Below are 72089 nucleotides of genomic sequence, written 5' to 3' on the forward strand. Positions count from 1 at the left end.
CGGCAAACTACCAGGGCTGAGGGTACATTTCAAGGCACAAAACGTGTCTTTCCCGTAAAATGTCATCAAACTAACTGCCCCTAACGCACAGGATCAAAGATGAGAGGTAAGGGTGGAAGGAGAGGTGCAGTCTCTCCCGAGTGTTAGTCGTTTTGTAAAAAAAAAAAAATCGTTGTGATCCGCATGAAAGTGTGTTAGACTTGCTTTATTATCATTGTCTTTTTTTGTAATTTTTTTTTTTTTGTAAAAGTGACTTGCAAAGGGTGGAGGAGAAAAAATGCATGGCATTTCAGCAGACGCAACGGAGTGTCGTCTTTGCCACTTTCTTCAGGTGAGGTGGCTTTCCTTACTCGATCAGCATGGTGTATCCTTCTGAGAGCAGTAGAGGACGAGGGGTGTCGCACCGGATCCCAGTTCAAGCAGCTTTTTCCGGCCCAGATCTGGGATCCAGCTGACCCAGGGAAACATTCTGATTTTGTCCTGGTGTCATTTTCCAACACCAGGACACAATTCAGCAGTGCCCACACATTGTTTACATTTTGCTCCATGCAGCAACTTGTAGCCAGCAGGGGAGCTTCCTTCACTTCTACTTCCAGCTGGATATAAACAAATGCTTGATTTTAAGGCCCTTCGCCCCTTCTTTATTTCAACTGTCATCTTGGCCAGCATCTAGATGCCAATACAGAGGAAGGAAATAAAGATACTTAGCTTATCACTTCACAAGTACTTCAGAGAAACTGACATGGTGGAAGGTTTTTGACTTTGTTCAACTCCTCCTGTGTAATAGATGTATATGCACTGTAAGAATTAGGGGTCTCCTTTATGAGGTTTTGGCAAAGGGTAGCACCGTATCCAGTGCTTTAAATGGGCCGGTCCTATCCTCTAAACTGTGTTGACCTGACCTATGACCTTAGGCAGTGTGGATTCTGACCTCTGGTGATTTGAAAGAGAATGTTAAAAGTATATTTAGTACATACAAGGGTATCAACAATATATTACAGATTGGAGCAATTTGTCATTATTCACACCCCAAAAAATTATTGCGCCCTTTAAAGTGACATTAGTCCCGCCTTCTAGCCCCGCCTTCTTGCCACGCCCCCAGGTCACAGCTCAATTTGAGTACCTGCACTTTTTTTTCCCCATTTAAAGCACTGGACGTAGGGAACATTGAGCAAGTTATTGCCCAGAGTCACATGGTGCTGGGCTATTCTGCCGCCGGTGCCGGGGATCGAGCCGTGATCCCCATAATCCGGAGTCAGTCGCCTTGGCCGCGGCGCCACACCTCTTCTTGAGACAAATTAAGTAACCTGTTGATTATGTTATCGGCCATAGTGAAAGAAATGAGAAAACAGGAGGACCAAAAATTTAAAAAAAAACACATATTCCATCGGTACAGACACAACAGCAAGCAACACTAATAGCAAATACAACGGAAACTGAATTACAGAACCAACTGGGCGAGCAACAAACCATGACAAAGAAAAAGTCAATCTGATGATACAAATGGAAACCAAAAGGGGCATACCTGATAAATCCAATATTAAAGGGTCCCCAAACATCACTGTCAGACACAGACATCTTTAACATTCAACCATTAACAAAACGACAAAAAAATGTACCAGGAAGGACAGAAGAAACATCAACTGTTCAAGGCCACACAAAAAACAACTTCTTCCAGAAACAAGGCTATCAGGGGCTAACACCACAGACTCTGTGCAATTGGATGGAGCATTGCAGGTACCACCCAGCACGGCTGAAAATGGAGACAGCTCAAAAAAGGTGAAGATAAGCCAGAAAGATAAAAGCAAACCAATAACATCAAAACAAGTTGCATTTTCTAAAAAGCAGACCCAAAAAATGATCACAATAACCTAAGATTGGAGACATCAACATCTGACGATCAGGATTCAGGAAAAGAAACATCATCAAAGAATACAAAAGACCGAGATCGATTCAGCCGACTCGATAACCCAAACATATCATCTAGAAACTGCCCAGAATGGAACAATTTGGAAAGGGTCGTGCCCATCAGTAACAAGTCAGCAGCTTTTTAACTGCACCAATGGTTTGCACAAATCCTAACAACACAAAAATACATGAACGTATAATACCATCGAGGGCAGGCCGGTCCACTGTGATTACATGCCCCATATCAGAAAACAATACTGTGAACAGCAACACCTGAAGTGACATTGTTCCTGCTCCCACTGGCGCCAAAGAACAAATAATGCAGGTAGAATAGTAAATTAAAGGGAAATACAGGACTATTTAAATGAAACATCACACACAGCGTCTGGACATTCCTCATCTTCTTCAGTTAAGGATAGTGACCAGTGGCAAATGCCACTAATACCGCAATACAACTCGAGGCAAGCAGGATCCTATCAATAGAAGAAACATCTTGAGGCTGATAGCCGAAATACGACCATTGGGTTATATCAAATCGACAGACCTAATATCAGTGAGGGTTCTCCCTAATAAATACAATGATCACTTGGAGATAACCTTAACATCATTGAAGTCAGAGGAAATAATTAATGAAATGTTTAGTGTTACAGAGCAATTTGAATTATGGGGTGTATATATATATATATATATATATATATATATATATATATAGATCATAAAACCCACACCACTGGCCCATTGGGAAGACAGGCAGAGCACTCACACCACTGTATACTCAATTTAGCAGAGTGCCCGAGGACCAACGGACACAGATACATAGAGGCAGATTTACAATAACTGGCGCATCCCCAGGGATGCGCCAGTTATTGTGCGCCGCAGCTCCGCCACCCATTGTGCGCCACATTTACAATGCGGCGCACCATGGGGCAAAAACGGCACAGATGCGTGACGCATCTGTGCCATAAAGGTTGTGCATTGCTGGAGTTGCGTCGCAAGCGCGACGCAGCTCCAGCAAGGCTCGGGGGTGCCCTACCTGTCCAATGCTGCGTCAAGCCTTACGCCTGCTTCAAGCAGGCGCAGGGTTTTGACGCAGCATCGGCCTAAAAGTGACTGAGTGAAGTCTTGTCGATTTCACTCAGCCACTTTTGCGAGGCGCACCTGCCCCGGAACGCCCACCCTGCGCCAAAACGCCCACATGTGGTGCAGGGCTTTACAACGTGACGCATCTGCCTAGATGCGTCACATTGTAAATGGGTCGCAGGGATGCACCACGTTTACGCCGCCATTGCATGACGCAACGGCGGCGCAAGTCCGACATAAATCTGCCCCTAATTATACAACTCCACTAATGGAAAGAAGCCAAAGGCACTCGTTAGCATCAACATTAAAAAATTCAAAAACCCATTGACCAATCATTGAACAACATGTGCCTGGAAAGCTGCTATGTTAAACATATATTCCTGGAACGTTGCAGGTGCAAAATCCAAACTCACTATTAGAAACCTGGGATATATATGACATAATAGCACTGCAAGAGACATGGCTGTCAGGTCCATGCCAACTACTGGGTTATACACTACATCAGGTGAATGCCGAAAAAATAAGTCAGTTAAGAAGGCCTAAAGGTGGGCTATCAGTCTACATATCAAACGTCCTAAAGGTAGATTCACAACAGCTGTCGGCGTCTACTACAAACATACAGCTAATTAAACTCAATTTTGGCAGAGATTATTGGACAAGGTCAGGATTCCTGTACAATATCTATGCCCATCCAAATGCACAAGACACATTTGTAACATTCAAAAAGTTAATACATGAGATAGTTTAAGTAAGATACAGAACCCCAGCCTGGGAAATATTGATAACAAGCAACTTTAATACACACTTTTTAGAACTGGGGGTATATAGTTGGCTGAGGTAGGTACTGTTGCCCAAATAGGGACTCTTGCTTCTAAGTCAGGGAAAGGGGATTACATTATTTGATAAACCCTGCTCACCCCCTTGGTAGCTTGGCACGAGCAAACAGGTTTATCTCAGAGGCAGTGTTTTAAGCATTTGTGAACACACACAGTAATACAGTGAAAACACTACAGATGGACACAACACAGGTTTTATAAAAATAAGTATTATTTATATAGACTTAACACAGGACCACAAACAACAAAAATCCACAACACTGTACTTAAAATAGACTTAAAGATGGTAGAAGTTACTTAGTTCAAGTTTATGATAAATGCAACACAGTTCTCACAAAAGTACATGGATGTGTAATGCATAACTAACAAAAGGCTCGCCGAGTTGGAGATGCGTTGGTTCCTTGCTTTGGGGGAGACAATGCGTCGTGCCTCAATGCTTGCGCAGAGTACGGGATGCGTCTTGGTCCTTACCGGAGAAGAGGCAATGCGTAGATTCTCGTACTGCGGCCCGGTTACCATGCGACAAGATGGCGCCTCAACGCGATGCGACAATCCAGCGTGATGGGATAAGATGACGCCCTAGATGCAACAACATGAAGAGAATGCGTGCAAGCCCGGCGGCTGTGTGGTGAACTCTGTAACTTTAGAGCCATGGCAGGTCCTGCGACAAGCTTCTCCGGTGATGCAATGGCGACCGCTGCGGTGGCGACACGCTTCTCCGGTGATACGTCAGGTAACAACTTTGACGAAGGCACGCTTCTCTGGTGATGCGTCGGCGAACTCTGGGGTGGCGACACGCTTCTCCATCGATGGGACGGCAACAGCTGCGACATGCTTCTTCTTGTTGAGGCGCGCTTCCAGCTCCCAGAGACATGCAGGCTTCTGCAGATGGAATTCCCAGCAAGGAAAGTCAGAGGGGAGCTGGTGGTGAAGTCTTTTGTCCCTGAGACTTCAGCAGGAGACAAGCACAAGTTCAAGCCCTTCAAGTAATATTCTGCAAGATGTTGAAAGTTATTTAAAAGTTTCTTTTCCTCTCCTTGGCACTGAAGACACCACTGTAGGCCAACCCAGCAACACAGCACACTGGCAGGGGTCAGTCCAACTCCAACAGCTTCCTTTGTTCTTCTCCTTGGCAGGGGTTTGTCTTGGAGTTCCAGAAGTGATCTAAAGTCCTGGGGTCTGGGTCCCAATATTTATACTAGCAAATACTTAGTTACATTACTACTTCGTTCCTTTGGCAGGGTGGGCCAGGGTCACCAGACACACCACAGGAGGTGGAGCCAGTATTGTGGAAGGCAGGCACAGTCCTATTCAGGCCAAGGTGCAACTCCTCCCATCACTCTACATGCAGATGGATCTATTGAGCCCTGTGCTGACTTACCCTGTCTCCTGGACTTCCCCAGCCTCTGTCACACACAAAACCAGACACACACTACACAAGCTAGTAGAGGAAGGCTGGATGGTTAGGCAAGAAAAAATCTATTTTCTAAAAGTGGTATTTTCAAATATATACTGTTAATTTTAGCATTCTGAGTTCAGGCATACCAAACTTGAATTTCTACCTAATTTTCTGAGTCAGTTAGGATTATAAGATCTTATAATCAAACTGCTCCTTCTGGCCTATGGGGAAAAGTTAGCCTTGCAATAGTGAAAAACGAAAATGGCTGTAATTCACTATTAGGACATACCACACACACCAGGGCATGTCTTACCTTATACTTACAATGTACCCTGCCCTTGGGACTACTTAGGGGTGTCTGATGTGAAGAAAAGGGAAGGTTTAGGGACTGGAAAGTGGGTACACTTACCAAGTCGACATGGCAGTCACAGACTGCACATAGGCTCTGCAATGGCAGGCCTGAGACACACTTTACAAGCTGCTTCTGTGGGTGGCACAACCAGTGCTGCAAGCCCACCAGCAGCATTTGATTTACAAGCCCTGGGCACACGTGGTACACTGTACTGAGGTCTGATAAGTAAATCAAATAACCCAATCTAATTTTAAAAGTTTGCCTTTGACACTCGTATTTTAATTGCTGCTTTTAACTTGTTCTGTCCTGCATCTAAGCTTTTTTGCACGTTATTGCATTTTTGCACCTCTCCTCACTTACCTGCATCTCAGTCTCCCTCTATCACCGCCAATTCCTCGGCGGGCTTTCCCGTTTGCCTTGGAGGGAGTGAAGGCGGACAATTCTTTCTGATCCAGGTCAGAGGTGCAGGGGGCGGGGGCTGCTTATTAGTTTCATTATTTAGTGAGTTGATGGACGCCACCTGCAGAGGGCACGCCGGTGGCCTGCCCAAGGCGCGACAAAGGTATGCCCGTCTGTGCCCGTCTGCACCCATCCGTGCCCGTCCGGGACCAGGGGCCACAATTTCTGGACAATTATTTAAGGACCACCGATTGTACTCTCAGGAAGACCTGATCGCTCTTCATCCCAAACGGCAACAATGCTGTGGGATTCTGACACCAGATAAACACTCCTCTGTCTGCCCCTGCTGTGGCTTTTCCTTCACTTCGGCTCCTCACAATGTTATACCTCCCACACGGGCCAAAAACATATCTACTTCAATCTCTGCTAATAATAATGCAACACCTACTAAATAATTTTAATTCTTTAGCATCAAGTGTAGGTCCCTCCCAAAACATAAAGAAGATATTTTTGATCTACTGATGAATATTCAGCCTGATGCCATCTTTCTTATTGACACCTGGTTCAATGATAGTTCAGCACCAGAAATTGCCATTGTCCTACCTCCTAGTTACATGATCCTTAGGGAGGACTGTGTAAATAAAGTGGGAGGGGGCATAGGATTTATTTTTAAGAAGACTTTTACTTGCAAATGGGATGAGCTTCTTAATAATAATTGCAAAGCCTGTCTTTTTAAATTTGCTCCTACATCTCAATTTATCTTCTCGGGATATTGATATATCGCCCCCTGGGTCCAGCTGGAGGCTGGGCAGCTGCTCTCCCTGACTCTATTGCTCTACTCATACTAGAAGCCACCAATTTCTCAATTCTAGGAGATTTGAATTTACGTCTTAATGACCCTAACTGCTCTATTAGCTCCAATCTAATTACGGACTTAGATGCCTTGAACATCACCTTATGTAACTCTGGCCCCACCCATAAGGCAGGTCACCTACTCAACCCTGTCATCTCCAACTTAGAAAATATTGTTTGTGAGCCAGCCATCCCTTTATTATGGTCTGATCACTTTTAGGTTAAATTTAAGCTTAAACAGGTGAGGGAACTTGAGCCTTCCTTCTCCACCTCCGATAGACCTGGTTTTAGAAATTGGAAACAATTTAATGCTGACCGCCTCAATCTTCATCTCTTACACTCCATGCCGGCCATCAACCCAGTTGATAGTGGTAACTGATGTTGACACTATCCATAACTGGATAACTTCGTCCATTGACTTATGTCTACCACTGTCAATGAATAAAATAAATATTCATCACACCCCTGCTCCTTGGTTCTCAGACAAACTTAAATCTGAAAAAGCAAATTGCTAAGCGCTGAAGAGACCCTGGAGAAAAGACTACAGTCCGGCTGCTAAACAGGCTTACAAAGAGGCCATCAAAGGCTATCAAGCTCTAGTTAAAGCTGCACGTGCTGAATACATAAATAATAACATCTTGATGTCTCAAATCAGTCACAAAACCCTATTCAAGGTGATGCAAGAATTGTCTGGCGCAGCTCACCAACCCAAGCTCCCAGAGCTTAGCCAAACCCAATGTGAAGACCTTGCAGTGTTTTTTATTGACAAAATTGATCAAAACTACTCTGAATTTGATAATAATGGAGAACAACTCCCTAAGTGCAAAGATTTACTATCAGATTCTGCTCCATTCCCTGATTTACTAGATAGAGAGGAAAAGCCAGATAGTATACTCAATAGCTGGATACCTCTTGACATTACATCGTTCACTCACATCCTAGCTAGTATTAAATCAGGATCCCCTAAGGATCCCTTTCCCATTTCTGTTTTAAAAAAAAATTGGACCATCATATTCTTAGATTTTATATGGAACTCCTCAATTCCTCACTTTCTGAAGCAATTGTGCCAGCTTCCGGGAAACATGCTATGATCCTTCCTCTGCAAAAGAAAGCTAAGGCTGATCCGGAAGTTCTTGATAATTTCTGTCCTATTTCATTGCTTTCAGCACTCGCCAAAATCCTAGGAAAACATATCAACCACCAATTAGCACAATTTGTGGACTCCCAAAACTTTTTGCATCCGTCGCAATCCGGTTTTAGAACAGGGTTTTCCACCGAATCGAAGCTTTTGGGAATCACTGAAATTATCTGCAAACGGCTTGACAAGGGAGACATAGTGGCACTCATACTATTAGATTTGAGTGCCGCTTTTGAAACCGTGTCCCATGAGACCCTTCTTTAAGTTCTGCATTCTATGGCCATTGCTGGCACTGCTCTTAAATGGATGGTGAGCTTTCTAGATGCTGCAACTTCTGGTTTTCTCCCTTACGGCCATCTCCAGGTCCCATGCTTCCCCTTATGGAGTTCCCCAGGGCTCTATTCTAAGCCCTCAGCTTTTCAACTTTTATATCAGCCCTTTAGCGTCCTTAGCAGAAGAGGCTGGGCTAACTATATATTCCTATGCTGATGATACCCGGCGCATCTTTTCCCTGTCTACGAAAGACACCTCTAAGGTATCCTCTCTTCAATCAGGCCTACATGAAATTGATGGATGGATGCACACTAGCAAATTAAAGTTAAATGGAGGCAAGACAGAACTCCTAATTCTTGGTGGAAACAAAGCTCTTTGGGGCCCACAACATTGGCCTCTGAAAATGGGTGCTCTTTCCCAACCTTCGTAATCTGTCCGCAACCTTGGCTTTAAGTATGGGCGGAAAATCCGTTACGCTCGCGGATTTTGCGGATTTTCGGTAAATTCGCAATCCGCGAGATTTGCGAATTTCCCGCAAAATCCGCAAATTCGCACGCAGCGGATTTTTTTTTCTTGGTGATACAATTTTGCGGCGCGCGGCGTTTATCATCATTTGCCGAGTTGTTTGTCTCGATATTTTGCGAGTGCTGCACCATTTTGGATCTTGCTGCGGGATCCCGCGGGAATTTGGCAAGTGCGATTACGTAATCGAGGCTTGCCAACTTTTACAGCGAGCGTTTGTCAACGCGAGTACGCCGTGATCACGTCTCGCGGTACTTCGCAATTGCGAGCTTTGAGATGCGGCGAGCAGTAACAATCTCGCACACGCGAAAATATAAAATTTGCAATTCTGCACAAGAAATCCACCAGCAAGCAGCATAAACCTTCTTGAAATGATGATTTTTATCTGAATAACTCCATAGGTTGACATTTGCCTGCACTTTTTTTGCGAGGAGTCCGTTTTGGGGAGGGGGGGGGGTGGGAGGAAGGAAGTGCCCCACAGTCTTCAACTTCCTGTTCCTGTCCAGCAGGCTCCTCCCAGTGCTTTGTCCATCTCCTGGTCACTTTTCATTTGGATCTGGAGCTGGAAGGATTACTTTTTGTGGATGCTGCTGGATATTTGGATTTGAGGCCTTTTTGACTTTCTTTGGATCACTTTTGGATTAGAAATTTTACAAGTAAGTTTGTTTGGGGCATTACAGTTGCTGCAACTACAATTTTGGAATTGTCGATTTTTGGGCTGTTTTGGGGCCTTTTGCCCAGGGGTACTCAGTGGTGGGTGGACTGAGTCTTTCTGTGGGGTGTCTTGAACTTAAACATCATGGAGGGCATGGATGGATTGGGATTGTGCTGATTTTTCAGTGATTTTCGTTTTTTGGGGCTGTACTTGTGGCCTTTTCACCAGGGGTATTTGAGTCTAGCATGGGCCTAGTCTTTCTGTGGGGTGTCCTGAACTTAAACATCATGGAGGGCATGGATGGAATGGGATTGTGCTGATTTTTCAGTGATTTTCGTTTTTTGGGGCTGTACTTGTGGCCTTTTCACCAGGGGTATTGAGTCTTGCATGGGCCTAGTCTTACTGTGGGGTGTCTTGAACTTAAACATCATGGAGGGCATGGATGGAATGGGATTGTGCTGATTTTTCAGTGTTTTTTGATTTTTTTGGGGTGTATAACTGAACCGATGTTCCTCTGTCTTCCATTGTTTTTAGGTGCACAAGACTCAAGAGAACCACCAGTGCCAGGAAGAAGTCCTGCAGCGGTGTGTGTGTGCAGCATAACGTCAAGCGACGTCACGTCTGGCCTCAGACAACTCTACAATTCGTGCAACTGCGGCCTGCTGTCTGACCTGCTCTGAAGAAGATGGCCCCAAAAAAAGGTCTACGTAGCTCCTCTAGCAAGAAAGTTGCTAGTAAGGAGCAGAAGAAGCAAGTTACCAAGGAGGCTGGTGTGACGGCCGCCGCGTTATTTGGGAGCAAAAAAAAAAGTACGCCTGCAGCAGCAGCAGGATCTGCTGGGGACCAAGCTGGGAGCAGCACCCCCGCTCCATTGGGTTCAGTGCCTCCACCACCACGCCAACTTAAGTCAAAGCCCTTGAGTGCTTCAGAGGCAGTCAGTGTACTTCTCCAATCACCATCGACCAGTGATGTTGGCTCATCGCAAGAAAGTAGCAGCAATGTCCCTGAATCAACACAGGTTGTTGTAACTCATCTGACAAGTGTTGAACAACCACAGCCGCAACAACAACACCATGTGCAAGTACAAGACCAAGTGCATGTGGAAGGAGAGGCAGCGCAAGGATATGCGCAAGCAGAGGTGCATGGAGGGTCACAAGTGCCCCCAATAGTTGTTCCTCCCGAAGTAGGGGCACATCAGGAAATCGACAATCAAGCCGAGGTATCATTGGAAGCCACTCCTCCTGATGATCATTCATTGTCTTCCACATCCCTAGCAAGGAAAAGATCAAGGTTGGTGTCTACATCTTCTTCAAGCCCACCTCCTTCTGATGATACGGATCCCAATTGGGAACCAGCACCACTGCCGTCTGAGAGTGAGGCACACCATGATCTGACAAAGGTACCTAAGCGTAAAATGAAGGTCATAGAAAAACTCATAGCTATGGAGTGGGATGAGGCTCAACAAGAAGTGACGGATACTGCTGCTGGTGAAGCCTCTCACGATGACGACGATGAGGCAGTCATCATAAAGGTCACTGCAGCCCCAGCGGGCATGCAGCAAAGAGACATTTTGACCCTATCCCGAGAAGCTGCTGAGCGTGATGATGATGTCGACGAGGAGGCAATGGAAATGGAAACACAACAATCATTAGATTTGGAGTTAACTAGTACACCAACACCTACCGCTTCCATATTTCTTCCTCGCAAGAAGGGACCTCCATCCACCTCGACCTCAATTAGTGGTGGTGAAAGTGCAAAACGTACTGAAGTTCGGCAATCCACATCCTCCACTTCATCTGGCATTAGCAGCAGGACCACCACCACCAGTATCGCCGCCTCCCCCGGCCCCCAAAGACATTTCAAGTCTCCAGTTTGGGACTTCTTTAGTGTTTGCCGAAAAAAGGAAAACATAGCCATTTGTAGCATTTGTAAGCTTCGAGTTAGTCGTGGTAAGTTTGGTACCAACTATGGTACCGGAGGCCAGAAAGGTCATCTTAGGAGAGCGCACCCTGTCCAATGGTTTGCGCAACTAGAGGCGGTCAAGGAAGCCCGAATTGCACGTAATGAAAACGTTGATTTTTCATCTGATGATGACGAGGAGGAAGAAGACGATTCAAACACTTCACTTACACCCAGTACCCCTGTCAGCAGCACACCCCATGTGAGCCACACTAAGAGTGTGGGAGAGAGTGAGACATCAATGCGAAAAAGTTCATCAGCGAGCGTAACTGGGTCGAAGATATCATCATCCTCCCGTAAATCCTTGGTCCAGGGCAACATTAAAAAGAAGCTTGTTTACAGAAGCGCAATATGAACGCAACCACCCATTGACGCGTCTGTATAACACTAAGCTGGCTAAAATGCTAGCTCTGGACCTTCTCCCTTTTTCTTTTGTAGAAGGGGTTGGTTTTCTAGAATTAGTGGCAACGCTCTGTCCTAAATGGAAGGTTCCTAGCCGGTTCTATTTTGCCCGAGTTGCGGTTCCAGCACTACATGAAGATGTTCTGAAGGTGATTGGGGCAGCTTTGCAGAAGAGTGCTGTTCACACTATACATCTGACAACAGACATGTGGACCAGTGGCGCAGGTGCTGATTACATGTGCATCACTGCACACTGGGTCTCTTTTTCAGGGGCTAAAGCAAAGCTAAACGCAGGTGTTGACCCGGACATTGTTTTTAAAGCTGCTCGGAAACATGCAACACTAGCCATGTTTGGTTTGGAGAAACGTCACACAGCAGAAAACATTTTGGATGTCTTTAACACAAAGGTCCTTAACTGGCTGTCCCCAAAAAAACGCCAGGTTGGTTATGTTTCCACGGACAATGTCGCCAATATAGTTAAGGCCATGAAGCTGGGTGACTATTTCAGAGTGCCTTGTTTGGCGCACTGCATAAACCTGGTTGTCCAAAAATTCTTGGGTAATAAAGACAGTGCAGCGTACAGAGTATTGGACACCTGCCGAAAAATGTGCAACCATTTCAGCCATTCTTTTAAGGCCCGGAAGCAGCTGAGGAGCCTGCTATATCAACGTCAAATGCCAGTGAAAGCACTCATCCAGGAGGTGGTAACACGTTGGAACACAACCTTCTACATGCTTGAGCGTCTGTATGAGCAGTATACGGTACTCGATCACTATTTCTTAACACAGGGTACAGCTCAGAAGGAGGACCTGAGGATGGGTGCGGCGCAATGGAACATAGTTAAAAGCCTGACAAGCATGCTTCGTCCTTTTGAGTTCTTCACGCGTGCAGTCAGCAAGGAGGACTGTAATTTGGGAAAAGCTATCCCATTGTTGTACATGCTGGAGCACCAACTGAAGGAGGTGTGTTCTGTGTTTGAAAAAGATGAAAAAAAACAAGACTCTTTTGTTCTGGCTGAGAAATTATTAGAGCACCTACAAGGTGATGAACGTCTTAAAATGATCCACTCAGACCAGAATTACATTTGTGCTACTATTCTGGATCCACGCTACAAAAAGGCGCTGGCAGGCCAAGCATTCTATCCTTTTGCTGATGAAGATGTTACAAGTGACAAACGGTGGATAGCCTCCTCAGCCAAGAGGTTTGAAAGAGAACGGCAGCAAATTGAAGTAGAAGGCAGTACATCAGCATCAGCAGGCCATCCCCAGTCACAACAATCCTCTTCTGCACCTGTGGCTGCGGCACAAGTGACCTCTCAGCCGTTAAAGAGACCGACAACCGGATCATCTGCACCACCAGACGCAACAGTAACATTGGAGGCTGAAGAGGATTGGCTAGCTCGGCTTGGGTTTGTTTCTCAAAAGGTCACAGCAACAGCTAAGCAAAGAGGAGGAACCTTGGAGGAGAACCTTGATTCGATGGTCAAGGACTATCTGAATGACTCAACAGAGGTCTATGTTAATGCTGACCCATTGGCGTATTGGCATGGGAAAAAAGAATTGTGGCCACAGCTCACCAACCTGGCTTTAAACTACTTGTCTTGCCCACTCGCAAGCATGTCTTCTGAAAGTGTTTTCAGTGCTGCTGGTGGCATTGTAACTTCCAAACGGAGCCGCCTCTCGCCCAAAAATGTGGAGAGGTTAACAATGATCAAGATGAATCAGCACCTCATACCACCAGATTTCAGAGTACGAGAAAGCGCGCCGGATGAAGACGAGGTGGACAGCAACATAGATGAGGGAATTTCTACTCTGTCAGGTGACACTGACTTCACCCTGCCTGAATTCGCAGAGTATGATGACGAAGCCTTATTCTTATTCATGGACCGTGATACCGAGCCCTGAAAATGAGACAACGAATCACTAACTTTCTTTTTCGTCCTTATTCACTTTTTTTCCTGTGTGTCTGTCTTTCTTTGTTGTGCACAGTTAATATAATTCAAACTTTATTCAGATAATCACAAACACAAGCCCATCAGCAGAACTGTCTTCACTTGTTTGCTAATTGATTTGAAGGTGCCGCAGTCTGCATTCCTCAGGTTCACAAGTTCAGAAGAACATGCTCCTCTATCGTCCTCCTCCAGACTCCTATTTCCATCAAAGCAGAGGGCTGGTTTACTCCCAATGAAGAAAGACTCAGCAATTGTGGGGGTGTTGTTCTACCTCTTTGCAGGTGAGTTGACGGCTCTGGGGCCATTGCTGGGAAGCTCTAATACCGGATAATATTCGTTTGGACCAAATCCCAGGCGGAATTTTTTTTGTGTTTTTGATGACTTGCTTGCCTTTGAGGTGCTCTTAGGGGGGTTCCGTCTGTTTGTGGGTGAGTTTCGGGGTCCGTGAGCACTGCTGGGACACTCTAATCTTGATTGCATTTGCTTTTCAGGAAGTCCGTGGTGGCAAACCGGACTTATGGCCTAGCTACGCAGCGCGTTTGGACCGAAGGCCGAGAAATATTGTAAGTAGGAGATGTTGCTTTTGGCCTGTTTGGGGGTGTTGTGCTTTTTGGCGGGTGGGTTGGCGGGTCTTGGGCCATTCCTGGGAAGGTCTAATACCGGGTAGAAGTGGTTGGGACAAAATCCAGGCTGATTTTTTTTTTGCTATTTCTGACATTTTGCTCAATGTAGCGTTTTTGGGGGCCTGTTTGGGGGGCTTCCTGGTGTTTGTGGGTGGGTTTCGGGGTCTGGGAGCACTGCTGGCTATGGGTACTTTACTTTGCAAGAGGTTTGAAGCAAATCCATGGTGGCAGAGGGGAGTTAGGGCCTAGCTGCAGAGCGCGCGCGGAGTGATTTGGGAAATTTGGGAAAAAATGACAAAGTCCCCATTTTTGTACTTTTGCTCTTTGGCTGTTTTGGGGTCTTCTACTTGTTTTCTCCTGGGTTGATGGCTCTGGGGCCATTGCTGGGAAGCTCAAATACCGGATAAATGTTGTTTGGACCAAATCCCAGGCGTACTTTTTTTGTGTTTTTGATGACTTGCTTGCCTTTGAGGTGCTCTTAGGGGGGGTTCCGTCTGTTTGTGGGTGAGTTTCGGGGTCCGTGAGCACTGCTGGGACACTCTAATCTTGATTGCATTTGCTTTTCATGAAATCCGTGGTGGCAAACCGGACTTATGGCCTAGCTACGCAGCGCGTTTGGACCGAAGGCCGCGAAATATTGTAAGGAGGAGATGTTGCTTTTGGCCTGTTTGGGGGTGTTGTGCTTTTTGACGGGTGGGTTGGCGGGTCTTGGGCCATTCCTGGGAAGGTCTAATACCGGGTGGAAGTGGTTGGGACAAAATCCACGCCGAAAAGCCTTTTGGCACTTTTTGTAACTTAGGGTTCGTTATCCCTAGCAGCAGGATTGCATGTGTTTCGGGGTGTTCTACATTTTTGCAACTGAGTTCTGGGGTCTTAGAGCACTCGTGAGAATGTGTAATTTTGGTTGCAAGTCATTTGAAGAAAATCCATGGTGGGAAAGGGGGGATTTGGCATAGTTAAAGAAAGCCTTTGCCACTATTCTTAACTTAGGGTTCGTTAGGGTTAGCAGTATTTCGATTGCAGGTGTTTGGGTGGGGGCGTTTTCGAGTCTTGGAGCGATGCTGGCTATGGATACTTTTGCTTGGTTGCTTGCAAGGGGTTTGAATGCAATCCACGGTGGGTAAGGGGGTATTTGGGCCTACTTTTACTTTCAAAGTACGTTTTGTCACCAGTTTTCTGCTAGGCCTCGTTTTTTGGGATTTGATTGGGGGTCTTCTACATTTTTGCGACTGGCTTTAGTAAGGGTCTGGGTGGGAGCACTGCTGGGAAGATCTAATTTTGTTCTAAAACACAGTTTACAGTACACCTAGCTTGAGGGGAAAGATCCGCTACATTAATTTGCCCATACTTATTTATCCTTCAAAAGGTGACTAAGACAGAGTACGCACTGTCAAAAATATTGTACTGTCTACTAGGAAAATCAAAGTGTGAGTTTTTGCACTCCACAGCCTACATACCTTATATTTATTTATCAGTGGTGTTGTAATATTATATCCCTTCCTGTTTTTCGTTGAATAATTACAGGCCGGGTTTCAGTCTGTGCAATGGGGAAAAAAGGATGGAGTCAGGCTTCACATTAGCGAGCCGCAATTCAGCATCCACCAGGCAGGGAGTGGACAGGGTGTCTTCTGGTCACCAACATTGATGGACGAAGCGTCAGATGGAATGGAGGAGTGCCGCTAATAAGAGGATTTTTTTTCTGCATGCAACTTACTTACCAAATTCAACAGGACAACTACAACAACATACAGATACAGTATCCATTGTGTTTTTCTAGGACTGTGACTGCATTTCTTGGATCTCTCTCTGCTTCTAAATTGATCCTTTAACACATCACTTAGTCCACTCCACTATCACATCTGCACCACACATAGTCATTTGTAAGTGCTCCTACGTAATTCGCAAGTCGCAGCACGCCCCAGCCCGTAGAGGACTGGGATGGCCCCAATGATGAAGCATGTCACCAAGGGGCAACCCTGGTGAGTGAGGGGACACCTAGAAAAAGAGCAATTTCTCCTTTTCTATGTACTACACCTTCCAGACCAACCCCATTGAGTGTTGTGAATGGGTTTATGGTGACCAGCAAGGCTCTCAGGTATTTGGCAACAGAGACCTTATGTTGAATATAGTTATCAATAATTCCACACACGCCCTGTACTGTCGCATTCTTTCTCCCACAGTTGTCGAAAGTACTACTTACTTTTCACTGACATGCATGCACTAGTGCATGCACTTTCAAAGATTGATGGATAGGTTTGTACCCAAAGCTTTGTTTATGTTCAATTGTTTGTCCAAACTGTGCTTTTTTTACAGGGTGTCTTCTGGTGGTGACCAACATCGATGGACGAAGCGTCAGCTGCAATGGAGGAGTGCCGCTAATAAGAGGATTTTTTTTCTGCATGCAACTTACTTACCAAATTCAACAGGACAACTACAACAACATACAGATACAGTATCCATTGTGTTTTTCTAGGACTGTGACTGCATTTCTTGGATCTCTCTCTGCTTCTAAATTGATCCTTTAACACATCACTTAGTCCACTCCACTATCACATCTGCACCACACGTAGTCATTTGTAAGTGCTCCTACGTAATTCGCAAGTCGCAGCACGCCCCAGCCCGTAGAGGACTGGGATGGCCCCAATGATGAAGCATGTCACCAAGGGGCAACCCTGGTGAGTGAGGGGACACCTAGAAAAAGAGCAATTTCTCCTTTTCTATCTACTACACCTTCCAGACCAACCCCATTGAGTGTTGTGAATGGATTTATAGTGACCAGCAAGGCTCTCAGGTATCTGGCAACAGAGACCTTATGTTGAATATAGTTATCAATAATTCCACACATGCCCTGTACTGTCGCATTCTTTCTTCCACAGTTGTCGAAAGTACTACTTACTTTTCACTGACATGCATGCAGTAGTGCATGCACTTTCAAATATTGATGGATAGGTTTGTACCCAAAGAATTGTTTATGTTCACAATTGTTTGTCCATGCTGTGCTATTTTTTCTTGTCTCCCAAAACCTTTCCCAAAAACCCCGTACCCATCCATTTTTCAAACCCTAACCCTCTTCCCCCGGGATGTGTGACTAAATTACAGCAATAAATCCACACACTTGCTGGGGAGGATAAGGTGATAGCAACAGGCTGGTGAAGAAATCCGAGGATATATTCTTACTCTGCTTGACAAAGACCCATGGCTAATGTCAAAGAACTTCAACCGAATTAGTTGTTATACTTTACCATTTGTTAGGCTACAATGTGGCACTGTTCTAGTGTACTGTCACCTACTATATTCTCTATTGTACCGTTTTATTGCTCAGGAGGACAAACCATATTTCATTTTCTTTTTTTTCATAGGCATGCAATTGCCACTGTGTCACACCACTAGTACCACCGCTATGAGGAAATTTTATCCGCCAAGGATCGCCAACCTTATTCGCTGTTTCCCCTGGAGCCAGCCCTGGGTCTAGCCCTACTTTAAAACACAAATTACAGGTAAGATAAGCGTTTGGTGGGAGGGAGTAAAATGGAGTATTAGGAGAGAGGAGAGACTGACTGTAGTACTACTAAAGTCCTAGGACTCTTGAATTCACTTCACTTACTCTGTGAGAGGCACTTAGTGTTCAAAACATTTGTGCATTTACACTTAAAGGAAGAAAATGGAACTAAACTTTCAGGAAAACAAAGTTACTGTTAAACCCCCACCCACCAGGCAAGCAGTAAAAAACAGGTATGCTCAGATAAAGTTTGAAAAAGTATATTTATATCCCTAACAAAATAATCTCCTGCAAGACCCTCCCTAACCCCAACGGTTGTCCTTTAAAAGTCCCAAACCCAACTCCCGATTCCCACCCCCCAAAAGTCTCTAAAAAAGGGGCAAGGGACACTATGGGTGGATGCTGTTTGCTTTTTGGGCCAGGGCATCATACTCCTGGCGGGGCAAGGCGTGCTCTACGCGGAGCCCCTCCAACACGTTTGTGAAGTGGTGGAGCTCCTGCTGAAGGCGGGACACCCTCAGGGTACTGCGGCGCAGGCGTGCCTTGCAGTTACAATGGCTGTGAGAGGCAGCTGTTGTCCTTGCTGTTCGGCGGTGGCGTTTGGCTTTGGCAGCCCGGCTCAGTCTGGCTGGAGCACTGTGCTGGGTGGTAGCCCGTGGGGGCACGGAGGTCGATGCAGACGACGTTGTTGTTGTGGTCGACTGCACACTTTCGTCGTCCTCCAGGGCCACCAGCCGCCGATATTCTGCAACAGTGGCAGCGATCCTCCGTTGCCGGGCCGCTCTAGCCAGCTCCTTCCTCCTTGTTCGTTTGGAAGGAGCATCTATATGAAGAAAGAAAGACATAGTCTGTAACCAATGCTCTTTAAGATTAACTCAATCATTCAGCAGTAATTTGTGTTGCAGTACAACTAGCAACTTGCAAGCGCATTACATAACTATTAAGGCCAGTATCTATCTAACCTCCCACTTCTTCATCCTTGCTCTTACATTAGTGGGAGTTTAAGGAACAAATTCTACGAGCACTATGGACTTCCATTGGAGTCGACTATGAAAGTACACCAGTCTTATTCTTCTTCTTGTCTCTTGTTTGGGAAAATTGGTATGTTATCTTCTGCAAGCCGGCATAATGCCAGCGCAGTGAACTTGCACCCGAGAAAAAGAGATGCACGCCATGATGAGTGACCTAGACTTGCGTTACTGTACCGGTCCAGTACATGCAGGTGGTGAAGCTCTTACTTTTCTATTACGGGTGGCACTGAGAATACTCTGTTACAAGGGCTACTGCTTAATTAATTTAACTTTCACCCTACAGTGCAAATGAGTACTAGAAATGGAAAATGAAGAAGATAAATAATCTGATTATCTATCACCTCACATGGGATGTTTTTGCTTACATATGGGATGGCTTTAGGTGCTTTGCTTTTTATTGAGTGACCAGTGATACATCCACACATGAATGACTGAGTACTACTAAACTTATTAAGAGAGGTAGGGAGTGGCCACCGTAATAACCGGATCTATGCTGTGCTTGCAATACAAACTACTGCTACTATTGATGGTAGTATTTGCACAAAATTACAACTTCTTTTCCTTGCCTTTCCTACACTGGAACGGACGTGCGGGTGCAGTGTTACATGGTCTTCAAAGTTACACTTAGTTCATCCACTGACCGTCTACTCTCTCTAGATCATGGGTACTCACAAACTTTCTCTCAGGGGCTAAATTTACAGTGTAGTTTGTGGCCGAGGGCCGCACTGGTGGGGGCGGAGTCAGAGGGGGCGGGGCTAAAGCAAAACGAAAACTTGTGACCATGAGGTTGCACACAGGTCCCTGCAGCAGATGCCTTCATCCACTGAGCCACCAGACCCAGCATTTACATACATCTCTCTCCCTCCTGCTCTCCCTCCTGCCCTCCCTCTCCATCTCTCTCTCCCTCCTGCCCTCCCTCTCCCTCCCCCTCTGTCATCTCACTGTGTGTGTGTCTGTCTGTGTCAGCCTTCAGACCAGGCTGAGACAGCTTCCTCAACGCGCACACACAGACAGCCACACCAAAGTACTTAACAGGTCTTTAAAAGACCATTAACATATTATTGAGGCTTTGTTTGTTGTAGCGCCCCTGCATCTCCACCCTGACAATCACTGCTTGTCCGGCCCCACAGAGCAGAGGCTTTGTTCTATTTCACCTCTTTGTGGCCCTGCATCTCCACTCTGCTCTGTGGGGGCCGGGGGAGCAGTGATTGCCAGAGTGGAGATGCAGGGGCGCTAACAGGTGAAATACAACAAAGCCTCTGCTCTGTGGGGGCCGGGGAGCAGTGATTTGTCTGCAAGGTCTGTGCACTGCCAAGGAAGGCTTGCCGGGCCGCCACCTGCCCGTGGGCCGTACTATCAGTACCCCTGCTCTAGATACACATATGCTATCTAAGAGTCAGATAGTAGCATGATCCAGGTATATTATGGACACATACAGTTTCTGTGTCACCCACCCAGGCTGTTGTCCTTCCACCAATCATTGCTTCATCATTCACCCAGCCATGCATCTCATATTCTTTCCTTCCCAGCCACGTCTTCAATCTCAATAAGTAAGGAATATATAAGAGCTTACCTCTGCCCGCCACCACCACCGTCTGAACTCTCACAGCCGGCACTGGAACCGCCGCATCCTCCCCTGAGGAATTGCCCTCCGCCTCCGTGTCGAGCACCACCACCTCCGCGTTGGCCCCGCCACCAGATGTTCCACCTACAAAGTACATTTAAGAATGTTAGAATAAACCACTCACTAGTATTTGGCCTAGGAATGAAGACATGTGAAAACAATGTAATTTGTGACTGTGTACTCTAAAGTAAAAAAAAATGTCCCTTTTTCCAGGGAAGGGTGTTGTCTTGCTGCACTTTTTGGCACAACTGATGAAGGCTGGCTTTTTAACACGCACCATTTTTCTCCACACAGACAGAAGATGGACTTCTAACAACAAGATCAAGTTGAAACAAGGTGAGAGCTCGGCTCGACCACAAGAAATGTCTTCAAGTAATCGTCAGCACTAACCACTTTTCAAGTCTCAGTTAAACGTTTAGTTTTTTTATTATGACTTCATTTTAATAAATGTGTTTACTTTTAATAAAGCTTTTAAACTTAAATAGACTCTGTGTTTTTTGGTCCAGACTAGAGTGACTGAGCGAAAGGTTTTGCAATTTTTGCAAGCATGAGTCCGTGCCTCTGACACTTCTTGACTCTGACTCCGTACTCTTGAGCTACATTGGATAATCATCATTGGGGATCAATCATGGATGAATTCGGGAGGTAAATGACTGTGCCACACTATGTAGTCACTCAGTAAGGACATTGGGGGTTCAAAGTCTGTTATCACAGAGGTATGTGGAAACTCTAACAGCGCCTATTATAATTGATAAGCAATGCACTATTTATTGTCCATAGTTGTTTCTGCAGAAGAATTGTCCCCTCAACAGTAGTGGTATGGATTGTCCTCCTATCCAAACCAAAAGGTAGTATCTTATTCTTTCTTGGTGATCATTCACATTTTATAGTTGGGAATTTTCAAAGCAGATAGAACACTTTAAAAGACATTATGGACAATCCCAGAGGACTGCACTGCACTAAGTTGATAGAGCTATTGCTGACTAGAATGGGAGTTTTGCCAACCGTGCAATCTTAGTTAGCTACACAGACAGACTAATAAGAATAATCTAGTAATACCACAGGGAGTCATAGTAGAGGCAGGATAAGAATTTAGATACAGTCTACAAGAAGATCAAAGACGATTTTGAAAAAATCAAATGAGGAACGCTAGGAAAAAAAGGTAGTAGTCTAAAATGAAAACTTACTGGGGCCAGCAAAGGAGCCCTCGCCTGCCCGATCCTGGCCCTGTTCAACAGCATCTGCCGCCTGCTGCTCCTGTGTCCTCCCCTCGCCCCTGGGGGGAGCTGACGTACAACATGAAAGAAAGAACAGAAAACATGGATGATTGTTGCTTGTCAATGTCAACCAAATCAAACATTTCAAAACAACAATAACAAAATATTTCCGCGAAATTATATTGATTAGGGTTAGTTTTCATTGATTTGCGGACCTGCAACTTCGAAAGTCATGTAACTCACTAAACAAAGTACTGAAAGGTTCACCTAGGACTGGCAGGCAGCAGTCCGCAGGCAAGACGCAAAGTGACAGACAAACTCCATTGTGATTTCAGTCAGATCAGTGACAACACTAACAGTTGCCTGCTACATAACCAGTCATTTAAATAGTCAAACTATCAATCCACCGCCACTATTTTTCTTATTGTCAGGGGTACAAAGGAAGGGGCAGATTTAAGCCCCTTGCGGCTCTTTTGCTCCGTTCTTGCGTGACTTTTAAGACGCAGCAGCTAAACAAAAGAGGCGCCATGGTGCGGCGTATAATATTATAACAACGTGACTCATTTGGGAGATGCATCCCGTTATAAAGCCCTGCGCCATCAGGGGGCGTTCCGGCGCGAGGGAGTGTCATTACACATCCTAAAAGTGGCTGAGGGAAATCTACAAAATTTCACTCAGTCACCTTTAGGACAATGATGCGTCACACAAACCCTGGCCTGCACCTGCTTGAAGCCGACGTACGGCTTGACCCAGCATTGGGGAGATAGGGTACCCCAGAGCATTGCTGGAGCTGCGCCATCGTTGCGACGCAACTCCAGCAGTAAAGCTTCGGTGACGTTTTGGGCCCATGGTGCGCCGCATTGCAAATACGGTGCACCATGTTTGGTGGTGGTAGCGGGCTGCACAATTACTGGCGCATCCCTGCTACTTTGCAGGGATGCGACGGTAATTGCAATTCTGCCCCTTAGGGGCATACTTACTTACGCGTTCTGGCGCATCTCCAGAGATGCGCCAGATCAAATGCGTCACGCAAAACTACCCTTGCGACACGGCAGATGTGCCTCATTTACAATGCGGCGCGCCCTGGCGCAAGGGTAGGCACTTGCGTGACGCATCTCGTCATGTAAGAGCGGCGCATAGCTGGAGTCACGTCGCCAACGCAATGCAACTCCAGTAATGCTCAGGGCCTCCCAATACTTAACATGCTGTGTCAGTCCTTACGCCTGCTTCAAGCAGGCATAAGGAATTGAATTGACGTAGCAGCGTCGCAGAAGTGCCTGCGTTAAATCTTGTAGATTTCACGCAGGCACTTTTGCGAGGCGCACAGCCGCAGGACCGCCCACCCTGAATACTAGGAACGCACCCATTGTGGCACAGGCCCATGGCTTTATAACGTGACGCATCTCACTAGATGCCTCACGCTGTAAATGACTCGCAGGGATGCGCCACGTTTACGCCGCTGTTGCGTCACGCAAGGCAACGTAAACGTGGCGCAAGGGGCTTGTAAATGTAATCTGCCCCCTAGTGTCTAGCATTACGCAGTTCTGTAAAGTACGCTCATACATAATTGTTACTCAGGCCAATGAGACCACAAAATAGAAAACAAATAAGCATAGTAGCAACGCCACTGAGAAGGAGAACAGTGCACCTGAAATGCACAGAAGATTTTGAAATATAATTTAACTACAATGTAATCGTCAGCAGCATTATTGGCTTGCTCCATGAAAAAACAAATATTTGCAATACAACAACACAGAGCAGGAGAAAACATAGTAGTGAGTGATGAAATAGCTACTACTACTCACCAAGCCCGGGGATCTCCAAGCCGAGCTGGTCCAGCAGGTCGCGCTCCCTGTCCAGGACGTCCGTCCAGCGGTGGGTGACCTGGCTGTAGGTGCACTGGACCCCGGAGAGTTGAGACATGGCCCAGCACACCTTCTCCCACCGCTTCCGGCACTCTCGGATGTTGTAGCCGGCCGCGATCCTGCCGCCTCCCGCGATGGTCCTGGGCAGGCGGCGCTGGACGAAGTAGACCAGCGCGCCCACTTCCTCCAGGCTGAAGATCTCCCGTCGCGTCTCCTGCTCCCCCTCAATCGACCGCATGCTGTTTTCCTGGCACAGGGTCCAGGACACCTCCTCCCCGCCGCCGCTGCGGCCCTCAAGTGCCTGGGCAGCTTCACGGCACCTGGCTTCACCATGGTCTGGGCAGGTAAGGTAGGAAGTAGAAAATTAAGAAGGAATAGGATAGGGAAGAAGAAAAGAAAAGAGTTTAAAAAAGTAGTTTAAAAGTAAAGAAAAATAGCAGAAAAGACAAAAATATACAGCTAGGAAAAGAGAGGGATAGATAAGAAGCAAAATCGTTCAAAAAAAACTGAAAACAAGCAAAGGATGGCAAAGATAGCAAGAGGATTAAACATCATGCCCAGACACAGGAAATGAATGAAAAACAAGATGGCCGCCTGTTCATGAGCGCGAAAGTAAGTTCGCACGAGATTTTCCTCGCGATCTCGTGCGAACTTGTACTCGCAATGCGCTTACTTCGCGAGATTATACATAGCGGGCGGAAACGGAAATACGTCACGCAAACAAAATGGCCGCGCCCGTACTCGACCTTGGGGTAAATTCGCGTGTTGCGCTGCAAGCGTCTCGCGAATACTGCAAAAAAACTCGCGAAACAACAAGCCGCAAAAAAAATATAAAGCTCATTCACACGAATTGGCGGCTTCCGCGGTCGGTTTCGCACGACGCCGCGCCTCGCGAATAGCGCGAAAAAAACGAAAAACGATTTTTGCAAAAGCAAAAGCAATGAGCAGGTGCAAAAGGTCAACCTCATGATTTGTAACGATTCCCTGTAGTGCTTCCTGAGGGGGCCCTCCAGAATTCGGTTGGCTGCTTGCAACTATTGTGTGACCCTGCTCTGACCTTAACTGTATGCCGCAAAGGTCCTGATTTACAGCTAAGGGAGCAGACAACCAGGTGCCAGGCTGGAACTTCAAATTCAGTGACACATTAATTAGCCCCTAATTTATTATTGTCAGTTGGGGCAGGGCAGGTGTTGTTAATAAACTAACCCCAAATTAATTCATGTCAGTTCAAGCAGGGCAGGTGTGCTTACTTTTCCCCCCCATCTTCTACAGTGATGATGAACCAGAGGGTGGCATTGATGTAACAGAGGGTGGCATGGGTCAAAGAGAGGGTGGCAGTGGTGAAACAGAGGGTGCTGGGAGGCTGTGATGATGAACCAGACGTAGAAACAACATAGTCGCGACCGTTGCGAGCCGACAAGTAAGTTCGCAATTGCGAACTAGTACCAAATCCTAGCGAACTGGCAGAAACACTTGCGAACACAAAAAAAAAAAATCCGCAAATTCGCGGGAATTCGCGGATTTTGCGGATTGCGAGTTCGCAAATTCGCTAAATTTGCGAACGCCAGATTCACAAAATTCGCCCATGCTTACTTGGCTTTATCATAGATGATCTTCTGTCTATGCGTCAAAAAGTAGACAAGGTTGCCTCAGTCTGCTTTGTCATTTTGAAATGGCAAAAAAAAATCTTATGGATGCTGCCACGTACGACTCAGAAAACTATGGTTCAAGCCCTCATCGTGTCCAGATGGCACCATGGTAATGTTTTATATCTAGGTGCTAACACGGAGTTAACCCGGAGGCTGCAAGTGGTCCAAAACTCAGCAGCCAGACTTCTTTGTCAACTAGCTCGAATGGGATCCATCACAAGGACCCTTCGGGACTTCCATTGGCTTAGGATCAAAAAACACTCCAAATTCAAAGCCCTCTACTATATGCACAGAATCAACGCTGGTACTGCTCCTTCCTATCTTGGCACTTTAGTCCACCCATACACCCCTTTTTGCCCACTCAGATCATCCAAGCAGGCAAGGTTCGTGGTCCCTAGGTTCAAACTCACCTGTGTGGGCAGTCAGTCTTTTGCTTACTTGGCCCTGTCTCTTTGGAACTCGCTCCCAATCGCGCTTCATTTTGAAAATAACTATACCAAGTTTTGAAAAGGCATCAAAACATGGTTATTCAACCTCTAGCTTGGAATCACTGTTCTCCTTCCTGGGTCTGTAGGTGCCGGAAAACCTCTGGGTAGCTGTCGCGCCGTATAAATTTGAATATAATATTATTAATATAATCATGGAGTCACTAATCAATACATCAATTTAACATAGGGAGCACTGTGGCACTGAATATCAGTGGCACTGTGCCTACAGCATCTAAACCAGCGAAACATATAAAAACAGAGGAGGCAAACAGTAAAAAGTGGAAGGGAGACTCAGGTCAAGGATACCAGGTTTATCAACACCTTATTTACACACCAGAAGACGATGACCAGCTAGCAGCGGAAAACTAAATTTGGTCAGTAAATCACGAAGCAAGCCATCTTTGGAGAAAAGCCAAGAAAGTGGGTAAAGAACAGTTAGCACCTATAATCAGTGAGGGAAGTGAAGAAATAACTCAAAAACAGCTGAACAGGTCATCTCGCCTACTTCCAAAACTTGCAGATAAAGCAAAAAAGATCATGGAGGCCAGTAGAGCATCATTACCAACAGCATTAAAAGTCTGGACTGCATTTGTAACTCAATTGACAAAACAAAATCCTAATTTAACAACAAGAGGGTTACAAAAACCACATTCGTCCATTATCAGAGAAAACCAGTGAATTAAAAAAATAATTGAGAAGAGAGCTAAGGAAGGCCAAATAATCTGAATACAAATGACTACATGGGAAAAAATAAAACAATTGAAGAAAGAATATAAGAAACATGTATGGCAGGAGAATAAAAAATGAGAGAAGAGTTTTGGATTAAGCTACTCTACAACTGTAAACGATCAAATACTTTTGGAAACGTATAAATGGCACGGAAAAAAAATTGGGCAGCTTATCTGACAAAAGTTTTTTCTAACGAAGACCAGCTACAAACTGACAAACTCAGCAAAGTCACCGGGACACATTTAATAAATAGTACCAAAACATTGTCTCGTCTTGAGTACTCAACTTTCTCAGACCATGCAGCTGGTACTTAATCAAGAGTGGAAAAAGAGATTAAAGCTGGCAGAAGTAACTGTGTCCCAGGCCAAAACAGTATTCCGCAAGCAATATACAAATTGGATCCAAAATACTGGGATAATCCCATAACGACTCTGTTTAAGGATGTGGAAAATACGGGCATAGTCCCAGACAGTTGGAGGGTGTAGGACTTGGCCTTTATGGCTAAAGTTCCCTAAACGTTTTGCTTTCCACGTAGACCGTTTTCTTGACATAGAGTAGCCAATTTTGATGCTTTGGGTACTTTGCCACTGCTGATAAGTGTGAAAGTACGAGTATTCCCTGTGTAAAGTTTAATGGTAATTGGTTGGCCATGATTGGTATGTTTGCCTTACTAGTAAAATCCTTAGTGATGTGAACTGTGTGTGCCAGGGCTAATAATGCAAAGGTGCACAGAGAAGGGAACTCAGGCCTGCAGTGTAGGGCCTGCACTCAGTTTGCTAAGTTAGCATGTTATCCTGCCAAGTGCAACCGCTTGTCAGGCCTTACTTTCCCTTTTGCCTACACAGTGGGCACCCCTGTGGTAGGTTCTGGGTAACCCCTGGGCAGGATGCAGTATAAGTAAAAGGCAGGACATATACTAAGTGTGTGTCGTGTCCTGACAGTGAAAAACACTCAATCTCGTTTTTCACTGCTGAAAGCCCATCCTGCACATAGGACAGAATGGGGGAGGCTGGGAATTGTGATTGTTAGCATAGTTCCCTATAAGTTTAAAATGAAGAGGTGAAGTTTAGTATGTATGAACTCACAGTGTCATTACACATATTTCTATGAAAGTGGTTTTGTCACTGTGTGCTCAGATGTCAGTCTTTTAGAAAGTGGCTGAGTTTTGTGCTTTAAGCATTTCTGTGTGTCTCTGCTGAATGTGGATTGACTGTCTGGATCTGAGAGGTGAGAGGAGCTGGGAGAGGGCTTGACCCAAGGAGGGGTTCAGAAGGCACCAGGCTGCCTTGCATCTGGAGAGTAGGAGGAGGAGAAACCCAGGAGGTGAAAAGGCCTGGGATGGTGTTATAAACCAATTGACACATCTCCTGCTGAGTGATTAAGGATCCAGACCCCAAGAATCAAAAGGAGAATGGTGACACTGGGAGGGAGACACCAACAACTGATTTAGGCAGGGGTCAGGACCCCTGAGCACAACAAACTACAAAGACATTTAGGGGTATAACTATGAGAGCTGAGGCTCCTGAACATTGGAAGGGAACAGAAATGGATTGAGACTGAGAAGGCTTAGACTCATTTTGTGGTCAAGAAGAACCTCTGCTAAGGAAAGAACAACTGAAGAGACTGCTGGGGAAGGACCAACCTTTCCATCGTGATCGTGGACTGGTCTGCAGTTTGCTGTTCTAAACAAGGAAGAGGTTATTGGGACTGTGCAGTGTGCGCTGGGTCCCACTGCTTGAAGAACATAAAAGTTTTTGGGGAAGTTTCAAGCGACGCGGTGGGCCCATGTTGTGACAGCTTGAGACCCTCGGAAGGTGTGCTCTGTGATCTTGGGCACACAGAGGAGAAGTGAGACTTAGACGCGCTGGGAGTGTGTTGTGGTGCACCGCAGGCGTTGGTGAAGAGCACCTGGTCAGCGTGTGCATCGGAGGTGAAGTGAGACTCGGACGTGCAGAGTGCATGTCGTGGTGCACCGCACGCGCTGGTGAGGAGCTGATCGGCATGTACATCGGTGATGAAGTGAGTCTCGGACGAGAAAGGTGTGTGTCATGATGCACAGGAGGTGTTCGTGAGGAGCGCCGGGTCAACGAGTGCATCGAAAGTGGAGTGAGTCTCAGACACGCAGGGTGCGTGACGGGGTACACCAGAGGTGCTGGTGAAGAGGGCCTGTCATCGAGTGCACCGGAGGAGAAGTGAGGCTCGGATACAGTGAGCATGTCGTGGTGCAGCCGAAGGCGTTGGTGAAGAGCGCCTGGATATCGGGGCACCGGAGTTGGGGTAAGTCTCAGTGAAGCAGTGTGTGTGCTCTAGTGCAACCTGGGACTGTGTAGCTGATCGGTTGATCATCGTGTCCATCGGAGGAAAGTGATTCTCTGCCGCACCGTGTGCGTGTCTTGGTGCCCACTGAGACCGCAGGAAGGAGTGCCTGGTAAACGTGCACTCAGAGTCAATGTGAAGTCTCATCTGCGTTGTGTGTGTGGCCTCGTGCCAGAGAAGACCCCCAGGATGGTGTGGTTAACGTGCACTTGGAGTAACGTAATCTCAAGGGCATGGGGTACGTGTGCCATGCTGGCCCCTGGGACCTTCCTAACAGTTGCGACCCGGCAGCCTCGGAGGAGCTGAGCTGCCAGGCCAAGCCGCTTAGGCCCATTGAGAAAGTTCTGCACGGAATGCCCAGTTTGCTGAAGGAGGAGAGGAGAGTGAGGTCGCGCCCTCAAGTAACGTGGATCACTACCTGGGCGGGGTGCGGGTTCGGAGGGACACTCTCTTGACCTCTCACTCCATCTGGGGATGTGAGCTTTTTCTTCAGCTCAGACAGGGGCACGTACTGGCCAACAGATTGGCAGTACTGGGGCCAGAGTGAGAAGCTGCACTTTATTTCATCGTGGATACGTGTGGGGGCAACTGTTATCAAAGATGCTGATTGTCGTCATACACTTTGCCAATATTGCTGCTAACAAACTGCCGGACTATCTTCTGACACCTGACATTATTTCTGCATAACAATGTTCGTGATTGTAGCGCTAGGCATTGCATTATTTCTCCATTGCAAAGTACAGGAATTGCAGCGGCCCCCATTGCGCTATGTAACCTTCTCAAATCAATTAAACTAAAAACTGGTTTCTCCTGAACGCTGAGACGTGAGCAACATGGCTGATGACCAGTGGAACTGCTTGACAGCTAATGAGGTGTCTGGCCCTGGTTTTCCCCCTTGACCGTCACCTACCCAGCCGGACATTGGGCATTGTTCCTCCTCGTCTCTCGCAATTACTCCTTCCTCCCCTCCCTCCTTCGAATTACTGTAACATTGTTTATGTGTACTGTTCCTTACTATGCTTTTGTATCTGAAGTAACTTCTAACGCAATGACCCTAAATGTAAAGCACTCAGATCTTGGGTCAAGTTTGCCCTATATAAAACTTTATAAATAAAATAAAATTAAAATAAATTGCAATATTTCTTCATTGCAAAGTACATGATTTTAGCTAAGCATTGCATTATTTCTTAAATTGCAAAGTGCATGATTGTTGTGGCGTGCATTGCATTAGTTCTTCATTGCAAAGTATGTGATTGGGGTGTGACACATTGCATTATTCCTTCATTGCATAGTACATGAATGTAGAAGTACGCATTGCATTATTTCTCCCATTGCTAGGTACTGGGGTGTTTCGTTACGCATTGTATTATTTCTCCTTTGAACAGCACAGGATTGTATCATTATGCAGTACATTATTGTTTGTCCTTTGCAACATGTGTGATTCTACCATTGCGACCAGCATGGCATTTTGAAAGCAGTGGTTGGAATTTTAACCTACCAGGCAGCCAGAACGAATATTACCCTTTCTTATATGTTGACTTTTGTATTGTGTGGTCTGATCATATATCTTTTTATATAAAGTTTATATTCGTTTAATCAAACTTGTGTGGAGTTCATATGTGGTGTCACCAGGGGGTTTCTGTGGGCGCGGTTGGACATACTGTTCACTCGTGCCTTGGAGATAGGCCTTGCTGCTCATACCAAGATACTAAGGGGGTAAGCAGGGCTATCTCAAATGGTATCCTTACTTGGCCTAGTGTTGAAACGAAGGGTCCGGATCTCGCACCTGGTGACAGCGGTGTGGGACAGGGAATCTCTCTTCAAGCATTTGGTGGCGACGGTAAGTGGTAAGAACTCCCACTTCCAACAGAGGGGATCAACAATAAACCCGATCTTTAAGGGGGCGACAACAAAGCCTGCAAAATACATTTTGATAGTGTTTATTGACTCAGAAGCTAAATGCTATGCTACATTAATTCTGGAAGATCTAATCAAATGATCAAATACTAAGAATCTGAGTCCATCCCAACAGGCAGGCTTTCCGAAAGGGTACAGAACCACAATTAACATGTTAACAGTTGCAACATTTGCGTTGAAATGCAAAAGTCTAAAAAAAAACCCTGCAACTCTGCTTTATCGATCTGAAAGCAGCTTTTGATTGGGTGGACCGACCACTCTTTTATTGGCAAAATTAAGATGATGGGGCATTCAAGAACAAAAATTGAGAGCGATTGAAATGTTATACACTGACACATGGATTCAAATCAAGGTGGTAGATGGTACAAGAATATCTAGAAAAATACCAACTGCAAAGGGTCTCAAGCAAGGGTGTGTGCTGGCACCACGCCTGTTTAATCTCTTTACGTCCAATTTATCCACCCACCTGGATCTAGTAAACTCACATGCTCTGAGACTAAGTCCACGAACAATATGTCATCTGTCATATGCTGATGATAATGTGTTGCTGAGTCACATGGTGGTGGGACTACAAAGGTTAATTGAGGAAACTGAGGCTTTCACAAAAAAACTAAACAATTTGGAAATGAATATCACAAAGACAAAAATCATGTCAATAGGAAACAATCCCAACGCTCCACTGAAAATCATACTTCGTAATGCAACCTTAAAAGTCAGCACTTACAAATATCTAGGCTTTTATTTTGACAAGAACTTTAACTTTCAGACACACCAGCAGCATATGGTTAGAAAAAATACCACCTTAATACATGTCTTCTGCGCACTTGTAAAAAAACTGGATGGACCCTCTTTCAACCATTGCTTGCTGTTATCAAAGCAAAATTGCTTCTCACGTTAACTTACGCAAGTATGGTGATGCATGGTAAAGATTCTAAAATGGTGGATAGATTACAAACCAAATGTATAAATGTGTTTTTGGTCTTCCTAATAATGCTTCACATGCTCAAATCCGCTTAGAATTTGGATTGATCCAGCAAAATATAGCAAGAAGATAGCACTCAATCAAATCCTGGCAAAAAATACGAAACAACCAGTCAAGCCCTCTAGTCCGAGCTTGATGGCGGTCACCGATTAACGATAAAAACTCGAGCTATAACAAATACTTGCTATCTTCATTAGAAATAACTAATACAGTTGGATTATGGAATCCAAATTTGACGCATTCCACTTTGTGTCATGCGCTCAAGAAAGCAGAAAAAAATTAATGTACAGCAAATTATTTCCAATTCAGTTTTTTAAGGAAACTTTGATAATTGACCATAAAACAGCTTATATCAAAATCCTCAGTCTGGAAGAAGATGTTTTGGTCATTCGAGTATGCTCTTTTCTGAAGGCAGCGCTCTGGGCACACTATACCATGCATAATGAATGAAGGTGAATTCTAGAACTAACTGCTTAAAACCTGGTCCCAAACAAACAATAACTATATTGTATATAATCCTCATGCCATTCTTTTACTTTTTATCTTAAATTGTATTTTTTTATGTATCCCAAAGATTTTAAAATGTATTGTAAATTGATGGATTGGACCTGTGCTTTTATGGATTCGACAAATGAATCCGAGAAAAGATTTTATTGAATTGAATTGAAATTAATTTGCTAGTTGCAGATAAAAACATATTTTTGCGGTGATCACACGCCTGGATGACAATTCAAACATTTGTCACCTTAAAAGTGGCAGCATTCCTTTTCTAACTTATCCGGTGCATCTCAAGAACAAGTTATTGGCTATACGCTTAGGAGATTAGCCATCCTTAGCAGCAAACCCCCATGGAGACACAGAGGCAGAAAAACGTGCAGGTTATGTGGTTCCCATAAGGAGGATTTTTTGCATTTGGTCTGCATATGTCCCGTACTAACTAATGCACGCCTCATATTCCTAAAACACAAATTTAATGAGAGGAGTGTCATATAGTTACTGCTTTTCTATATATTGTGTTAAGTTAGCATGAGTTTATTAAATGTTTAAACAACATATTTTCCTTCGGCTTTAGTTTGCACACGACACATAATTGTTATTGTAGCTTTCAACCTAGACGAAATATGTGATTTATTTGAGAATAATATGTTATTGCTCTGATATCAGTTGTGCTTGGTACACTTGGTACACTGTCTGCACACTGAGAACTGCACCCTCTAAGAATAACCTAACACAAGGTTGCTGGGAGGCGTGATCCTCGCACCACATTAGACATAACACAAATAATGTTGCTGCCAACATTGGGCTCTAAGCGGGTTTAAGATAGAGTTACCGAGAATGCAAAAACACACTTGATGGTGCTTCGCATGCAGAGAGTTGGTAGCTGATGATGTGATCTTCTTCTGCTGACATTTAGAGGTATGGGCCCACCCTGCTAAAACCCAAATGAGACCTTCTTAGATATAATATAGTATGCTAAATAGGGTGCGCGAAATATAGGTGATACAGATTTCTATAGATTTTTGCATTATAATATGCTATCACCGTTCGCTTACTATGGATTAGTGACTATGCTGATAACTCTGATTTTTATAATATGTATGTTGGTATTATATAAGATACTTCGTTTGAGAATCTTGCATTGAAAAATAAATATTTCAAACTTGCACGTGTGTTCTTTTACTCCCCGTTGTGGTTTGAAATGATTATAGAGCAAAAGAGTGTTCATGTGTTCCACGATACCTGAGGTACTCAAAGTTCATGTTCTGTTTGTCTAATTCATTGGGAGTTCGTTATGACCAATGAGACACTGTAGCTAGCTAGGATTTCTGATACTAAGGTGAGTTTTGGGTCACCCTAATTCACTAAGGTTCTAGATCTCTATGCACAGTTCTGTGGGAGAACGGAAACCCTGCTACATGGCACCCAACGTTGGTTGGCCTTACATCATGACACTCGAGTAGTATATCATTCAAACCTTAACCCCTTCATTCCCGTTTCCGCAAAAGGGCGGTGTCGGAAAAACCTACCTATTTTTGAAATAGGTCTTTTCAAGCTTGAATCTATCTAAAACGGTTTCCTTGAATTACTACCCAGTTGTGCTACAAAGTAATCTTTGTTTTTTCACGTTCCTGTGCAGTCATGGCACAAGCCGTGGACATCCCGCTGCATAGTCGCATTGCGGTGCGTGATCATTTGCGGACTTATGATGTACCTTTGGAAGGCTTGGCTGTGGTTCTGGTGGTGAGTGCGGGACATGCTTACCCGTACGAACTGTTTTATTCGTGGGTGACATTTCCGCCAGTGGACACGAATTCTGGTGTGTTCCACTCATACACTGCGTCACCTGTACCTGCTGCATATGCTCCGTACAGAGCACAGGAAGTACCTATTGATGTTTGGCAGCATGGAGTTTGGTTTGGTGGTGCCCTACCACACGCTTTAACCGCTCCGAGGTTAGGTCCTTTGTCCATTCCGGGCACAAATTGGCCCGCTTTGGCTGGATTTACTCCTCACCCTAATCGCGCCACTTGTAATGTGGGTGACCTGCGACGTCTTCACGAGGTCGCAGTTGAAGTGATTAGGGCACTTGTTCATTACACGAGTCGTAATGTTCAAGGCGCAGCTTCAAGCAGGTCAGGCTGGTTTGAAAATCAGTCCTGTCATGGTGAATTCCGTTATGGGCAAGAAGCCCCAGGATACGGATGACTTTCCTTTCTGGCTTGCCGAGAAATTCGACCAGCTGGAGGCTGTGTTTCCTAATACGAATCCTGGTGAATAACACCGGATTCTTACGCTTAGTTTGCCGAAGGATTTGGCCCCTGAGCTTGTTGACTGTGAGACATGGGGTAAGACTTTTGCAGCGGTCTATTCGAGGTGCTTTGGCTCCCCGTCTATGTCCAACCTGTCTACGGTCCTTAAACGTGTTCAAGATGATCGCGGACCGGAGGCAGCGGTTGAGTTGGGTATGCGCCTGTGTGGCTCCTTTGAGGTGGTTTGCGATCTGATCCTTGCAAATGTGAAGGGTGATGCAGTGAACTTCCAGGTGGCTAACGCATTAGCGGTGATTCCCGACGCGGACAAACCCCGTCAGTTAGCAAGGATATGTGTGGCGGCTTATAAAATGGTTGGCCGCAATGCCAAGGGCCTTAAGACTTTTTCTGATAAAGAGAAAAGGCAGCCCCAGGGACAGTCTTCGGAGGCGAACGCTCAGCCCAAGTCCAAAAAACAAAATTGGCCTAAAAAACAGATTCAAGGTAAGCAACAGCAGCAACAACAAACGCAGGTTTCGCGCCCTGCGTCTCCGTTGCCTGCGCAGTCGGAATGAGTTTATGATTTGCGCGACCGCGCGATGATTAAATCACCTGAACGTTTTCAGGCTTCTGACCAACGCTCTCCTCGTTCCTTTCAGGACTCATCGGCTCCGTCAACCTGTGGTGGAGGGGGCGGCAGGGGCCGGGGTGGCCTGCAAGGACGTGGCCAACCCCACCCGCGCAACGGTGCGGACAAGCAGGAGGGCTCTACGCCTCAGAGACCGCAGTTTGCCAAGAAGAGAGTTGCAGCCTTGACAGCGCATCGATATGCCCCAGATTGTGACAACGAGGCTTCGGAATCTGACTTGGGCTCTGAGCTTGCTGGACAGCGCGGCGGAGATTACCATAGTGAGAGAGGCCCTCCGTCCACTACTGAAGGTGACAGCGACTGACACTTATGTTGTGATTGAAACAGCAGATACGAGAGTTGCTCCCCCTGATAGACTTTTTGAAATTGTCCTGTTAATTGAAGGTGACATACAGCGTACCATAAAAGGGGTATTTTGGGAAAATCTTTCGTCTACGTATGACATTTTGCTTTCGGAGGCTGACTGGCCCCCACCTTTTGTGCTCGCAGCTCCACGTGGGGAGGAGGTAATCCTCCCCAGTTTCGCGAACACTGTTTCGAGAGTGGAAGCGCTGCACTTTGCAGAAGAGTGCGCTCTGGCGCTTGCACCGGCTGTGTACCGCAATCATGGGATAAATTGTCCCCAAACCACGAGATTCCTTTACGGTCTCAGCCGCAGCCTCAACCTCAATATCCCATACGACGTGAAGCCAAAGCTTCAGTCGCAGCAATCCTTGAACAATTGGAATATCAAGGTGTAATTGAAACATGTGTGTCACCGATGAATAACCTCCTTTATACTGTAAACAAGCCGGACGGCTCTTACCGTTTGGTTTTGGATTACCGGCATTTAAACTCGCATTGCCGTAACTGTGCAGTACAGAATACTCATGGCTCGGCCCTTGTAAATAGTCTTGTGCGTAAGCGGTTCAAAACCACGCTTGACATTTCCAATGGTTTTTATGCCCATTCATTGGACAGTCTAAGTTCCCAATGGACTTCTTTCACATGCGGGGGGGGTCCAAAAAATGTTTCGGCGTCTCCCAATGGGCTATAAGAATAGTCCTGGAGTATTTTCCGCCCGCAATTTTCTCTCTTTTGGAGAGGGTCGACCCAGATGCTTGTTCCTATGTGGATGATATCTATCTCACAGACGATGAACTTTGGGAGCATCTGTGTCGAGTGAACAGTATTATTTGTAACTTCGCTGACATGGGTTACAAGTTTAATTTTGCAAAATCGCACATTGCAGAATACGCAGTGTTGTTTCTAGGCTATGAACCAACTAATGAAGGAAAAGGCTTGCCTCCTCACTTCCTGGAGAAGTGCGCACAGTTGCGCTCTCCGACAACACTGAAAAAATTACAGTCTTTACTGGGCTTTTTGAATTCGGAAGGACTTACATTCCGGAATATGCCCAGCGTATCAAGCCTTTGTATGCTTTGATACAACCATCTTTTTCCAAATCATGCTGGCTGCCTGAGCATTCGGCTATTCTGCAGTCATTGCAAGCTGATTTGCTCGCTTCTGAATACTTACAGACTCGTGATAACCAGACCAACCTGGTGATAAGAATTGTCCCGGGGATGGCAGGTTTCACGTACCTAACTTTTAATGAAGGAGATACAGTACCTATGGCTTACAAGTCACACTTGTACACTTCGGCTGAATTGCGCTTTTCCACTGTGGAGAAAGTTTTGACGGCTGTGCAGATGGCAATTCTCAAGGAACGTGCCCTGTCACAGGGAAAACGCATGTTGGTGTTTACCCCTTGTCCTGCCTTGGAGGCAGTTACGAAAGCCAGTGTACCTAACTCTAAAGCTTTGCACCCTCGTTGGATTCAATGGGCTGCATCCTTGTCATCCCAGGATGTCACGTTTATTTTTGACGCCACTTTACGGTCGCAGGAGTTCTTACAGTATGAATTTGTTCATCCTGCTCCTTTAGCAATGCGGCCGTTGGAGGATTTCCATTGCATCATTTACACTGATGGTTCGGCGCAGGTTGCGCATGGCTCTAAACATGCCTACGTTTCCGCTTGCGCCATTGTGGTCGGTGCCATGGTGAACGATGAGTTCAAGTCCAGTGTCGTGCACACGCAGACGCTTGGAGACTGCACCGCACAATTGGCTGAGCCTCGTGCTCTGATGCTTGCATTGGAGTACGCAGATCCGAGTGCGACGACTTTGATCGTAAGTGACTCTTACTACTGTGTCCAGTCTTACAATGAGAACTTGTCTTTTGGATTCAGAATGAATTTCGTAATTCAAAAGGTAGCACTATAAAACATAAAATGATCTGGGTCCGAGTGGCGGAACTCAAAGAGAGGTTGCCACTCGTGTTTGTGATTCATACTCTTGGCCATCAACGCGTGGGGGTCCACGCTGTCGGAAATTCGCTTGCTGATGAGGCAGCGAAGTCAGCAGTATCAAAATACTTAGTTGCAGCAGTCACGAGGTCCAAAAGTAAGATAGATGATGACATCTTGGCGGCTGTTGCTGCCACTGAGAAGGGAGGTAAATATCCTGCGGGGTTCCCTTCGAAGTACACATACCACTTAAGTCCCGATAAGGTCCCGATAAGGTTCCTTATGTGAAAATTCCTGAGGTTGGTGAACGTTTAATTCCCAACTCGGATCGCAGGGCTTCATTGATTACAGCGGCTCATGAAGGTGTGGCGTCTCCGCATGCGGGCGTCTCAGCCACTGTAACTCAGCTACAACAGAGGTTCTGGTGGCGGGGACTGTACAAACAGACGCGCGATTATGTCCTTCAATGTGACATTTGCCAGCAGATTAAACCTTCAACTGCTGCGCGGCCGCCTCAGACACAGTTGTATATTTCTAATAAACCACTGGGTTGCGTTTATTTAGATCACTGTGGTCCTTTTTCTTCTGATACTGCATATAAGTACATCTTAGTAGCAGTTTATTCATGCACACGCTTTGTGTGGGTCTGGCCCCATAGGAGCGCTGATTCATGGACTGTCATTAAGGATTTGCGATTCTTTGTAGGGATTTTTGCCTGTGGTACCTTCCATTCGGACCAGGGTCCGGCTTTCGCCTCTAAGGCGTATAAGGATGCTATGGTTTCGTTGGGGGTCCAAGTCAAGTTTTCGTCCCCGTACAGACCCGAGGGCAATAGCGTAGTGGAACGAATGAACCGTGACTTAAAGCAATCTTTGACAGCTCGAGTTATAGGCACTGGCAGAAACTGGTTGGCCCACCTCAATGGCGTGAAGCGTGCGCTTAATAATCTCCCTAGAAGGTCTCTGGGTGGGCGGACCCCATACAAAATGCTCTTTGGTATCAAGATGTACGTCCCTGACCTTGACGGTCTAGACTGCAAGGCCCAGGCCATGGCCTTTGATGTAGATGAACATTGCAATGTTTTACAGGATCTACAAAAGACCAGAGACAGTCTAGCAAAGGAACATTTGCCCTCCACATCGGATGATGCGTTGCAGATCCCGGTAGTTGGCTGGCTACCCCAAGTTGGAGAACTGGTTTGAGAGAAGATCGATAACAAGAAAGAGTTTGGTCCCTCATATCGTGCACCGGTTCGAGTTCTTGGAGTGAAGGGCACGAGAACAGTCATTTTACCACAACTTCCAGGTCATAAGGAAAACAGATTTATCTCTATTGACAATGTCAAGACACACAGGGTGGCCGATTCTTCATAGCATGACACCGGCTGTATCCTGTCCTTCCATGGTGAGGCATTCTGTGCTGGCTATTACTTCTGGTGCTGAACAGGAGGTGTCCCTCGAGATGCCTGCTATATCCAGTCCTTTATTAAATACTATTCCTGTTACTAACATTGATGAGCTGAACTACACCTATCCTGCTGATTTATCTATGCCAGATTTGCAGACTCGTTTCGCCGACCAGTCCAGATTCTCTTTTGACTCTGTTTCAGAACTTTCAAAGAAACCCTCAACTATTGCAAAATATGCCACCTTATTTAAAAAACATTTTTTAATTCCCCCTTGGACATACATTTGGTTGGTTCTATTTTTATTTTACCTTTTTATGTCAATTGGTTTTGTGTTTTATTTTTTCCGCCTGATCGATGGCCACTAAGTTAAAGAAAGAACAGGAATTCGGTACCTTAATGGAACATTGGCCCCTCTTTCCTCTTCACATTCAGCACACAGACTGAAACGAGACTTGAATACAGTCAACATTACTGCTTGGCCTGTCCTTGATGGGATTGTGTGGGATGCGGTTAGATTTCAGATACATGGGCCCACTGAAGTCATTAATGTTCCGAATGTGCTTAGAGTAAACATGGGGGATGTGATTAAACAAAATATACGTTCTGATGATTGGGATATTCAGGCCGTAGAAGCATTATTCTCTGATTTAAAATATTATGCAGCTTTTGATGCTGAGGATTTATATTTAGATTCTGTTAATTATGGTGATTTGTTTTGCTTCCAACATTATGGTAATCATTTTCCGCAAAAGACAAATTCCAGGAGGGTTGCTGTGAATTACACACAGTGGGAACACTGCCCAGCTCCATTAATAGGTAGTTCCAGTACATTTCTGAAAAAATACACTTATTTTACAGACTTTAATCAATCGAATCCTGAGTCATTTTATTTCAGAATGACACAAAAGCCCATGTCCAAAGTTAGACTTACCGATACAAAGTTGCTGTATTCGAAGTCCTTTCTAGACAAATTAGCTGTAGATGGCTACGAGTTCTGGAAGGGAATAATTGACCTTAAATCGGTTTGGGGTACCAAAGATTGGCAGGTACAAGGCACTGAGGCTTTGCACCGTGCATCTCTCATTCCAAATCACATGTTGTTTCTAAATTCTACTATTTCCCAAACAACATGCTTTGGATTGGCTACTTCTAAAAAATTAAATACACCAATTATCCCCGAATTGGAGGAATATTCAGGTTGGGGTAATTTTTCTGAATTGTCTCTTCGTGAGTTACAGACTCTATTACACAATTCATCCTTTAATGTATCCAGTTTGGATCCAAAGGGTTGGCTGATGTGGCAAAGAAGTGCTGATTCTTGCCAACGTCGTTTTCTGGGTTTGGCTGAAGGGTTCACACAAGTCAGACCTGATCCCCGTTTTGAAACTGATTATACTGTCATCACTTACTCTGTGGGGAAACTGTGTCAGAATTGGTTACAACATTCTACTATAGCTGCAGTTAAACTACATCTGTCTCAGTTGACTGAAAATGTGGATTTAAATGATTTTATAAAAGGCCCGGCTAAGGGTAGGTCAAAACGGTAGATTTATGCAGTTTACAATGAAATTTAGAAATTTTCGCAAATTGAGGCTGCTAAGCGCCTAAGGGCAATTGACCAAGCAAATTTGGAAAAAGTGCTTGCAGTTGTCGATAACAGTATTAACATGCTTTCTTCCCGAATTTACACGTTGAACAATATTGTCTCTTCTGTAGTTGACATTGTGAATGATGAAGTGTCGGTATTGTACCATGGACAAAATCAATTGCGTTCTGTGATGCAGTTTGCATGGACACTACAGACTCTGAAAGCGGGTTGCGTGCCTTGGAGTTACATGAACGTGTCATCACTATTTGCCCCATTTAATTTGACTGACAAGCAGCGCATGCTTTCCATGCGAGATGCATCATTTTCTATGTTACACATTGAAAAGTTAGAATCTTTGCCCTTTTCTGTAGCTGAGGCAGCTGCTGCTACATGGCTTATCCATGGTGTTATTACTTTACCATTTGCTTTGTATAAATTTACTAATTGTATGCGATATATTGCAATAGGGCGATATGAACCACTAGGCAGTGCTTTCCTACATGAACCATGGTCTTTACCATACACATACAGATGCCTGAAGGATGGGAAGGAAGTGAATCTGAATGGTGAAGAATGCACACAGTCGCCTGACCGTTCACTGATATGCAGACACATCCAGTTGCATGGTTCTTGTAATCAGGACCGGCCTAATTTAGCCTGTGTTTTAAAAGGCACACCGGTTCCTGCAATAGTTCCCACATTCACTTTATTGACAAACGGTAGTTATTTACTTTTGAATAACGAGGAGTGTCGTGGGTTAATGGTCGGTATCGCCTATGTGGTTACTGTATCAGAACGTGTGGTGTGTTGCAAGAACGTGTTATATCCACGCACGCATGGGAATTCAGATGTTTCCATCTGGCCACGCATCCCAACCTTGAAAGTGGAGTTCAATGGTATGAGCCGAATAAGGGCTCTTTTGTCTCAAAAAGAAGTGGCCCTGAGCTCGGCCCGTGAAACTTATGTCCTTCACATAGCTAACACACCCACAGAAGTTCAGGCACTTTTAAATACTGACTTGCCGTTTCATTTCTGCGAGTTAGTTCATCAAATCTTCAATGCCTCCTCCACGTCTGGGTTGGCTAATTTTTTCAAATTGGTTAGTAGTGGTGTCGTGACTACATTTGAAAAGATTTTTGGTGTCATCCCCGCTTTCTTTCATTCAATATTTTAGAGTTTGTTTGGCGGATTCCCTGTTTTGCTGGCGCTAGCTGCAGGCGTTTTAATATTATTCTGCTTCCTGAAACATGGATGCCCATCCTGCGCAAGAAGCCGCTCAGCCCCTTCTAACACTGTTTCGCAACCGGATGCTTGATTACTATGGCACCCTGCCGCTTACGACTTTAAGCACGGCATTTGAAATATCGTTTCGATTTTCCTATTTCACATGTGTCCAGCCTGTGTTTCATTGCCTGAGCTGCGATTTTGACTGGGCCATTGATTTGTGTCTCTGCTTGCCGTTATCTCCTGAAGTCGATTTTAATCACCTGATGGGCCCCGTAGTTGCTCACGAGTTGGTTTGTTCTGGTGAAAGGATTATGGCCTTGGCAGCGATGCATGGACTAATGGGTCAGTGGGACGTCCCCGCAGCGGCGCATGAGTTTCTGGCACATAGCGTTCTTGAGAACCCACCGAGTTGTCCTCTGATGTTGCTAGAGGGTCCGGTGCTGGAGGAGCACGTATGTTCTTTCCCATTGCTTAATTGGATGGCTGAACTGTTTTCGGATGATGACAATGATTTCATGTTGGAAGCTGTGGCTACCTATTTTGCATATTCTATCCACCCATGAGTGGCTTTGGAGACTTTCACTATAATGGCACGTGACTTTTTAGTAATTCTGAATGGTGCCTTTTCTCTTACGGACATTCGACTTTTATATGTTCTAGGCCTATGATTTTATTTTTGGCCTCCAGTTTAAGACTTTTATTACATTTTTTGTTTGGCCACTATAGGCATTCATACATATTTTGTATTGTTGATTTTTATATACATCTACATACATTTAGCTTGGCTCAATATTGTTGAACTCTGCTTTCATGTTATGCCTTTATTATGATATTGGCTTGTTCTTTTTTGACCGTTCTCGGATCATTGGGGGGTGTCATATAGTTACTGCTTTTCTATATATTGTGTTAAGTTAGCATGAGTTTATTAAATGTTTAAACAACATATTTTCCTTCGGCTTTAGTTTGCACACGACACATAATTGTTATTGTAGCTTTCAACCTAGACGAAAGATGTGATTTATTTGAGAATAATATGTTATTGCTCTGATATCAGTTGTGCTTGGTACACTTGCTACACTGTCTGCACACTGAGAACTGCACCCTCTAAGAATAACTCAACACAAGGTTGCTGGAAGGCCTGATCCTCGCACCACATTAGACATAACACAAATAATGTTGCTGCCAACATTGGGCTCTAAGCGGGTTTAAGATAGAGTTACCGAGAATGCAAAAACACACTTGATGGTGCTTCGCATGCAGAGAGTTGGTAGCTGATGATGTGATCTTCTTCTGCTGACATTTAGAGGTATGGGCCCGCCCTGCTAAAACCCAAATGAGACCTTCTTAGATATAATATAGTATGCTAAATAGGGTGCGCGAAATATAGGTGATACAGATTTCTATAGATTTTTGCATTATAATATGCTATCACCGTTCGCTTACTATGGATTAGTGACTATGCTGATAACTCTGATTTTTATAATATGTATGTTGGTATTATATAAGATACTGCGTTTGAGAACCTTGCATTGAAAAATAAATATTTCAAACTTGCACGTGTGTTCTTTTACTCCCCGTTGTGGTTTGAAATGATTATAGAGCGAAAGAGTGTTCATGTGTTCCACGATACCTGAGGTACTCAAAGTTCATGTTCTGGTTTGTCTAATTCATTGGGAGTTCGTTATGACCAATGAGACACTGTAGCTAGCTCGGTAAGGGGATTTCTGATACTAAGGTGAGTTTTGGGTCACCCTAATTCACTAAGGTTCTAGATCTCTATGCACAGTTCTGTGGGAGAACGGAAACCCTGCTACAGGAGGGTTCGCACCTGTTGAACGGCAATCATGAGGAGCCTGGAGTCTATGGACCCTCATCTAAATTGCAAACTTTTGAAGTTTTTAGAATTACACGATAAGTTAATCAAACAGAATTCCAAGGATGTAGCTCCAGTGCGAGAAATTCTGTCTAATAAAATAGTTGAAAGCATTTAGGGCCATATGTATCATACCCAAATGCGTTCGCAAATGCCGAAATTCGCAGAATTTCGGCGTTTGCGAACGCATTTTCGCAAAATGGTATGTATCACCCAAATCTGCATGCAAAATAAGGAATCGCAATATTTGCGATTCCTTATTTTGCGATTGCATTTAAGGAATCACAAATTTTGCGATTCCTTAAATGCAATGTAACAAGCCAAAAAAAATTGCTAAATGGCCATAAGGAATCAGAATTTACCACCAACTACTAGTTGGTGGTAAGTTGCGAATTCCTTGAAAAATGCACATTTTTGCATTTTTCAAAGTGCCATGTGACGCACATACATGCCCTGAGGGCATGTATGTGCGCCACATGTGCACCCATGCATATTTTAGGGGTGCAACAGGGTGTACTTTGGACACCCTTGCACCCTTGAAATTATTCTCAATTTGCGATTAGCAAATTGCAAATTGAGAATAACTTCTCATTCATTCCTAAGGGCCTCCTGGCCCATAGAAATGAATGGGAACGTATTCCTTAATTGCGAATTCACAATTTGCGAATTCGCAATTAAGGAATATCAAGAAATCGCTAAAAAATTACAATTTTCTTGATACATAACAATTAGCGATTCTGAAATAGCGATTTCTTAAAAATTGCTATTACAGAATCGCTAATTGGTACCTTGATACAGATGGCCCTTAGTTTTTAAACTGATGCATATGGCACTTACCTTACAACAATTTAGCTGAATGTGATTGGTCACAATTGAAGGAAATGCAACAACAATACGTTGAAATGCAAAATGTTTAATTATCTTGTATTCCTGTAATGTCAAATTGCACATTATAGAAACTGCAAAGTATTTTATTTTTAAACAGGTTCCATTATTCAGTATTAATTGCAAAATAATGTGCGAGAATCAATTATAAACGCAAGTTATTTTACTGCAAAAAAAAACCCAAATGTTTTATTCCGTATTAATTGAAAAAATATTGTGACAGTTTTTATTAACTTGTAACAATAAACAATACACAGTTAAACAGAATGAATGAGCGGCTTTTGTATTACAAGGAGTGTCCCGGAGCTAAGAAATGTCAGGTTACGCCAAAAACAGAAGAGAAAGGAAAAGAATGCCAGAAAACCAGAAAACCAGATTAAACAGAAGAAAAGAGCCAGGTGTTGCATGGGAACAGCATAAAGTGAGTCTTAAAATAGGCGCACAGGCTTGCTATTACCCATTTTGCTGGAAGATATGTGATGCACTGTAAAAAGCTGGAAATACACCATAAAATATGGTTCTCCAAAAAAGGTGCACGTCAGAATTCTGCCATCAGGCGGCTCTCGCGATGGGATGGTCGTGAGGGGTCAGGGAGTGAAGTATCTTCAATAATAAATCCAAGATACAGGAATGTCTTGAAATGAAGTTTAATCCAAGAGTAAAAGATCCCATCCATAAACAAGCTAACAAGAAATTAAACTGACACAAAGTGGAATGTTTTCATGTCCGACTCAACCATTACATACATAAGATTCTACATCAGGAATATTAAAGCTACAGTACAATAAATACTACAGGGGGTTACACTAGAATAGGACAGAACTCTTTGCAACACCTTGCATTCCCAGCCATATCCCGTCCCAGTCAAGGCTCCTGAGCCATCTTCCTGATGCATCATGGTCCCTGTAGTCCTTTCTGTCACCGAACCCTGCCTCGGTCATGATCAGGTGGTGGTGCTCTATTCTCTCTCGTCCCTTTGATGCCGCCGGTGCATCGCTTTTTGTGACGCACCAGTGGCGTAAAAAATGCGCCTTGTTGCGCCATATTTACAAAGTGACGCATCTAGGTAGATGCTTCACTTTGTAAACCCCTGTGCCACATTATACCTGCGCCAGGTATAATGTATGCAAGGGGGGGCGTATTGACGCAAGAAAGGGTCATGGAAGTGATGCAGTGAAATTTATGAGATTTCACTGCGCCACTTCTAGGACACAAATGCATCAAAATCTTACGCCTGCTTTACAGCAGGCGTAAGACTGATGCAATCCCTTTCACATGGGGCTTGCCCATGTGAAAGGACACATTTCAAGAGTTGCGTCACATTTGTTACACACTCCAGCAATGTGTCACTTTTGCCCCTTCAAATACGTCAGAAATACTGATGTTTCTGTAGCTCCTTGCGACATGATGTGTCATACTATAAATATGACGCATCATTGGTGTCGCAAGGGGGGCGCAATGAAAAGTGACGCATTCTGTTTTCACTCAGCGATGCGTCACTTTTCATAAAATAGGACCCAAGGGTTCTTTGGCCTTTTCTGGATTTTCTGTTTCCTGACCTCTACCTCTTGGCTGTGCTGGCCTTTCCCTTTCTGAGTAACAATTCAGTCTTCTCTGCATTGGAGAGTCACGGATTCATTGCACCTGGTTTATTCCCATCACCTGGCTCTCTGTGTCTTTGCGCCTCAAAAATATATGCCCTGAGAGCTCAGTGCACAGTAGCTAGCAGGTGACATTGCTGCTGAGCCTCCTTGCACTCTGCTGTGACCCTGCAGCTAATTTTCCAGGTTTGCTTTTTGAATTTCTTTCCATTGTTATTTCATTCCATTTTCCTGGCTAGTTCTTTGTTCTTGTCGCCTGCCCCTTGTTTACCCTGCTTCTATGTTCCTGTGATTGCCTTGCTCCAGGTCTTGTCTGTACCTTTTACTGATGTGTTGTGCTATATCCAGACTTGTTGCTTTGTTCTGTGTCCCTGTACTTCTCTCCTGCCTAGTTAACATGCAGTTTTCCTAGTCTTGTTTTCAAATTCTGTGTATTCCAGTTCTGATCTCCATTCCAGTCATGCCTTTCCCCGAAGCCAGCTTCTGTTTTGGTGTTTCTTTCTGTGTTGTCCTGTCTTGTGTTTATATTATAATCTTGAATATAGTTATTATCAAGGGGGCCGCATTTTGTGCCGAGACCTCATGCCTCTGGCACAGTGCTCCACCCAGAGCTCTGCTCCAAGGGAGCTGCTAGGTGTTTCCTGAATTCTGTGGCATTTATGTGCTCTTTTCTTTCTTGTCAGAGCCCTTCACAGCAGAGTAATCATTATCCAAGAAGCATAACACTATGATTGATTGTTTGTTGTCTCCCTTATTTTCCATTCTTATAGTACTTGTGTTATCTTTTAGTTTCACTTTACAGACTTTCAGTTTCTTGTTTCCTGATCCTTTCCCTGCCTTCTTCAGGCTTCAGCTTTTGTTTGCCCTTCCTTTCCAGCATTCCGGTTCTTACTTTTAAATGTTTTGCCCCTTCTTTGGAATCCCTTTTCCCTACTGAGAGCACCCCCCCAGTTATCCAGTTATGTCCTGAAAATACCCTACTAGTCCCTTGACAGACCGCAAGCCCAACCCAATCAATTCTTGTCAAGATGTTCAGCATCAGATCCAGAAACTCTATGTATGTAGGTAGATGCCCATTGCAAGGGTAGCACACTTCCTTATGGCCTGCAAGAAAGTCCTTTGACTTAACCCCTTCCGTGCGTGGCTGTTTCCCCCGCTGTGCTGGGGGTGCGGGGGGCTCGTACAGCGCCCCGGTGCTCATGACAAGGTCAGCTCATCATGAGCTACGGTGCTCCGGTGCTCATGACGAGCTGAGCTCGTCATGGCCACACCTGTTCCAATGGAAGGTTCAGCACAGCAGGGGAATCAGCCCAGCATGTGAGCGTTTCACGGAACGGGCGAAGTAATGACGAGCTCAGCTCGTCATGAGCACCGGAGCGCCGTAGCTCATGACGAGCTGACCTCGTCATGAGCACCCAAGGGGTTAAGAGATCAATTTATAAAGAAAATGGGCATTTACTTGCTGAATATTATTCTTTGTTGCTGGCAGACCCTTCCATGTTAGATTTACATGCCACCTGTAATGCCAGCTGCTGAATTATGGGATGAAAAATTATTTTTTCAAACTCTGTTATCTACTAAAAGACAGAATATTTAGTATAAGAGTGCTCCCGTAAAGGCAAATTCTTCTCAAGTTATTAAGTGTTAAGACAATTCCAAAACATTGTATCGTGTAACATCTTGTCAATCTGGTAGTTAGTTCGCTTCCTGTCAGTGAACTTTAGAATCCTTTTTTTCTGGAGTTTTATACAGCACAAACTTGACCCAAAGGTATGAGGTATCAGAGCGCCTTACATGAGCACCATTTGCATTACATAAGGGCACATCGATTTTTGTTAGGCAGGGGGACATTCAGTGAACTACCCACGTTGCTGAGACTAGAACTCAGCTCCACAGATTTGAGGTTGACCGCCATAGCCACTGTGCCACATCCTCTCCCAAGTTTTTTGACAAGAGATTTTCCTGTTGGTTCTCAACAAACCATTGGATTTTTCTGAACACATCTTAATGAATTTCAGAGCTTTGTGAATTCCTATCTAGCCATGATGCATCGAAAGCTTATTCTGCCATGTCAGATGTACAGACTAAGGAAAATCGCTAATAAAAACTCAGCTGTGCTCCCTGAGAAAGCAAATGAAGAACTTGCTGGCGCATGAATCAACATTAGGAGCGATTTGTAAGTAAAAGATATTTGGTAATTGCAAATGCCTATGCATGTAGGAATCTCAATACATTTTGTGATTCCTAAATATTATCTAATGTGACATGCCCATAGGAATTAATGGGAATGTATTTGCAAATTTTTATTACCAAATTGGTAATCACAAATTGCAGATGTCAAATGCAAAGGTCACCAGGGGCCTAAGGCCTCCCTGATGCACCCCCCCAAAAAGGTAAGTGTGCATTGGTGCGCTGCTCGCCACTTTTAACAACATGCTCAAATTACCATCAACTTGAAGTTGATGGTTATTAGCGTTTCCTAAATGCACAGTTTGCATTTAGAAAAGGCTACATGTATCACCATTAGGGAAACGCAAATGACTGAGAGAACTTTTATTACCCGTTTCTCATTCAGGCATGATTCTAGAGGGTGGGCCAGGTGGGCCAGGCCCATCCGAGGATACCCTGTCCCAGACTTGGCAAAATCAGAACTGAAAAATAAGCATTTTCACCTCTGATAGAATTGAAAAGTACCATTCTCCTCTTACTCGTGTTTTACCTAATAGTATGTTAGCATTTATATGGCTAATACATTATATTTGTATATTGTGTGTGTAGACGTACTCAGCAAATACAGATGTTGTTTTAGTTAGGTTGGCATGTGTGCAGCCATTTTAGCTCTTGAAGACGCCATTTTCTATTACAATCGAAACTGTGATTTGTTCACTTACGAGAAATGGTTCTTGGTAAGTTTAGTTTCTCCAATGTTGAAACTGGATCATTAACGCATGCCTTTTGTGTTACATCGAGGCCTTCTCTCACCTGTCTAGAAGGCCAGAGAACCTTGGATAGTAGATAGCTTGCACCAGGCTGCGCAATCGAAACTTATGTTCTGTGCCCCCATTGTATTATGACAGCTACTACTATTTTTCCATAATAGGCGGGTCTTTGTGGATTCTGAAACCTACATAATGTAACATTATGCTTGTTAGAGTCAGTTTCTCGTCAGCCATCATAGGAGGCTGGTCGGACTGGACTCTACTGCAGTGTATCCAGTGAATAAACTTGTTTGCTTGCATTCTCTACTGCATCATCAACTCTTCATTACTGGAAGGCTAGAGGAGGTCGAGAGTGAGCAAGGTGACCCTAGTTGGGCTACTTCCTTCACCTTAATGTTTCAGTCACAGTGCCCTATAGATGCACTGCTGTGTCCCATTTTAGATTCCGAACAGATTTTCCTGATTCATGCCCTTGTATAGGTACAAGCCCTTATTTAGGCATAGCCCATGCTACCCAAATACAGGCATGGCTCTTCCATCCGTTCACCAAACATCTCAACGACTTCTTGGAAAACCAGCTTAAGCCGTTAGGGACTTCCCCTTGCTTGAATATTGCTTTCTCCAAGAACTCAGTTAGTTTTACAATGAACAACTATTCCCCAGGGGTTCATTCATGATGTTCATATGCCCAACTTTAGGTCAACTATTGCATTACTAAACACCTTCAAGGTATAAATATACTTTCACTTGCTATGGCAAACTACGGTGGTTCGGAACAGTTTGACAACCTACTTGCCCAACGTAACTCGCTACAGCAAGTGCCGAAGGAAGTAGACTCTCCAGCTGATGCACTGATCAGGAAGCTGCCCTGCTCTGCTGAGAAATCAAGTTCCAGTGTTTCTGACTCTTTTGCTGGGTGTTGGGAAATCGAGTCCCGAGACAGAGATACCAGACCTCCTTCATTCTAAGCTATGGAGCTGATTAAAACCTAGAGAAACCTTTGGTAGATTCTTGGCAAAACTAAACCTATGCAAAAGACAATACTTACTTCTTCCCACGTACTAGACTTAGGTTAGGTACATTGCTTAGGCGTATATTAGAAGCACCAGTTGAGTATTTTAGTCTGTGTATTTATGTATGTATTTTTATAAGGCTTAGAAACCATACAATGCTCTTACACTATTATTTTATAATACTATTCTCGCTGTTTGCATTATACTTTGCAGTCTGCTTAATGATTGTAGCAGTTCACTTCTCTTGCATGAGAAAGAAGACTGTTCAATAAACCTTTTGATTGAAAATGCCCGTCTCACTATTTCTCTGCAAACTCTGTAGAAACGAAGCATGCACAATTGAGTGAAATACTGATCTATTGTTTCCACGACTCTGAAGATATGTTTTATTCTTGGGGAAACAAAGTTGTCATGTTTATGCGGTTGTGAGAAACGAATCCCTTCTTGTGAATTCAAGAAAGTTTCTAGTGACCTCTGAGCTAGCTGGCACTCACAATTAAGTTTAGTATATTCGATAGAGACCTAGTTGACCTAAGTCCTACATCAAATCTATAGGATATATTATTCCAATGCGCAGAGCCTATTGGGAATATAGGAACTGCACTACATGGCACCCAACGTTTGGTAAGACACTAATTTAATGCTAGATACTAAAGTATCTCAGTTGTGCTTTTCTCAGAGACCCCTTTTTCCGTAAATACTCCAATAGACTTCTGGAGTGGGTAAAACGATAATATCCACCATAGCTGAGTAGGACGAAAAATCCTATGTATTCGCTTTTTGGTTTGTTCAACGTTGAAGGATACAGTGTTCCAAAATATTGTGCACCTTATCTTTGTTTCCTTGAAACTAGCTCTGCAAACTTTCAGTCAACAAAATGTCCCTCAATAATAATACCGAGGCCGGTGAAGCTACAGGCGACAATGCTTTAAACTTTACAGTCTTTAATGAGGCCAATGAGAATGCTATAAGCATTCCAGAAAATTTAAGAAAAGCCATCACTATAAAACTTATACAAAATGGCCTATCATCGAGAGGTGGTAGGGTAGTTTTTGTGATAGAGGTACATGAATATCACCAGACAGAGGTATTCTATTCATGGATAATCTTCCCTGAAGCAAATCCAGCAAGAAAAGTGTTTCACTTCTACAAAGAAGATGATCCACCAATGGAATACATTACTTTTGAGGACATTGAAATTCCACTAACATACCAAGAGCATGTGCTCTGATTTAAAGGTGCCCTAAAACATATAAAACATTTCACCAGGTACGGTCCACTATGTAGATCTGGAGCAACATGGCAAGCTTTAGCCAGCTACAGACCTGACCCCGACATTGAAGCAATGTCGGATGAGCCATTACTTAGTAATATACAAAATTTAATAGAATTACACAGTTTAAGTTCTTTATTAAAAACATTCTCCTAAAAAGAAGTGGGAGAACACTAAACAAACTTCTAAAGAGAAGCGTTCTCATTCCAGAGGTAGGTCTCCTCAAAAGGAGCCCTCTGTAAGGAGGTATAACCTCAGGAATAGGGATAATGTGAGTACACCTGATAGACATCAAGATACCGATATACGTTCCTCTCGTACCTTTCAAACTTCGTCACAGAAATCCGAAACAAGAGGATGGTCAGAACACAAGGAAGAACGCGTGAAGTCCAAGGGCGATCAACACGTTCCAAAAAGCAAGAAAACTCAATTCACCAAAAAGATGGTAGTAGCTCTAAAAATTAGACATGCCAACGATCTTGAGGACACAATTCAAGAACGGAGAGTGGGATCAGACAATGTTGGACAGCGCAGCAGAAGTCACCATAGCTCTCGAGAACTTGAAGGATCATCTGGAGACAGTGGACTTGACTGAATACATGCAAGTTGAAACTGCAGATACCAGGGTTAGTAATCCACATATGTTATATGAGGTAACACTCTGGATGGAGAGAGATATAACAGGAAAAATAAGAGAACTCTTTTGGGAGCGACTCTCTCAGGGTTATGACAGTCTTCTTGCTGGCCACCAGAATATGTCAGGGAGTGCCCACATGGCGAGGACATCATTATGCCAGCCTTCTCCAACGACATTCCAATTCATTTAAAATACTTATGCCAGGAAATGGGCAGTAGCCCAGGCTCCTGCATTATATAAAAATCATGTAGGATGGGATGAGGATTCTCCTCACCATAAAATGCAATTAAAAACTCAACCAACTGCACAAAGGCAGTATCCGGTAAAGCAAGAAGCTTAAAAACAGGTCAGGAAGATATTAGATCAACTTGAATACCAAGGGGTGATTGAAACATGCACCTCGTCAATGAGCAATCCTTTCTTTCTTGTCTCTAAACCAGACAATAAATATCGTCTAGTTTTGGATTATAGACATCTAAACTCTTGCTGCATAACCTTTGCAGTACAAAATGCACACAGTGCAGCATTAATGAATAACATTGTGCGTAAAAAATATAAAACCACATTCGATATTTCTAACAGTTTCTTCTGTCAAAATATTGCACATGAAAACATGTATTTGACCGCTTTTTCAATTATGGGGACACAGAATCACTTCTGTCGTATCCCTCAGGGTTTCAAGAATAGTCCTGCGTTATTTTCAGCTAGAGTAATTACATATGATGACAAAGCTCTATCATATGTCGATGACATCTCTCTAGCAGATGATGGCTTGGACAGGCACTTGAACAGAGTGAACACCATTATACTGGGCTTCGCCTCTGAAGGGTATAAATTCAATTTTAAGAAATCAAGAATTGCCCACCTCAACGTCCTGTTTCTGGGATACAAGTTATCAAGTGAAGAGAAAAGCCTGGCAGCAAACTTTTTAGAAAAATGTGCCCTGCTCCAACCTCCAAAAACACTGAAAAACTTACAGTCATTTCTAAGTTTCCCGAACTTCGGAAGAACATATATACTAAATTACGCAGAAAAGGTAAACCTCTCTACAAACCTGATTTCAAAACAGTTAATTGGACACAAAAACATACAGAAATGTTGCATTCATTGCAAACAGACATGTTAGCAACAAAACATTTACAGACTTGCGTAAACGTAAGCAACTTAGTGATCCAAGTCATTCCAGGAAGATGCGGATACACGTACTTAACCTTTAATGAAGGAGAAAAAGTACCAATACCTTACAAAGCACACTTGTACACACAAGCAGAAATTAAATTCACTTCTACCGAAAAAAATTCTGACAGCGGTCCAAAATGCAGTAGCAAAAGAGATAGCCCTCGCACAGGGTAAACGCATTATGGTCATTACACCTGTACCTGCCTTAGAGGCAGTGACAAAAGCAAGCATTCCTAATGCTAAAGCTTTACATCTGAGATGGATCCAATGGGTTTATTCTCTTGCTGCAGATGTTGAATACGTTTTTGACCCATATCTGAAAACGCAAGAATTTCTACAATATGAACAAGAATTTCCTCTGCCTACTGAAATTCTGCCTCTAGAGAAGTATGAATGTATAATTTATACTGACGGATCAGCACAGCCCGCTACGGGGGTAAACAAGCTTATCATGCTGCGTGCACAATCGTTAAAGGTTGCTGGCGAGATGGCAAATTCTGACCTATGGTCACTAAAACTCAATCTCTAGGAGACTGTACAGCTCATCAAGCTGAACTCCAAGCATTCAAGAAGGCGCTTGAAAATACTGATCGCGAATTCCCAACCACTTATAGTGTGTGATTCGTATTATTGTGTGTAATCTTACAATGAATACTTGCAGAACTAGATTCAAAATGATTTCAAAGATGCAAAAGGTGGCACAATCAAGCATAAACTGCTTTGGGAAAAGGTAATTCAGTTACAAAAAAACTACAAAACATTCACGTGATTCCTACACTGAGTCATCAACGTGATGGTGTTCACGTTTCAGGGAATTTATTGGCTGATGAAGCTGCGAAGGCAGCTGTGCAAACAGGTTCCGTAGCTGCAATCACTCATTCAAAAACGAAAATAGACAGTGAAATAAGGCGAGCTGTTAATGCTTCAAGCAAAGACAGTAGTAAAACATTTCCAAAAGGCTTTCCACTCAAATACTCATACATACTGATGCAAATAATGTTCTGTTTGCTTGAACCCCTGCAGTGAAGGATAGAGTAATTCCAAATACGGAACATAGATTAGGACTAATTTTAGCAGCACACGAAGGGCTTTCCTCTGCACACGCAGATTTTTACGCCACAGTATCATTATTAAAACAGAGATACTGGTGGCCTGGCATTAGGAAACAGACCCAAAACTATGTTTTGGAATGTGAAATCTGCCAAAAGAAGAAAGCCTCTACTGTGAAACGTCCTGCACAGATGCCCTTGGTAATCTCAGATTAACCATTAGCTTGCTTGTACCTGGACCACTGCAGTCCCTTACAAAGGGATGGTAACTACAAATATATCATGGTTACAGTGGATTCATGTTCAAGATTCATTTGGATGTGGCCTCAGCGCTCGGCTGACACTAGAACTGTTATAAAAGATTTGCGAGTCTTTATCGGCACATACGCAGTTGGCACGCTACATTCTGACAGGGTCCTGCGTTTAGCTCTCGAGCTTACAAGGAGGACATGGCCAATCTGGGCGTTGCATTGCGGTACTCTAGTCCAATCCATCCTGAGGGAAATTTGGTAGTTGAGAGAAAGCTAGGGTATTAGGCTCGGGTGAGGGGTGGGTCAAACATCTAATAGGTGTCCAACATAGTCTTTACAATCTGCCAGGAAGTTCTCTAGCGGGTATAACTCCATATGAAATTCTTTTTGGAACTAGAATGATTATGCCGGACCTCGATTGTCACACTTCAGTGGTGGAACAAAAACCCTTTGATATCAAAGATCGTTTGGCTGTTTTGCAGGACTTAAATGAAATAAGGAAAAGACAAAGTAACGTACTCCTGAATCCAACAACCACTGAAGAGAAACCGACCGTCCAAGCAAGGCCTGTCTGGATTCCGAAGATTGGGGATCTAGTAAGGAAAAAGATCGCGGACAAGAAGGAATTTGGTCCTTCTCACAGACAACTAGTACCTGTCCTAGCCATCCATGGATCAAGAACAGCAATACTGCTGCTCCTTGCTGGAAAAAAGGAGAACTGGCTTGTGTTCATCGACTCGTTAAAACCACATCATGTGGCCGATCATAACCAGTAGTCCAAGTGGACTCCAAAGATGTAGCAGACGCCCGAATCTGGCTACTATCAAAGAGGTTCAAACTGAGAGACTCATCACCTTTGAAGAATCTGCAGTGTAAAATGAAGGACTATGCAACAAAGCTATGGAACTTGTACCTCTTGAAACCCAAATAACAGCTCGTCAAGAAACACCTGTCTACCAAGAAGTAACAAGTGATCAAGTGGTTCCAGCGATTTCAACGAATCCGAAAGCAATCCTAACAATTGACAGAACTACCTCTGGCTATTTCATTAACTTTGATACGTTTTCCGAGGATCCCAGCGAACCTGAAACTATACCAATAAAAAGAAATTTGAAAGAACAAGCAACAGACCTTTCTCATCACCTGGAAAAGACTTATCTGGTTTCACCATGGATTGAACTTTTTTAATTGTGTTGGGTGTGCTTTTTCTTCTGCTTTGGTTGACTCTGGTAATAACTTTGGGAATGCTGATAAATGGAAGATATGTTAAAAAGGACTGTTAGACCTGGCACCTTGGCGTGAGTCTCCCTTCCACTTTTTGCTGATGTGCCTCCGATGTTTTGCTGGTTTTCCGATACTCAGGGCACTGCGCCACGGCTGATCCGTGCCGCAGTGCAAGTGCTCCCTACTGTAAATTGTACATACGATTGGTATCCATGATTGGTGCATTGGATTTACTGTTAGTCCCTAGTAAAGCGCACGAGAGAGTGCCGGGGCTTGTAGATGCCAATACTGCTGGTGGGCCTGCAGCGCTGGTTGCGCCACCCACCGAAGCAGCCGTAAAGATGTGTCTGGGAACTGCGACCGCAGAACCCGCGTGCGGTCTCGTACTGTCACGCTAGCTGGGCAAGTGTCCCCACTTGCCAGCACCGACCCTTCCCTTGAATAAATATTAGTCACCCCTATGGTAGGCCTGCGGGCAGGGTGCGTTGTAGGTGCAAGGTAGGACAAGCCCTGAGGAGCGTGGCATGTCCTAGTAGTGACTTACAACGAAGACCGTATTTCACTACTGAAGGCTACCTGTTCCAGTAGGCCAGACTGAGCTGCGAGGGTTATTCCACCCTATAATCCCCGCAGGCTCAAGGAGCATGGTAGTGAGTCATGTTTAGTATGCCTGAACTCAGGATAATGAGATATTTCTTGTAGTCAAGTTTATTTCAGTATCCTGGGTTTGCAAATGCTACTTTTAGAAAGTTAGCATTTGCTTGCTTAACCATCTCAGCCGCCTCTGCTGGTGTGTATCTGACTGTCTGGGATGTGTGAGTGACAGGGCTGGAGGGATGACGGGTGGTGAATGCGCAGATTACACCTTAGTGGGAGGTAGGAGTGCCTCTTGACTCGAGCTGTCACTGTGCTCGACCTCCACAATGCTGGCTCCACCCTCCTGGGGAGCGGCGGATGACTCTGCCGGCACCTGGCCCAGGAAGGGCGAAGCCCCCATCAACAAGGTACTCTGGCCACTCCCGTCCGGACAATGCTGGCTCCACCTCCTGTGGGGCATCTGATGCGCCTGCCCCTCACACTGAAAGCAGAAGCCGGAGTACACCCGCGGGGGTACTCCAGAACTGAGAGTGGCTATGCAAAGGCCCCCCTGGCCTGCGAGAACAAAAGAATTGGCCTATAAAAGACGGAGCCCTGCTCCTTGAAAATTAGATCCAGTTTGGGCCACAGAACGACTCTGCCCTACGAGAAGGACCGTGAGAAGACAAGGAAGGGTGCTGACTCTTGCCTGTGTCTGGTGCCTTGCTGCTGAAGGAGAGGAAGACAAAACGACTACGAAAAGACTTTTGTGCTACTTGTGCCAAACTCTGTCAAGAGATCTCCAAGGGCTTGGAATTGAACTTGCCCCCCGACCAGCATCCCAGGACAAGTGGATGCTAACCCCCCTTGGAAGAAAGCGACTGCGGGTGCTGACCATCGCCGCAGCACCGACAAAGAGGAATCTCCTCTAAGGCATCCACACCCTCCCGACCACCGTGACCGGGGCCCAAAGCAACAGCGGAAGCACAGTGAGGACCAGCCGCCGCTGGCCCGAACATCGTGACCACAACTGCGCTGGGAGCCCGAGAGCAAAGCAAAGGAGGACCCGTCCGGTCCGAGCTATCGAGGCGACTGCATAGCGAGCCGTCCCTCACCTGCAAGGACAGACCATTGCCCTACGAGAATCCACGAGGTCGGTAGCCTGCCCGACAGCCCAGCTGTGAGCCCACAGCTGCATCGACATTTGGCTGGGTACGTCCTGCACTTGGGGACCGTACTGCCACTTGTCACCGCCGCCCAGCCGCCGTCTCCAAGGTCGGAGCGGACGACGAAGAGAGGACCGTGCCGCCACAGAGCACCGCTGCCCCGGACGACCAGTGACCTGCTCGGCAGAAAAGCCGCAACGATCAGCGACCCCGGGAAGGCAACGCGACGTGGGACAGATCCCCTGGAAGCCGCTGGCTCCACAAAGAACTTTGTTTAACACCGGCCTACGGGCCTCACAAGAACTACGATAAGAACTGTGGTAACCTAAAGCTAATATCCTGCAACCGTATCCATAAAGTTATTGACTGTATTCTCAAGCCTGCGTAAAGTCTATATAAAGAGATATATTTTTACAAAAATACAGTCTGGTCTCGTTGTGTGGTGGGTTGGTTGTAAAGGTGTACTGTTGCAAGTGTTTAACCCTATGTGCCCCAAAGATTAGCCTACGACTGCTTAAGCCACACTACCTAGAGGGTAAGCAGAGGTTGTCTGGAAGGTAACCCTCAGCCCTGACGAGGAAGAGAGAGTCCCTGCTTGTCGCTAGTGTTGCACTGCGCCAACTAGAGCCTCCCCCTTCCTACATTGGACGCAGCGGTGAGGATTTTCGAATTTACACTTGCGATAGTTATACCTGAGCTTCTGACCGCTACACAAGGATTACGGTACAGTTACTAAACCACAGACTTTGCCTTTTGAAAGAAGATTCCGAGTGCCGAAACCATGCCGGGCACAAAGAGCCTGGATGGAGCGGAGTCCACGACCTCCGAGGTCTTGGAGATAGAATGGGACGCCGCGAAGCTGGACAAATACTCAAAGGTGGAGCTGAAGTTTTTTTGTAGGAAACTAAAGGTTCCGCACGCTGGTTGCAAAAACAAGCCGGAGCTCTACAAGGCCCTGAAAGCCTGGGTGGAGTCCAGAAAGACCCCGGAAGAGCAAGACGTCCTCGCCGAGCAGAATGCAACAGAGGAGCAGAATGCAACGGAGGAGCAGAATGCACTTGGGGACCTGATCGATCTCGAGCGACAAGACAGCGAGCACAGCTTGGGTAAAGGCCTGTCGCCAGAGGAGCTGGCGGACAGGAAGGAAACCCGGAATCACGAAAGGAAATTGGCAGAATTGAAAATCCAGCTGGAGCTGGAAACAAAAAGAATGGCGCTGGAAGAACGAAAGCACCAAATGAATTACGAAATCAAGATGAGGGAGATGAGTCTCAAGGAGAGAGACTTGGACCGTCCTCCCTCTGGTGGCAGCACATCGCCAGTGCAGGTAGAGTCAAGAGTGCATATCCCGAAGGACGTAGTCAAGGAGTTCTTTAAGGGGGATGACATAGGACAATGGTTTAGGGCATATGAGGTAGCCATGTCCTCCCACCGGGTCCCTGAAAAGGATTGGGGAGCGGGGTTGTGGGGAAGGTTCCTTAGCGAAGGGAGAGATACCTTGCTAGATTTGCCCGTTGAGAATCAGAGGTCCTATATCCACATGAAAGAAGCTTTGTTGAACAGGTACGGGCTTACCCCTGAGATGTATAGACAGAAGTTTAGGGGATGTACTAAGCGGCCTGGGAATACGTATGTGGAGTATGTGACTTACTTTTGCAGAGCACTGGATGGTTGGGTGAAAGGTAACAAAGTGAATGATTTTCAAGGTCTCTTTGATTTAATTGCATGGGAGCACTTGTCTGATCACTGTTTTCCTGAGTTACGCCAACACCTGATCGATAGCAAGCTGTCCAACCCGAGGAAGCTTGCTGAGGAGGCGGACCGCTGGCTGAGCACCAGGGTCCACAAGGGTCCCGTGGGAGATTCCGCCAAGAGTGGGCAGGGTCCCCAGCAGAAGAGTGGGGGGGACAAGGGGGGAAAACAGAAAGGGTTCCAAAAAGGCCCCCAAAGTAGTTCCCAAGGGAATCCGCAGCAGGGTTCTCAGCCTCCCCCACCCCCGAAGCCGAATGGGGCCCCGACAGGTAAACCTGTTCCAAAGGGGCCCTTCAATTGTTTCAAATGTGGCGAGCCTGGGCACATATCCAGTGACCCCAAGTGTCGCCTATTTGGAAAACCCGCACCCACTGGTGCTCCGCCCCGACAAGTGACTAGCGTTCACCTGGGAGAAGAAATGATGGTCCCGGGGGGTGGAGATCCCGTTCACATGACCCTGGTCTCGTTAGGAGACAGCGAGATGATCCCTACGAACTACCTGCCCTCTAACACTAAAAAATATGGGCAGGTGGTGATCATCAATGGTAAGGAAGCCGAGGCTCTTAGAGACACAGGAGCCAGTGTGACTGCAGTGAGGCAGCACCTGGTGTCTCAAGAGCAGGTTGTACCCCATGCCTACTGTAGGGTTATCAATGCTGATAATTCCGAGAGCCAGTGTCCGATGGCTCAAGTTCCCTTCGAGTGGGGGGGGGTCTCTGGTACTCTGCAGGTCTGTGTGAGAAAAACCATGCCTGTTGACTGTTTGCTAGGGAACGACTTGGAGCACTCCCCTTGGGAAAAGGTGGAGAAAACGACTCACCTGCGGATGGTGGGTCTGCCTGACTGGGCGTGCGTGACCACACGGTCTATGGCAGCCAGTAAGGGTGATCGAGAGGTCCTGGGGCCTGAAGGAGAGGCCCAGGAACCGGCCTTAGGGAGAAGGCGCAGGGGGCGCGGGAAACCGGCCCCTGAAGTTCCTACGGTCCAGGAGGAGGCAGACCTTGAGGGGGATGCCCTGGAGCCTACAGGGGAACAGATCGCCGAACTGGGGGACCTGCCTGAGCTGACCCATTGGCAGCAAGAAGGAGGACCCTCCAGGGAGGAATTCTGCAGGGAGCAGAAAGAATGCCCTTCTCTCGTAGGTATGCGGCAGCAGGCTGCAGACCAGGCCAATGGTGTTCAGGCCAAAACACATTACGTGTACTGGGAGAACGACCTCCTGTATTCGGAGCCTAAGGCTGCTGAACCTGGGTCAGCCCGTGTGCTGGTGGTACCCCAGAAGTTCAGAGCCTTCCTACTGGGTCTGGCTCATGATGTGCCTTTAGCCGGACATTTGGGGATGGACAAGACCTATGACAGGCTTGTCACCCACTTTTACTGGCCCCAAATGCATAAGAGTTCTGATGCCTATTGCAGAACCTGTCCGACTTGCCAGGCAAGTGGGAAGACGGGAGGGAAGAACAAGGCTCCCCTCCAACCCTTCCCTGTGGTCGGTACGCCATTCCAGCGAGTGGGTATTGACATCGTTGGGCCTCTGGACCCCAAGACAGCCATGGGCAACAGGTTCATCCTGGTCTTGGTGGACCATGCCACCCGGTACCCTGAAGCCATACCTCTGAGGACAGTGACGGCTCCCGTGGTGGGGCGTGCACTGATGGGAATTTTCTCACGAGTAGGATTCCCTCTAGAGGTAGTGAGCGACAGGGGGACCAATTTCATATCGAAATATATGAAATCCCTTTGGCAGGAGTGTGGCGTAACGTACAAGTTCACCACACCCTACCATCCCCAAGGTAACGGGTTGGTTGAAAGATTCAACCGAACCCTCAAAGGCATGATCATGGGCCTGGAAGGTCCGATGAGGCGTAAGTGGGACGTCCTCTTACCATGCCTACTGTTTGCATATCGCGAGGTACCACAGAAGTCCCTAGGGTTCAGCCCCTTTGAACTGCTGTACGGTCACCCCGTGAGAGGACCACTGAGTTTGGTAAAGGAAGGCTGGGAGCAATCTCCCAGGAAACCTCCCCAGAATGTATATAGCTACATGCTGGCCTTCAGAAACCAAACCAGGCGCTTCAGACAACTTGCCGAGGCAAATCTGGAAGCGAGCCAGGAAGAAATGAAGCGGTGGTACGATCAGAATGCCACTCTGGTCGAGCTTCAGCCTGGACAAGAGGTGTATGTCTTAGCCCCAGTGGAGCCCTGTGCCCTTCAAGATAAGTGGACAGGTCCATTTGAGGTTGTGGAGCGGAAGAGCCCCGTGACATACTTGGTGGACATGAAGACACCCAGGAACCCTTTGCGGGTCCTACATGTCAACCGCCTCAAGCCCCACTTGCGAAGGTCCGAAGTGGGCATGTTGTTGGCAACCGATGACGGAATGGAGGAGGAGTCAGAACCTCTACCGGACCTCTTGGTGGCCTGTGAGAAGGATGGGTCAGTGGATGGAGTTAACCTCTCACCCTCCCTGACCGCCGAACAACAGGAGGATTGCCGCCAGTTGCTGGGGCAGTTTCCAGACCTGTTTTCCCTGGTTCCGAGTGTCACGGATTGGTGCGTCCATGATGTGGACACTGGAGACAGCTTACCGGTGAAGCATAAGGCTTACCGGGTGACTGACAGGGTACGGGCCTGCATCAAGGAGGAGGTCTCCAAGATGCTTGCCCTCGGGGTGGTTGAGTCTTCCAGCAGTCCTTGGTCCAGCCCCGTGGTCTTGGTTCCGAAGGCTGCTGCGCCGGGAGCCACACCCGAACTCCGGTTCTGTGTGGACTACAGAGGACTAAATTCAGTCACGAAGACTGACGCGCACCCCATCCCCAGAGCTGACGAGCTCATTGATCGGCTGGGGGCTGCCCGGTTTCTCAGCACGTTTGATTTGACGTCTGGGTACTGGCAGATCGCCTTGACCGATGGGGCAAAGGAGAGGTCGGCATTCTCTACACCAGATGGGCATTTCCAGTTCCGGGTTATGCCATTTGGAATGAAGAATGCCCCTGCCACCTTTCAGAGATTGGTCAACCAGGTGTTGGCTGGACTGGACGAGTTCAGTGCCGCCTACCTGGATGACATCGCGGTGTTCAGCGGCACCTGGCCCGAACACCTGCGACACCTCTGGGAAGTGTTGAGGGCCCTGCGCAGAGCAGGCCTCACAATCAAGGCAAGCAAGTGCCAGATTGGGCAGGGTTCAGTGGTGTACTTGGGACACCAAGTTGGGAGTGGCAAGGTAGCCCCCTTGCAGCCCAAAATCGAAACCATCCTGGCTTGGGAACCCCCCAAGACCCAGACTGCAGTGAGAGCCTTCCTGGGGCTCACGGGGTATTACAGGAGGTTTGTCAAGGGCTATGGCACGATCGTGACCCCCTTGACAGAGCTGACTTCGAAGAAGCAGCCCAGGAATGTGATTTGGACTGACACCTGTCAGGAAGCTTTCGACACCCTGAAGACTGCCATGTGCACGGCGCCCGTGCTCCTGGCCCCAGATTTCTCCAAGGAGTTCATTGTGCAAACAGACGCTTCAGAGCATGGTGTAGGGGCTGTTCTTTCACAGATGACTGAGGAGGGCATTGACCAACCCGTAGCCTTCATAAGTCGGAGGTTACTTCCACGGGAAAGTAGGTGGAGTGCAATAGAGCGTGAAGCATTTGCTGTGGTCTGGGCGCTGAAGAAGCTAAGACCCTACTTGTTTGGGTCTCACTTCCGAGTTCAGACGGACCACAGGCCCCTCAGATGGCTGATGCAAATGAGGGGTGAGAACCCGAAACTGTTGAGGTGGTCCATTTCTCTACAGAGTATGGACTTTACGGTGGAACACCGCCCTGGCACCGATCACGCCAACGCTGACGGTCTGTCCAGATTTTTCCGCCTTAGTGATGTGGAACTCCCTGGGGAAGGGTAGTTCCCCCCACATTTCAGCTGGAGGGGACACATGTTAGACCTGGCACCTTGGCGTGAGTCTCCCTTCCACTTTTTGCTGATGTGCCTCCGATGTTTTGCTGGTTTTCCGATACTCAGGGCACTGCGCCACGGCTGATCCGTGCCGCAGTGCAAGTGCTCCCTACTGTAAATTGTACATACGATTGGTATCCATGATTGGTGCATTGGATTTACTGTTAGTCCCTAGTAAAGCGCACGAGAGAGTGCCGGGGCTTGTAGATGCCAATACTGCTGGTGGGCCTGCAGCGCTGGTTGCGCCACCCACCGAAGCAGCCGTAAAGATGTGTCTGGGAACTGCGACCGCAGAACCCGCGTGCGGTCTCGTACTGTCACGCTAGCTGGGCAAGTGTCCCCACTTGCCAGCACCGACCCTTCCCTTGAATACATATTAGTCACCCCTATGGTAGGCCTGCGGGCAGGGTGCGTTGTAGGTGCAAGGTAGGACAAGCCCTGAGGTGCGTGGCATGTCCTAGTAGTGACTTACAACGAAGACCGTATTTCACTACTGAAGGCTACCTGTTCCAGTAGGCCAGACTGAGCTGCGAGGGTTATTCCACCCTATAATCCCCGCAGGCTCAAGGAGCATGGTAGTGAGTCATGTTTAGTATGCCTGAACTCAGGATAATGAGATATTTCTTGTAGTCAAGTTTATTTCAGTATCCTGGGTTTGCAAATGCTACTTTTAGAAAGTTAGCATTTGCTTGCTGAACCATCTCAGCCGCCTCTGCTGGTGTGTATCTGACTGTCTGGGATGTGTGAGTGACAGGGCTGGAGGGATGACGGGTGGTGAATGCGCAGATTACACCTTAGTGGGAGGTAGGAGTGCCTCTTGACTCGAGCTGTCACTGTGCTCGACCTCCACAATGCTGGCTCCACCCTCCTGGGGAGCGGCGGATGACTCTGCCGGCACCTGGCCCAGGAAGGGCGAAGCCCCCATCAACAAGGTACTCTGGCCACTCCCGTCCGGACAATGCTGGCTCCACCTCCTGTGGGGCGTCTGATGCGCCTGCCCCTCACACTGAAAGCAGAAGCCGGAGTACACCCGCGGGGGTACTCCAGAACTGAGAGTGGCTATGCAAAGGCCCCCCTGGCCTGCGAGAACAAAAGAATTGGCCTATAAAAGACGGAGCCCTGCTCCTTGAAAATTAGATCCAGTTTGGGCCACAGAACGACTCTGCCCTATGAGAAGGACCGTGAGAAGACAAGGAAGGGTGCTGACTCTTGCCTGTGTCTGGTGCCTTGCTGCTGAAGGAGAGGAAGACAAAACGACTACGAAAAGACTTTTGTGCTACTTGTGCCAAACTCTGTCAAGAGATCTCCAAGGGCTTGGAATTGAACTTGCCCCCTGACCAGCATCCCAGGACCAGTGGATGCTAACCCCCCTTGGAAGAAAGCGACTGCGGGTGCTGACCATCGCCGCAGCACCGACAAAGAGGAATCTCCTCTAAGGCATCCACACCCTCCCGACCACCGTGACCGGGGCCCAAAGCAACAGCGGAAGCACAGTGAGGACCAGCCGCCGCTGGCCCGAACATCGTGACCACAACTGCGCTGGGAGCCCGAGAGCAAAGCAAAGGAGGACCCGTCCGGTCCGAGCTATCGAGGCGACTGCATAGCGAGCCGTCCCTCACCTGCAAGGACAGACCATTGCCCTACGAGAATCCACGAGGTCGGTAGCCTGCCCGACAGCCCAGCTGTGAGCCCACAGCTGCATCGACATTTGGCTGGGTACGTCCTGCACTTGGGGACCGTACTGCCACTTGTCACCGCCGCCCAGCCGCCGTCTCCAAGGTCGGAGCGGACGACGAAGAGAGGACCGTGCCGCCACAGAGCACCGCTGCCCCGGACGACCAGTGACCTGCTCGGCAGAAGAGCCGCAACGATCAGCGACCCCGGGAAGGCAACGCGACGTGGGACAGATCCCCTGGAAGCCGCTGGCTCCACAAAGAACTTTGTTTAACACCGGCCTACGGGCCTCACAAGAACTACGATAAGAACTGTGGTAACCTAAAGCTAATATCCTGCAACCGTATCCATAAAGTTATTGACTGTATTCTCAAGCCTGCGTAAAGTCTATATAAAGAGATATATTTTTACAAAAATACAGTCTGGTCTCGTTGTGTGGTGGGTTGGTTGTAAAGGTGTACTGTTGCAAGTGTTTAACCCTATGTGCCCCAAAGATTAGCCTACGACTGCTTAAGCCACACTACCTAGAGGGTAAGCAGAGGTTGTCTGGAAGGTAACCCTCAGCCCTGACGAGGAAGAGAGAGTCCCTGCTTGTCGCTAGTGTTGCACTGCGCCAACTAGAGCCTCCCCCTTCCTACAAGGACACAGAAAGTAAGAACATCAACTTACTCCTCAAACCACACAAACCATCTCATCGTCAACAAAGAGACTTGTCAGCAGTGAACATCACAGCAATTCCTATACCAGGGGGTAAAGCTTGGGACGGAATTGATTATGAAATTTTGGCTCGTCGGAGCTGTTGAAGAGTCCACACCAGTTCAAGATTTCCTTAAGTGACTTTGTTTCATCTAGTACTTTTTCTGATGATTGGGACTTTGAGACTGTTAGTAATATGATGACAGACTTAGAAATGCCTGCTGTATTTACAAAGCATGAATACTTAGAAGTTTTTGAACAAATGTATGGTTATAATCATTATGGTCATCGTTTCTTGCACAAATCTGCAAACCCTAGAAATGTATTAATGTATAACCAATGGCCGTAGTAGAAAGAGTGGAAAGCGACCATGATCCGTTAGTATTATCCTTCCAGTTGACAGCATGTGATCCCCCTGAAGTTTGTTTAGAAGGGACTGAAACTCTTCTCTCCAATGATACTAGGAGAGTAAAATGGGCAAGTTGTCTCTTGAAAGAGGATCACCTAGTAGCGATGAGGGAGCTGGCAGTAGAGGCGACAAAGGATCTCCAGAAATGTACCACACAGGGGGTATGGTTGCTAAAGTAATTCCTCTCCATACAAACCTTTTTAATCAACTTAGGGCTTTTTTTATTACAAAGGTATCAAATCGGCAGAAATGGCCTATAATTAGGGAGGAAACCTGGTATGGTAAATCGTGCAGGGATGCGTATAAAGCCCTGAGTACTGGAGGGAACTGTATTATGCTAGTAGAGAAAGGAACATGAGCAAATTTTGGGATTTGGTCAAATGGGGTAAGGGGCTCCCAAGGGGACAACCCATCAATTATGTTCCACCTGATCTCTGGGTGTCGCATTTTATGAACCAGTTTGCCTTACCGGTTCCTGATATTGAGTCGGATCAAGACTCTTTGATCATCCCTAAAGATATTACACCGCTACACTTCAGTAAAGAAGAGATTGAAAGAACACTTAACACTATTCCAAAGGGTAGAGCACCCGGGTTGGATCAAGTACCAGCCAATTTGTTTTTACATGAGAAGGGAGTGTGTGTGCCATGAATACAGTCCCTGTTCCAATGCCATTGCCAATGGCTCACCCGTACCCGATACCTGGAAGGGCGCGGAGATAATTCCAATTTTTAAGAAGGGGGATCGCTCTGATCCACAAAATTATAGGTCGATAAGTTTAATAGATTACATCCAGAAGGTGAGAGCTAGACTCGTTTTGATTAGAATCCAAGCCTGGATTGAGGAGGAAGGTATTTTGTCACTTCTCAAGGCAGGGTTCCGTACTCATACGAGTACTATAGATTAAGTTTTTAGATTTGTTTTAATGTATTGGCGGGTGGTAATACTGAGTGGAGGCATGCTCTCTGCGGCATTTGTCAACCTTAAGTCGGCTTTTGATTTAGTGCCACGTGCCAAAATGTGGAGTGTGTTTGCAGGTCAGGGTATGCCATTGCATGCACTGGCTTTTTTAATCAAACTCCATGTAGCCAATTTTGTCCAAGTTCATTGGGGACAGCAAGGGAAAGTAACAGACAGGTTCCCCATCTCAAGGGGGGTACGCCAAGGATGCGTATTAGCACCGACACTCTTCTTGCTGTACATTAACAGGGTGATCCAGTATTTTGAGAACCATCCCACTGATGCCCCTAAGTTGGATGGCAAACTGATCCCTCTGCTAAGGTTTGCAGATGATACCTTGTTAATCTCTAAAACCCAGCAAAGCTTACAGAAGGGCACAGAGCGTTTCGAGGTATTCTGCAAGGATTATGGTCTTTCAATGAATGTTAGTAAGACTAAGTTTATGGTGCTTCATAGGAACAAGCTTGTGAGAGGGAGGGTGGTCATGAATGGTGCTCTGCTAGAGCAGACCCAAGTCTTCTCATACCTTGGTATAACCCTGGGCTCAAAACTGGATTGGAAACCCCACACCAACCAGCTGGTTACCAAACACGCACAACTTGCAGGAACCCTAATTAAGGAACTTCACTCCTCATCCACACAACCTATTGCCCCAGCGCTGAAAATGTATGGTACCAAGATCAGCGCATCAGTCCTTTACGGGGCAGAGTTGCGGGGTTTAGCAATCTAGCATCACTAACGAGTGCCCAAAACAAGTTTTTGAGGGGAATAACTGGCCTTCCATCTTCGACCCCATTATTGCCCCTCTTTTACGATTTGAGATGTGAACAACTTGAGGATATAGCTCATTACAGACTAGTTGCATACTGGAGGAGACTGTGGGTAACCCCATGCCTCTCCCAGTATGCTTGGTTATTCCTCTTAGTTAGAAATGCTGATAGTGCCCGCAAAATCCCCTGGATGAGTGAGGCTAGGGCAGTTTATACTGCCATGGGCTTGAGTTTCTTGTGGGAGAACCCTACTGCTAGTTCTTTCCAGCCTAGAAAGATTTTTAGAGAGTTGTATTGGGCAATGGTCTCTATGCAAAGGTTTAGGAACTGTACAGGCCCTTCCCTTTCAAGAGAGTTTATGGAGCTCAAACATGAAGCTGCCTATGAGGAATACTGCGATTTTTTCACGCTTCCGGAAACAGGAAACGGTACCACCAATTTAGGGTGGGAATGCTTCCTGTAAATTCCTTTATCGCTAAATGGAATGCTAAAAATATTCCAAGTTGTCCGTTCTGTCCAACTCAGTGGGAGAGTATAGCACATATTTTGTTCATTTTCCCAGAGTTCAAGTTCCCCAGGCACACATGGTTGAAGCCTATTTGTTTGCAGATGGGCATCACCACTGGTTCCGTAGCACTAAGGATGTTAAAAACTGATTGTTCTGAACCTGTGGCTATTGCTGTCGCCAAATTTGTACATTGGATGTGGTTAATTTGTGCATGCAAACTAAGCCTCCATTAAGATCTGGGGCCAGATGTAGGTAAATCATTTTTACCGATGCTAAAATACCGAATTTTACCGAATCGGTATTTTAGAAAAGGTAAATGGTATGTAGGTAAAAAATCGGTAAAAAATACCGAGTCGGTAAAATTCGGTATCCCCGAGTAGGTATTTTCCGAATCGGTAATTACAGAATCTGCAAATACCGATTCAGTAAATCCCATTCATTCCCATGGGCATCCAGGCCCATAGGAATGAATGGGATTTACCGAATTGGTATTTACCAAATATGTAAATACTGAGTCGGGGAAACAAAAAAGCAAGCAGTTGAGCCACCAACCAATCAGGTGTTTCCACCCCCCCCTCAGCCAACCAACAGAGCAAGCAACCAATCCTGGGCATCCACCCCACCCCACCCCAGAATCAGGAAGTGGCCACACCCATGCAGGTGCAGAGTAACCGAACACCCAGGAGAGCAGTTACACACTGACAGGCTGTTGTTTAGCTGAGCTGTGCAGGAATAAGAAATTGAATCCCAGGACACCCAGAGGGAAGGTGCATAGAGGAAAAGGAAGATGAAATTCAGCACAGGTGAACTCCAGGTGCTGGTGGAGGAGGTTGTCAAGTACTACCCCAAGATTTTTGGAAAGCAGTCTCTGCAGGTAGCAGAGGCTGTGAAGAGGACCACCTGGCTGCGGATCCAGTACAAAGTAAATTCAGTAGGAGTGACAACCAGGGAAACGGACGATCTGAAGAAGAGATGGTACAATCTCAGGATCATAACAACAAAGAAATTGGCAGCAAGAAGTAAAGAGGCCAATGCAACTGGTGGTGGAAAGAACAGGGCACCTGCTCTCACGGATCTTGAAGAGCTGGTGGAGTCCACACTGGAGCCAGACTGTGTAGAGTAGGAATTGGTGATGCAGACAGCTCAGCCCGAGGTGCATCAAAGAAAGGTAAGGGACATGTCCATCATTCCCCACCCCCTGCCTGTCTTCCTCCCCTCATGTGACTGTGTGTTGAGGTACTCCAGTACAGGGTTTTGTATCCACCTGCAATGCATGATGGGATTTGTAGTTCTAAGTATTCACATCAGAGCAAGCAACATGAAAGAATGGCATGCATGCCACACAATACAAATAGAGAAAGGGGAGGACCAGGAAATTGTGCAAAACAAATGTGATTTATTATAGGTATACACGGTGAAAGCACCACTAAGCCACTGACCATATCTGTCCACAGGAGAGACTTCGCGCATGACAATGCAGGAGAGGGAGAAAAGGCCACCCCAAAGGGAGAGGAGTGAGGAAGAAGCCAGGGATGCAGGGCCCAGCACAGCAACACCTCCAGCACCCTGCACACAAGCATCTCTCACAGAAGAGGCAGCCACCATGGAACTGCCATCATCTCCTCTGCTCTTTGACTCACCATGGCATGAGTATCACCTACTTACAACACCAGCAGACTCAGAGGTGTCAGAAATCTTCAGGCCCAGGAGGCATGACGTTCCCCCACAGAGAATCCTACAAACATCCTCTGATGATGAAAGGGAGGGTGAGACACCAACAGTGTCAATGGCAGTACATACAGCTGGTCTTCCATCCACTCCTGTCACTGCTACTGGAGGCACGAGACTCTGTAGGGTCCGGGAGGCAGGCTCCACTGGCCATGATGAGGGTGTCTTCCATGGCCTCGAGACAACGATGGTCAAGGTGCAGCACCTGCAGGTGAAAGCAATTAGTGCAGTGCATAGACAAATGCGCCATATGAACAAAAACTTTGACACCATGAACCAGGGGATAACATCTATGGCGGACAGCCTGAGGGACTTGTCTGATGGGTCAGGGACATATCACAGTGTGTGATGTCTCTGTGTGATGAACTACACGAGGACCGAGCCCAAAGGCGCAGGGAGAGGCAGTATATGCAACAGCAGACAAGGGGCATGCACCGTCTTGCAACAGCGACTTCAAGTGCTGCTGACTAACCAGTCTGCCACCACAGGAGGTGAAGGTTTAAAGGACACAGACAACACCAGTAGCAGGAGCAGCACCCCTATCCCAGAAATACGGAGGAGCAGCAGACGCCAGACTACAGGTGCTGGCAAAGCAGACAATTATCATGCCCATCCACAGGCATCACGCAGTACAGTGTATGGGCGCAAGCAGTAAGGCTGGCTAATTTGAGTGGACATGTGAGGGTGAGGTAACCCCTGTCCGCAAAGTTGTGCTAGGCACACTTAGGATGAAAAAAATATGTCTTCATAAATGTACCGTAGTGCCGAATTACTGCATCGACACCATTGGTGTCTATCTCTACTTACTCAAAAGTAGTTCTGTGTAATCTCTGCCCGTCTCTGTGTGCCGTCTGTCGGTGTTGGTACTCCTACTGTGTTTGCTGCAGGTAGAGGCTGGTCATTGTCATGGTCTTCATAGTCGCTCAATTCCACCTCGGTGCCCTGCTTAGTAGCGAGGTTGTGCAACATGGCACACGTTGCAATGATATTACAGCATATGAGTGGTGAGTACTGCCGTGCCCCTCCACTTTTGTGGAGGCAGCAGAACCTGCACTTCAGAAGGCCAAAGGTGCGCTCCACGATGTTTCGGGTTGATTTATGTGCAACATTGAATCGTCTCTGGCAGGGGGTCGTGGGGTTGAGGTAGGGTGTCAGGACGAATGAAAGGAGGGCATATGCACTATCCCCTAATGTGAAATGAGAAGACAATTATTCACAGGCACACATTTACATTTTTCTGCATTATGTATCAAGGGAGAGTCACATAGTAATTTTACCTAGCAGGTATCCTTCGCCAAATTCACCTGCTGTCAGGTGGGTGTATATCCCACTGTTTTGGAAGATGTAGGAGTCGTGGGTGCTTCCCGGGTACCTGGCCACTATGTCTGTGATCATGTACTTGGCATCACAGAGAACTTGTACATTTATTGTGTGAGATGACTTTTGGTTCCAACCAACGCACACCAAGACCGAACAACCACCCCCCACCACCACCCTCCACGCCTGGACCCCGATCAGCACCGAAGACACCATCCGCACGATGAACTCCATCCACTCCGGATCACCGACCGACCCCTGCCCTCACCACGTCTTCAACAAGGCTGACGCAGTCATCGCACCACACCTGCGAGACATCATCAACACATCCTTCGACACCGCCGCCTTCCCTGAGAGCTGGAAGCACGCCGAACTCAGCGCTCTACTCAAGAAACCCACAGCGGACCCCACCGAACTCAAGAATTACCGCCCCATCTCGCTCCTCCCGTTTCCAGCCAAAGTCATCGAGAAGACCGTCAACAAGCAGATGGCCGCCTTCCTCGAGACGAATGGATCCCTCGACCCCTCACAGTCCGGCTTCCGAGCAAATCACAGCACCGAGACCGCTCTCATCGCCGCCACCGATGACATCCGAGCCCTGATGGACAACGGAGAAACAGCGGCCCTCATCCTCCTAGACCTCTCCGCGGCATTCGACACTGTCTGCCACCACACCCTAGTACAGCGCCTCAGCGACGTCGGAATCCAGGACAAGGCGCTGGAATGGACCATCTCCTTCCTCGACGGAAGAACACAGAGAGTCCGCCTACCACCGTACAAGTCAGAGTCCACCAAAGTCATCTGCGGCGTCCCTCAAGGATCCTCTCTGAGCCCCACCCTCTTCAACGTCTACATGAGCCCCCTCGCGGCCATCGCACGCCAACACAACCTCAACATAATCTCCTACGCCGACGACACCCAGCTGATCCTCTCCCTGACCAACGACCCCGCCGCCGCCAGAGCCAACCTGCACGAAGGGATGAAAGAGGTAGCCGAGTGGATGACGACCAGCCGCCTGAAACTGAACTCGGACAAGACGGAGGTCCTCATCCTGGGCTCCTCTCCCTCCGCCTGGGACGACTCCTGGTG

Source organism: Lissotriton vulgaris, chromosome 4_1 (assembly GCF_964263255.1).
Source record: "Lissotriton vulgaris chromosome 4_1, aLisVul1.2, whole genome shotgun sequence".
In the NCBI taxonomy this organism is placed as follows: Eukaryota; Metazoa; Chordata; class Amphibia; order Caudata; family Salamandridae; genus Lissotriton; species Lissotriton vulgaris.